Source organism: Pipistrellus kuhlii, unplaced genomic scaffold (assembly GCF_014108245.1).
Source record: "Pipistrellus kuhlii isolate mPipKuh1 unplaced genomic scaffold, mPipKuh1.p scaffold_m20_p_12, whole genome shotgun sequence".
Classification (NCBI taxonomy): Eukaryota; Metazoa; Chordata; class Mammalia; order Chiroptera; family Vespertilionidae; genus Pipistrellus; species Pipistrellus kuhlii.
Genome location: NW_023425427.1, coordinates 33,734,117 through 33,806,205, shown reverse-complemented (window position 1 = coordinate 33,806,205; position 72,089 = coordinate 33,734,117). Strand labels below are relative to the sequence as shown.

The 72,089-nt window shown below is 40.7% G+C and overlaps 1 protein-coding gene across 6 annotated transcripts; it reads left to right on the top strand.

Moving 5' to 3' along the window:
* The first annotated feature begins 26,293 nt into the window (after positions 1 to 26,293).
* PUM3 (pumilio RNA binding family member 3) lies at positions 26,294 to 60,720 on the top strand. Of its 6 annotated transcripts, XM_036433924.2 has the most exons (18): positions 26,294 to 26,357; positions 28,494 to 28,585; positions 29,495 to 29,713; positions 30,925 to 31,060; positions 31,672 to 31,747; positions 34,678 to 34,771; positions 35,027 to 35,093; positions 36,565 to 36,739; positions 37,639 to 37,742; positions 38,950 to 39,028; positions 40,985 to 41,083; positions 41,934 to 41,987; positions 44,944 to 45,024; positions 52,344 to 52,486; positions 53,108 to 53,330; positions 55,414 to 55,501; positions 57,242 to 57,332; positions 60,379 to 60,720. In XM_036433924.2, exons 2-18 carry the CDS (start codon positions 28,504 to 28,506, stop codon positions 60,509 to 60,511), a joined length of 1,944 nt encoding a protein of 647 aa, XP_036289817.1. In that variant the 5' UTR covers positions 26,294 to 26,357; positions 28,494 to 28,503; the 3' UTR covers positions 60,512 to 60,720. The 6 variants fall into 6 exon arrangements, 5 of the variants coding, with proteins under 5 accessions (XP_036289817.1, XP_036289822.1, XP_036289821.1 ...); XR_004987184.2 differs by lacking the exon at positions 55,414 to 55,501 and having other exon boundaries at positions 26,333 to 26,357; positions 60,379 to 60,539; XM_036433926.2 differs by lacking the exon at positions 44,944 to 45,024 and having other exon boundaries at positions 26,334 to 26,357.
* The last annotated feature ends 11,369 nt before the right edge of the window (positions 60,721 to 72,089 follow it).

Sequence of the window (72,089 nt, the reverse complement as noted above, 5' to 3'; positions counted from 1 at the left end):
TAGACTCTGTCACCTCACTTGTTTACCCAAGAAATGCTTCCCCTGAAAATCTCATTCGACAAATATGGCTAAATGGGTAAATGACTCAATTTCAAGTCTATTCCTTCCTTGCCCACTATAATTCCTTAGGGGCAAAGACTCTGGCTCACACCCCTCCCTCCCCAGCCTCCAGCCTATCAAGCACTTCATAGAGACTTTCTATGTAGTGAGTGCCTCGCATGCATGATCTTTTTAGACATCTCATCCACTGAATGAGCCCTGCATTCAGGTGGGGAAACAGAGGGTCAGAGAGGCAAGTAGCTTGCACAAAGCTGCACAGCAAGTGTGGGGTGGAGTGTGGCTTGCATTCCATCAAAGGTTGGGCAGGTAAATCAATGTGATTCTACCTGTGGTGTCCACTGCGCTGAATCAAGTTGTTATAATCCCTAATTGAAAATTGGTAATGTGGGGTCATGGAGTTCATAGATAAAACTAGAGGCCTGGTGCATGAAAATTCATGCACCAGAGGGGGGTCCCTCAACCCGGCCTACCCCTCTCACAGTCCAAGAGCCCTTGTGGGTGGGAGGCGACCCTGCGATCAGGGGAAGGCAATGCCCCATCACACCTTTGTTGCTGCCACTGCTGGCAGCACAAGCCTCGGCCAGTCCTAGTTACTTGAGGCTTGGGTGGTCCTGGGCAGTTGGGCAGCTGTCATTCAAGGCTTGCCTGTGCCTTGGGCCGGCCCTGGGAAGCTGGGTGGCTTTTGAGTTGAGAACATAATAAGGGACTGGGCACCACCATCTTGTAGCTGTATGTGCCACCATCTTTGAGGGTGTGGCGTGATTTAGCATATTCTCCACTTATTGGCTATGGGCACCACCATATTTGAGGGCAGGACAATCAGTTAGCCTATTCCCTCCTTATTGGCTGTGGATGATGCCATCTTTGAGGGCAGATCAGTAATTAGCATATTCCCTCCTGATTGGCTGTGGGTGCCACCATCTTTGTGATGGTGTGAAGGTCAACTAGCATATTCCATCTTTATTAGATAGGATAAGTAAGACTTTATTTTTGGACTCAAGTTTCTTCCCAGTTGACACTACTGACTTTCATATCTCAGCATCAGCTTTCATGAAGCAGCTCTCCTTCCCAGCTTTATCCCATCAGCTTAGCAGATCCAATGGTGACTGCTGCTTGATTCCACCTGAGATGCAGGCTCCCTCCAACTCTCTCCACTAAGCACTGCAGCTACAGGGTGCCTGCTGTCCTGAAGGTTTGGTTGGTGCTTCCAGCTCCTATTATTCTGGGTTTCTCCAGAAGCAACAGAATTCTGCGAGCCATATTTTGGATGTCGTTGGCTGCCCACGAGCTAGCTTTCTAACCTTAGGTAAGTTACTTAACCTCTTTGAGCCTCGAGTTTATTATCTTTAAAACTGGAATGAATACTTCCTGGTATGTTGAAAATGTAAGTTAAATGTCAAATACAGTGTCTGCCCCACACCAAAGCTACTCAAAGATAGTAGCTATTCTCAGTCTGGTGAGAAATTGAAAAGCCTGTGATTATTTTTTCTGGTGGAAGAAGATGGATGATTAGAGGAAATAGAGGCAGTAAATGGAGAGAGGAGTTATGTGGGTAAGAGTGCAAATTATCATGGGAACCTGAGAAAAAGAGAGTGTTGTCCTCAGTGCCTATTTCCGAGTGGACATTCTGGAGTCTCTGTCTCGCATTTGGCAAAGAGATAGGAGACTGTCCAGATTTGTTTCTGTAGAAAAATAGGATAGAAGCGGATGGCAGAGAAACAGAGCAAGGTGTTATGAGAATAAAGGCAATTACTGATGACTATTTGCAAAGCTTGGCTTGAAAGGGAAGTAAAGGAGTCAGGCAACAATCCAAGAGCAAGGGGTTTATGTCAAGGAGATGATTAAGGAATGATCACTGGGTCAATGACTGGGTGAGTGGGAGTGAGTGAGTGAGGGTGCTTGGGGTTTGACTAAGCGATTTTGATAACATTAACGTTGTTGAGTCTGTGGTATCTATCTAAACGCCTTTTTTATAATAGTGGTGAGAGAAAAATTGGGAGGATTATATAAATTTTTAGCAAAAAGCAAGGCACATCTTTACCAAGAGCATTAGATAAAAACCTTGTCACCTGCACCGCTTTGGCTCTCTAAACTGCCAGACATGGAGTGCCCTCCAGCTGTATGAGATTTGAACATGGTGTCAGTCAGAGAAGACCCCAGAATACCAGTGGTGGTCAGAGCTGGTCATCAAGGATCTGGAGATGTAGCAAGGTGAGTCTGAGGATTTAAATCCATTCAGGATCATTTCCTGAGTTCCTTCGGCTCACTTGGACTAAGGCAGGATGAAGCCCCATTTCTCTGTTCTCTTCAGCTCATTCTCTGGATCCAGACACCCACTCTGTGAGTGCTGTCGCTTAGTCAGAAATAGCCTAAACTTTGCAAGAGTGGCTGGTGAGTGCCAGACTGGCCATTAAGGGACACTTTCATGTGCATGAGAATCCCCTGGGGGAGCGTGCCAAGTGTAGATTCTGCCTAAACGAATGTGGGTGGGGCCTGAGAGTCTCTGTTCCTAACAAGCCCCCAGGTGGTGCTGGTGCTTGTGAGGCTGGGCACCAGTCTGAGGCACCAGACTTGGGGTAGCAAGACTATAGCGTATCTGATATTGATGTGCCCACACTCACCATTGTCACAAGTAATGGGCACTGAGACACTCATGGTGTCAGTTCCCTTCTAGGACTGATTTCCTCCCCTTCTCAACCCAACCACCACCAATCCCCGGCAGGAAAATACAATAAATACAAATTTGGTAACAATAGTTGCTTAGAATCCTGAATTCACAGCTTTTAAAGGTATTTTTTCCTTTGTTTGCTTTTGGAGGAAAGATGTGTGTGTGTGTGTGTGTGTGTGTGTGTGTGTGTGTGTTGTGTTTTTTTTTTATTTTTTTTTATTTTGGATTCCATCATTCTTGATTTTTATTTTTTTCAATTTTATTTTACCTTAATGGTTTGGCACCAACCCACGCTTGTCGATTGGGTGTTTCCTCTGTGGATAAACTTCCTGGCTTTGGAAAAAGCCTGCTTCTTTTGTGAGGCCCTTTTAACCTGCAGGATTTCCATTTAGCTTAATTGTCATATTTATGTATTGAGATGGGTGCCTAGAGGGCTCGGGCCATTGCATCTTTGTATAAATCGAAAAAAGTGAAATGAGCTGTTCTCACAGTTGTGTGCCCCTCAGTCATGGAGTGCAGTAAAAGGCTCATCGTTTACAGGCTGCAAAAGCTCAGGACGATCAATAAGCATAATGCAACCCGGAGTCATTTAGAAAAGCAAAACATGGGGTTTTCACAGCCCAATTATTTCAGGATCTTGGCCATTGCTAATCCCCCGTGAAACCCTTCCTGGGCCTTCGTTTCCTCTCTCTGTTAAGGAATGGCCTTCTCAACTCCTGATGAATCACCCTCCTAAGCTTAAGCCCGGGAGCCTTCTCCGGAAGGTCAGACAAATTGTAAACACTGAGGCGCTGTCCCTGGCCAGCCCTCCCTGATCACAAGCCCAGCTGCAGACTGTCCTTTTTAGGACACTGCTGAACCCTAGCATGCGTCGAAGCCAAGTGTGGAGATTGATTCTTATTGGTTTTATATGGCTATGGTTAATGGCTTATAGATTTTTCTATCGTCTGGTCCTGCTAGGCATGTCTGTTAAGTCTCTATTAAGGTTGACAAAGGAGCGAGAAGGTCAAAGGGCCTGGGCCAGATGTGTGGCTTTCCTCCTAGCCAGACTGTGAAGTGTCTCCTTAACAAGCATCCTTAGGATGTCCTGAAGAACTGAGAGGGGAAGAGGGACCTTGTGGTGGATGCTGGAGGAAGTTAGCCTCTGAGCTGAAGAATCCATTTTTCCCAGGAGAGGCAGGTGATAGCAGAGTAGCGCCAGTGCCCTGCAGGGATGAGCTGATGAGCATGGCACCGGTGAGCCAGGTGCCCCTGGAATTTCTAGCTCCTGTCATGGTAGCTGTAGTGAGTTGAATGGTGGTTCCGCAAAAGATACGTTTATCCAGAAACTGTGAATGTGACCGTATTTGGAAAAAAGGATCTTTGGAGATGTCATTAAGTTAAGGATCTCTAGGTGAGATCTTCCTGGATTATCCGAGTAGGCCTAAATCCAATAAATATGAAAAATATCCAAACCTACTGCTAATAAAATAAATGTAAACTGAAGAGGTGAAATGTTGTTTTAATCCCAGATTGGGAAAGATGTAAAGCAACTACAGATGATCCACTTGGGATGTCTATTTAATGAGTGTTTACCTAGAAATACCATTGGAAAAGTTATGAGCTTTGTCATTGACACAAGCTTTCGAGTAATACCTGAAACTGGGGCTTGATAAACAACTGAGAAGAACGAGCATGGGCACACTTGGTACCTAGAAGGATGAGGCCAAGTATGGCCAAGGACGGGCAGGGAGGTAGGCACACTTATGGATGGCTGGCTCAGAGTTCTCTGGAGAACAATTTTAAACCAAGAATCTAGATCCCTTTGACCTAATAGTAATTCCAAGATCTATAAGAGATATGGGCAATAATTTGTGACATTCTTTGACTTGCAGCCCCCCTGTGCTAGGAGAAATTTCTTTCACCTCCTGTCCCTCCTCTCATTCTGGGACTTACAGTGACCTCATTCAGGCTTTGCTAAACTACAAGGAGAGTGGTTGCCTTCTGAAAGCCATGTTGGATGTTGAATTACCAACCTTGAGGATACACACTCCATGACCCAGCGTGGTAAGGCATAAAGAAGGACGATGCCTGTCTTCCTGGAGGTGGTGAGTTGCCATACCAGCCTTGTACAGCCTACCTCCTCTGGATCTTTATATATATATATATATATATATATATATATATATATATATATATATATATATGTGTGTGTGTGTGTGTGTGTGTGTGTGTGTGTGTGTGTGTGTATGTATATGTATATGTATATATGTATCCCTCATTAGTTTAAGCCACTCAGATCAGGTCTCTGATACCAGCAGCCAAATCTGATTTAAAGATAGAGGCTGTGAGCTTAGTTAGCTCTATTCACTAGCACACTTGCCATAAATTTCTCCTTGGTTGCAAGCATTTGGGTGAGACTGACATCCACTTCCTGAAACACTATGCAAAAAACTTTCATTAATCATTGAGTAGTCTATTTTCTCGTTAAATTTTTCAAACCTAGTTTTTCTGTGGCAGCTTTAGAGCAGGTGGTTGATGATGCATGGAGAGCTCTTGTTCAAGGAATTCAGGAGAGTGAGCAGATGTGAAAGGGCTTTAACTGCTAACATGGAAAACACATCTGTAAAATATATTCTCCAGATACATGAGGCCAAACATTCCCAGGAGGGAGGAAGGGTTGGGAGAGAGAAGGAGGTGGTGGAACCACCAGAGGCTGGCACGGTGTGGTAAAGGTGACGGCAGGGTGGCACCCAGCATTCTGCTGCTTTATATCCTCTTGTTTAAAATTACACGAAGTTTAAAGTTAGTGTGAATGATTCATTGGGGTCATTTGTAAATGAGAGGTTGAAACATTTAGGAGTGTTCAGCTCTAGTCTCTTTCCCACTCTATTACATTGTGTAGAAGAATTATGTTTTACTGGGGGGAAAAAGAAAAGACAAGGTAATTCTTTTATAATTCAAATCTGAGCCTGAGAGAAAGTAAAAATTACATAAGCAGTAGGTTGTTATAAAATCTATTTGGATGAAAAGGTTTCCTAGGAGCAAACAGTAGAAGAGAGGAGGAAGGGAAAAAATGAAAATAAATAGATTCAGTGCAAAGCAAAGGGCAAAGATTAGCCAGGATATAAAGAAGAAGGAGGGGAGGGGATAAGGAGGAGGAAGAAGAGGAGAAGGAGGAGGAGGGGGAAAAGAAGGAGGAGGAGGAGGAGAACTTGCTCTATATATTATGGTGCTAAGACATTAAGACAGGTATTGGTATAAAGATAAGTAGATAAGGGAACAAAATAGAAAACCCAGATACAGATTCATGCATAAATGATCGCTTAATTTACAACTAAAGAACCACTGCGAAGTCAAAGGGGAAGGATGTCTTTTTAATGAATAGTGCTAACAATTGAATATCTTTAAGTGAAGAAGGAGAAAAAGAAGGGAAGGAAGAAGGGAGAGGGGAAAGGAGAAACAGAGAGAAGAAGGAGGGAGGAAGGAAAGAGGGAAGGAAGGTTCTTGATTCCTACTTCAAGCCATGCACAAAAATCAGCTCTAGAGGACTGAAGATCTAAATGTGAAAGACAAAACACTAAACCTTTTAGAAGGCAATGTAGAATAGCTTCATAATTTGAGAGTATAAAAATATTCAACAGAACAGAGAGCACTGTGTACAGAACATATTAATAAATTGCACTATATTAAAATTAAAACAATTTTAACCAAAGGATGCCATCAAAGAATGAAAATGCAAACCATAGCGTGAAAAAAGATATTTGTAACACATGTAACTAACAAAGGGAATTTATCCAGAATAGATGAAGAGTTCCTACATAAAATAAGCAAACAACAATTCAGAAGAAGACCTGAGTGAAATACATAGGCACTGAACAAATGCAGGAATCCAAGTAAAAACGTGCTCCCCTTCATTAATACAGAGGGGATTGAAAATGAAAGCCACAGTGAGCTGTCACTGCACATTCTCTAGATGAACTAAACTTAAAAAGTCTACCAATGTCAACTGTTGGTAAGAATGTGGAGCAGTGCCATCTCCCATGCACTGTTGGGGATATAAATTTGCATATTTACATCGGAGAATAGTGTGGCACTACTAGTAAAGCTTTAATACGTGTTCCTCTTGGTCAGCAAACTTATTCCTAGATATATACCCTAAGAAATGTCTATCTAGGCACAACAGGAGACATGTAACAAGTATCCAGAGGCAACATTATTCATAGCAGCAAAAGAGGAGAAAAAGTGACCATGAAGGTAAAGCCTACAAATAAACTGTGAAATGTCCATGCGATGGCATTTCATACAGCAACAAAAACCAATGAAGAACAGCGACAAAGCAATATGCATAAATCTTTTAAAAAATATTTTTATTGATTTTTTTTTTTTACAGAGAGGAAGGGAGTAGGAGAGTTAGAAACATCGATGGGAGAGAAATATTGATCAGCTGCCTCCTGCATGCTCCCTACTGGGGATCGAGCTAGCAACCAAAGTGCATGCCCGCCTAGACTGAAAATGAACCTGGGACCTTCCAGTCCTTGGCCCAATGCTCTGAGCCATCTCTCTCTCTCTCTCTCTCTCTCTCTCTCTCTCTCTCTCTCTCTCTCTCTCTCTCTCTCTCTCTTAATGTTGGGCAAAGGGAGGTAGACACAAAATGAGTTCTGTCTTTGTCTATTTGGGCTGCTTTAACTAAGTATTGTAGACTAGGTGGCTTTTCAACAACTGTCATCTATTCCTTTCCATTCTGGAGGCTGGAAGTGCCAGCAGTCAGGTCCTGTTGAGACAGAGCCCCCTTCTGGTTATGAGTGCTTCCCATGTCCTCACATGGCGGAGAGCACAGCAGAGAGGAAGGACGCTCTCTCATGCCTTTTCTAAGGCACTAATCCCATTCATGAGGGCTCCAGACTTATGGCCTCATCTAATCACCTTCCGAAGGCCCCACCTCCTTAGACCATAACATTGCAAAGTAGGGTTTCAATATACGCTTTTTTAAATTCCCTATGATTTCATTTCTAAAAAGGTCCAAAATGGCAAAAACTAGGATAAGATGTTGAAGAATGCACACTTATGTGATTGACATGAAGAAAAACAAGGAAGCGATAAAGAAGAAAGGGGTGGAAAAGGGCATGTGATCAGGGATTTTAGGGTGCTGGACATGATATATTTCTTGACACAAATGGTAGTCACCCAGATGGCAACTTTACACTAATTTGTTAAGCTGAATATCTTATGTTTCATATTTGTTGTATATGTGTAACTTTTTCCCAAAACTGAGTAGACTCCATTCAGGCAGATATTTCAATCAGGGCAGAAAATTGGCAAGTTGATAAATAGCTTCTTCATATGATGTACATGATTCTTTTGGGTGTTTGTTTCCTGGTTTGTAAGTATGTTGTAAGTCTTGTCATCATGAGTCCCTCCTGGGCAATAATGATTGAGTCAGTGATTGTGCACGGAAAGAATATTTGATTTTTCACAACAAGAGTTGTATTTCATAGAAAATATTCAAATTAAATCAAGTTTTCTTTGCATGAGGGGACATGAATAAGAATGTTCAGAACAGAACTATTCAAAATAGAAAAAAAAATGGAAGAGGTGTCCGTCAAAGTGAAATAAGTAAATTGTGCTATATTCAGGCAATATTCAGCCACAAAAGAAAAGCTACAGATAACAATCTCTCTCTCTCTCTCTCTCTCTCTCTCTCTCTCTCTCTCTCTCTCTCTCTCTCTCTCTCTCTCTCTCTCTCTCTCTTACACACACACACACATATCTCTAATGTTAACCAAACGAGGACAAATTTTGAAAGACATGTTTTCTATGAAATTGTTTTCATTAAGTCTAAAGACACATGAAATCTAAAATATAGTGTTTAGAGGTGGATCCTTACATGGTCAAAGACTGAGGAAAAGCCAGGAAATGACGAATGTACAACGGACAGGCCAGGCAGGGGAGGGGGAAAGGAGCTGACATGTGCTAACACCATTCTAGACTCACTGGGGCAATAAATCTGGTCTAACAGAAGCTCCTTGTGTAAGGATTCTGAGCAATTACTTTGTAGAATCCTATAGCATCCCAGGATTGGAAGAAACCTTAAAAATCACTAAGATAAGTAGATATTTAATGTATTTATATAAAGTCCTCAGCATCCTTATCACTCTCACAGTCATTCTCCAATTGTCTATATCTACTTTTAAAAATGTGCTATTCCAAACCGAGTGCATCTTTCCCAGCCGCCTGTGTCACCTAGTGGAGAGTAGAACCATCATCTCGTAAACATTATGCTTCTTCACTCATTACAGCCTAAAATTGCCCAGATCAATGCTGATTCTTATTAACCCGTTTGATGACAACAAGTTCATATTCCAGTGTGACTCTAGAAATTGGATGGTCATTTTCCAAAGGGTAGCATAGTTTACAATTTGATAACGTATGAAAGTGGCCAATTACTTATTTTTTAAATGCTCCAAATTCACCTAATTTGTGGTTAGTCCACATATCTCCACATGTCAAAAAATTATACCAGCAGCAAGGTCCCCAAAGGTATTTCGGAGGAGTCTTGGCATGCCAGTCCAGTGAAGAAAATGAAGTTACTGTGCACCATTTGTCCTTGGTGACTGCTCTCTGGCTCCACCTACTGGCATCAGGGTCTCTTACAGCTTCTCCAGTTCTCTGGAACTAAGACACACAGCTCCCCAATAGGCGGTTTGCAGAAATACTTTTCTCCTTTCTTAGGAAATTTAAATGATGTGAATTTCCTGTTTTATAGTTTTCTGTCACCCATGTTATCCATGAGGTTACAAAAGTCCCTCCAGTGGTAGTTTGATGTATAAATAAACTGTACCCAGATTTGTCTGGGCTAAGGTGCACAAAGATAAATTGATTAAATATCCTTACCCATCTTGTGCATAATGAGAAAGTAAAACAATTTACAAAGAAATTAAATTATTAATAATGAAAGTACCAACTTTAATTTGTACTATTAAAAGATAGTGTGTGTGTAGAATTTATCCCAGCCTCTAGTATTTGGCAACATATTGATAAATATATCCTTATTATATGTAGTATACATTATTGAATGTATTTATCCTATTTCATGTTTAATAGTCCCTCATGACCCATAACAAACATTTTGCAGAGAGACAGTATAAAATACAGTGGAGTTTCTTTTTATATAATTCAAAAAGAGAGAATAAAATATTTGTCTTCATTAAATATTCCTTAGTCTATATGAAAAGTCTGAAGTGTATTTGCATTACATAAAATTAATATATCTATGCATAGTACATTATTTATAATCACCAAACCAAACCTTATTCTCTATTTACTCTTCCATCTCTTAAGAAGTCTCCTTCTCTCCTTCACTTTCTACTTTATGGAACTCATTCATGGTGTTTTTATATTTGTAGAGTCAGTCAAATACTGCAGTTAAAAAAAAATATGGAAATGTTTGCCATTAAAGAATTATTTGCATTTCCATTCCAATCTGGTCCATTCCTTTAACAAATATCGTTTGAGTGTCTTCCACACATGCAGCCTGTTCCAGGCAGTAGGGAGTTGAGGTGAAAAGACAAGTCATCCTGCCCTCATGTGTGGTAGCATTTCAGCTGGAAACAGACAGTCCCAGAGTCGATACATAAATAAATAATCTCAGATAAGGATAGGAACTATGGAGAAAATAAAGTAGGGTAGGGGATAGAGAGTGATAGGAAGGAAAGAGGGGAAGGAGGCATTTTATGTAAAATGACGTCAAGGTTCAAAAGTTGCCCTATTTTCTGTTACTTTAATATTGGACGTTGCTGGCTTTCATCCATTACTACATCCTCCCTCCCTTCTCCACCTCTGGGGCAGAAGAAAGGGAAGGCAGAACAAAGGACAAATGACTGAGTGGTGTTAGGGACTGAGTGAGACTAATCCTATGACTTCAGGTAAAGAAAGGGGAGAGCAAAGAGGTGCCAGGAACTTGCTTTGTCTTCATCCCAAAGAAGAGAGGAGAGACTCCAGGAAGAGGAGGAGGAGCAGAAACCTTAGTGCTTCAAGAAGGACAGAAAGGAGGACTAGGGGAGGAAGAACTGTGGACCAGGGGTAGGATAATAGCAGGGAAGGTTGGGAAGGGAAAGGGAATACAAGATCTTTAATATGAGCTTGGCTAGTTTGGCGGAGGATTTTCTTCCTTCCCTTGGCAAAATGCACAATAGACTGATTAAAGAGGCATGAACCAAGGATTATTCATCTGGGGTCTTTCAATCTATAAGAGATTGTCTTTTGTTGTTGTTAATTGTCACCCAAGGATACTTTTTCCATTGATTTTTTTAGAGAGGGGTTGGGGGAGAGAGAGAGAGAAAAAGAGAGAGGAGAGCGAGAAACATTGATGTGAGAGAGACACACTGATTGGTCAACTCCTGCACATGCCCCATTCGGGGCTGGGAATTGAACTTACAACCAAAGTACATGCCCTTAACCAGGAATTGAACCCGAGACTCTTTGGTGCACAGGCTGACGCTCTAACCACCTAGCCATACCAGCCAAGGCTAAAAGATCATCTTTGAACAGAATCCAAGAGGTCAAAGAACTTAAATGTTAAAAAAAAAAAAAAAAAAAAAAAAATGAAGGAGGAGAAAGGAAAATGAATGGAAGGAAGAAAAGATATCTATGAAATATTGAGAACATAAAATACATCTTTATTTTGACCACCTTCTAAGTCAAACTAAGTAATTTCATCAAATATGATTGCAGGCCACATTATAGTTGTTGCAGATATAAGATGCCTTGAAATATCATTTTGCTCATTATTATTTCAAAATTATAAATAGATAGGAGACCTACTTCTGCTTTTCATTTACTGCATTAAAAAGAAGTACATAGCCGAAACCAGTAGATAGAGTGTCGGCCTGTGGACTGAAAGGCCCCGGGTTCAATCCTGGTAAAGGGCATGTACCTTGGTTGCAGGCACATCCCCAGTGGTGGGGTGCAAGAGGCAGCTGGTCGATGTTTCTCTCTCATCGACATTTTTAACTCTCTATCCCTCTCAATTCCTCTCTGTGTAAAAACAATAAAAATATACTTTTTAAAAAAGAAGCTCATATATTACTATGTCTCACGTTTTCTTAAATATCCTAATGACTGCGTTTCAGTATAATTGGCTCACTTTGTCATCCAATGCATTAGGTTCTATGCATCTAAATATATAATGCTGAGAAGTTCAGATGCCAATGCAGGCTGCCAGAGTGGCTAAGCACCCCTGTGTTAAATAAACTCTGCCTGGAGCGTGATGGGGAGACCAGAATCCTTCAAATCATCAGTGCGGGATGGGGGGAGAGAGGAACTGCCTCAGAACAGCAGGGCCACATTCAGTCCTTGCTTGGGGGGCTCCAGGTACTCAACTTGGGGCGATAAATGATGATAACGATTCTCCTCTCTAGCTGGTTTGGGAGTGTTTCTTACTGTGCGGTTGGGAACTGTCAGGCATTTCAGGGGAAACAGTGCCATCTGGTGGCCCATACTTCTCCTCTGCTGTGACTGCTATTTGTCTCTCTGTTAAGCACAAAACACATTGGCGTTTAGACTGGTCAGTGCCTAGCTCGGCCCCGCTTTGTTCCACGGCCTGTGTCCAGTCTTTCCAATTCTCCATCTCACAGAGCCGATGCATGATAATACTCAAGCAAGATTCTGCACAATCATGCGTTCTATCTCCTTCATAGAAATGTTCAGCAGGGCAGGCAGTGACGGGCAGAATTGGGATTTCAGTTCTTCACAAGGCTTCAATCATGGCGAAGCACCCCCTCCCTCAAAACCAAATTTCATTTGTGACAGTGCTGGGAGCGTTTCAAACGCACTGCGCACAGGAGATGGGAGGGCTGTGGGTAGAAGGGCAGCCATTCCCATCTGTCTGGAGGCTTCAGGTGGCATTGATCTCAGTGGACTCTCTGGGCGTCTGACACCGGGATCCTGGATTTGCCGCCGAGTTTTTGGTCAACTTGTCCTGGAAGCGTCAGTTGCGATGTTGGCAGCTCACAGGGTTCTGGGCCTTCTCCTCACCTCCCTGACCACTTCTCATGACTCTGCTGCTCCCTCCCCGGCTCTTCCTCTAAGACGATAGCAACAGCCTCCTAACTGGTCTCCCGTCTCCACCTCTGTCCCTGCGAGCTCACTCACCACACGCAGAAAGAGTGATCCTGTAATGACACAAGTCAAATCATAGCCATCCTCTTCTCAAAATCTTCCTCATCAGAGTAAAAATAAAAGTCTCCGCAATACCCTCTAAGGCCCTGGAATAGGGCCTGTCGGTAACTTTGTGGTCTCATCTCCTACTCTCTTTATCCTCACTGACAATTCCAGCGTCTTCGCTCCTCAAACAAACGAGACATGACTCTGTCTCAGAACATGTGTACTAGCTGTTGATCTGCCTAAAACACTGTTTCTTCAGGTACCAACATGGCTCATTCTCTCACATTCACAGAGCCAGGGGCCTGTACCCCCACCTTATCTTATTTGTTTTCCACAGTACTTATCACCCGCTAACGTTTTATTTTTTTAATATATTTTATTGATTTTTTACAGAGAGGAAGAGAGAGGGATAGAGTTAGAAACCTCGATAACAGAATCATCGATCAGCTGCCTCCTGCACACCCCCTACTGGGGATATGCCTGCGACCAAGGTACATGCCCTTGATCAGAATCGAACCTGGGACCCTTCAGTCCGCAGGCAGACACTCTATCCACTGAGCCAAACCGGTTTCGGCCACCCTCTAGCATTTTATGTATTGTATGTACTGTCTGTCTCCCTCCACTTGCTGGAATATGATCTCCATGAAAATAGTGATGGTCATCTCTTCAGTTGCAGTATCCTTAATGTCTAAAAACATGCCAGTCACAGAGCATAAGTCCAGTATATGATGTGTGAAACACTGGTATTTCCTGCCATCAGGAGACCACATGCTACCTAGTGCACGGACCTTCTTTCTCCACTTGCAGGAGATCTGGCCCCCACCCCACCGCAGACTCCCCTGGCCCCTGCGGTCACTGAGTGACCCTCTCAAGTTCTAAACTATAGCAGGTTTCTCTGCTGCTTATAGCATTAAAGCAAGACCCCAAAAAGCAGAGTGACCCCATATCTACTGTTCATGTCTAATTTGAAACTTGGGACACAAGATCACTGAGTTAAATGCTTTGACTATGATTACTTTGGGGAAGTAATTGCATCCAGATGGATGATGCTTGCATAGGATGGCTATGCTTTAGTTTCGCCTCGGGAGCTTTTAAAAAATACCAGTGCTTTAGATCTTCCCACTGAGGGCTTCTGGCTCACATAGTCTGAGCTGGAAAGTCAGGCATCCATATTTTTTTAAAGCTACCAGGTGATTCTAATGTACTTAATGACAGACAAAGCACTTTCATGCATTTTTGCATGTGCTTCTCACAGTACATCCATGTGATAGTTGGGATGGTTGATGTTTTTGTCCCCATTTTATAGGAGATATTCAAGAGGATAATTTACTTGGTAGCCAGGGTGTCTAACAGCTAAGTTTCAAATCCAGTTCTGGCTCCAAACCCGGGTTTTTTTCCCCCACCAGAGGATAGAAGAAGTCATCTCTAAATGAGACTGTATCCATGCAAAGCAGCCTCTACTTCTTAATAACGTGTTTCTGATCGCATTTTATTGTCTGTTTTCTCCATTAGACACACTTGGGAACAGAGATCAGGCTGCCTCAGTCACTCAGAGGCTAGCATATTCTAGGCCCTCCACAAATTACTTGTTCAGTGAGTAAGTGAATGAATGAACAAATGAAAGAACAAATCAATGGAGCCTTTGTACCCATGATTCATTCGCCCTGTTTTCTTGCAAATTCATTGTCCATTTGGTTGCTCTTGTCCTGCCTCAGTGGCTACACTGTCCAGAGAGTTACACTCATCTGCTGACTTGACTCCAGGGACATCGGAGCTCATGCTTCACCCAGTTCAGGGGAACGTCCAGGAACCTTCTTTTCTTCCCTTTTCCTCAGAACATTTGTGCAGCTGAAAGATTGGCTGGGCCATTGGCATGAAGAAATTAAATGTGTTTCTGCTCAGAAATCCCAAACCTGCGGGCTTGTCTTAAATAGGTCTCAGTGGACTAATTCTCTCTCCCAGCAAGTCAAAGTGAAGGGAAGGATGATCTTCCTGTAAGATGTTTCACCCAGCAACTTCTTTACAGATGAATCTGATGGCTCCCGGCTCTGGGAAAGTCCCCTCACCTCCAGTCAAGGGAGTTATAGTCACATTACCAAGTCTGGAGCCTGTGGACTGGTGTTTCCCAATCTTGGCACTATTGTCTTTGGGGGCTGGATGATTCTGTTAGGGACCTGTTCTGTGCATTGTAGATCTGTAGTAGCAGCCTCTGCCACAGATGCCAGTCACACACACACACACACACACACACACACACACACACACACCCCAACATGGTTAATTTTGTGTCCTCTTCTCTGGGTCACAGTGCCCAGCTATGCTGTCAACATTATTCTGGATGTTTCTGAAAGGGTGCTTTTGGATGCGATTGCCATTTAAATTGGTGGACTTTGAGGAGAGCAGATTGTCCCCTACAATGTGGGTGGGCCTCATCTAATCAGTTAAACTCTAAGTAGAAAAGAAGATTGACTTCCCGGAGCGAGAGGGGATTCTGCTAGCAGCCAGCCTTCGGACTTGCACCTCATCCTCGGCTCTTCGCTAGGTTTCAGCCTGATGGCCTTTCAATCCTAACTACAAATATTGGACTTGCCAGCCTCCACAATCATGTGAGTCAGTTCTTTAAAATCCTTCTCTATGTATATACAAAGATTTTATTGATTCTGTTTCCCTGGAGAACTGTGACTAATACCGGCCTCCCCCATATTAATTATCCCCCAAAATGTCCCCAACAGACCCCGGGGAAGCAAAAGAGTCTGTTGAGAACCACTGCTGTGGACAAATGAGGCTGGAATTCTCTCGGGCAATGTTCCTAGAGAAGTTGACTGGATGAGAATGATTTGGAACCTACAGGAAACTAAACTATCTCCTGGGAGGTATTTTCTATATGTGATTTGGTTGCAGATTGTGCCAAGCTGACCTGACAGCAGAGGTTTCAGGAATATCTGGAATAGCTTAAGCTAAAAACAATCAGCCCTCGCCTTCAGCCATAAAACCTTCTTCTACAAGAGCCATAGTATATATGCTTGAATTTCTCTCAAATAATAAAGCTTACTGAGCTCTTTCATTTATAGGGCTCTCTCTCAATTTTGTTGAAACAAAGTATTGCTTGGAGAAGATGAGCCATAAAGCAGTTTAATCAATGCAGATTTTGCATTCTTATATAGGATACAGGAGAGAATCAGTTACAAAAAGAAGAAGCAAAGGAAAATACGTAATAGTTATTATTCCTGAGTTGTAAACTTTACTGCTCTAAGTCCTTCCTGAAAGCAATATGGGGTGACTCCAAAGATGCCAGTACTGATGACAAAGACACTTCAATCAGAAATGAAGATAAAGGGTTTACTAAATGAAATGTGAGACTAAGAACCAGCAATATTTCTAAATTTTTGTATTATTTTCAATGTAGCTCTAAATATATACATGCCACTAAATGAATATGACAAGGAGACATTTGGCTAAATTTACCTACATCTGTAAAAATTTAAGTAACCAAGTTGGCCCAAAGATACTTTGAGGAATTCTCTCGCTGGCAGAGGGAGGGGCGCATATATTCAAGCATATACGGTATTTGTTAAGGCAAAAGGATTAGAAGTGCAATAAGCCTCTCTTCTCTGCTTTGCTACTTTTAACCTTTTTTTCTCCACTTCCCTCTCCCATTCTTCTCATCCTCTTCTGTTTCCTTCTCTCCCTTTGACTTCTTGTTCTCCTGGATTTGCTCACTCCCCTTCCTTCCTTCATATTCCTTTCAAGTATGTGGCTTTCCAGCATCTCCGCCCCTTTGGTCATAAGCACCCATTCTTATTCACATGGAAGGAAGCGAAGAGGTAGGAAAAAAAAACAATTCTTGTTATGTCACTGAACATGTAAGCATGTAGGAGCCTACACAGGATGGACAAGGTGGGAAAAGTCGGGCAGAGGATGGTTCTCACCATGAAGTTGGCAACTATTATTCATTGCCTCCCATGTGAATCTCAAAACGGGGATCCCCAGCACAAAACTTTAAAAAGCAAATGGAAAATCAAAAGTGAAGGTTATATCTTAGTTATTCCCTCTACTGCTGGTATAAATTTTCTACAAGAATCAACTTTTTTTTTTTTTTTCCCTTTTAAATCAGATTGATTTGGCTAAGCTCCCACCCACCAGAGGTAGTGAATATTTTCAGTTGGGTCTCTGGAAACCACTTTCTCACTCATGGATCATAAAAAGTTCTACAGAACTGTAGCTGCGCATAACATTGAGGGGCACAGGGACCTTTAATTCATATAGTTGCTAAGAAAATGTCCACTCCCTAAGCCCCCTGACCTTCTGGCTCACCTCATGTTCCCCACATTTCAGGAGACCCAGCCTCCCCATCCCCACATCCACTCTACTTTGTATCACCACCTCCTTTTGCCCTTCTGACACCTGTTTCCCTTGGAGATTCCAGCTCCATTCTCCCAAGAGCCCCGCTGCTGCCTTTCTCCTCCTCTTCCCCCTGGCTCCATCCCCCTCCTCCTCCTCCTCCTCCTCCTCCTCCTTCTCTTCCTCCTCATCTTGAGGAGCAGGGGTATGAGGGAAGGGAATGCCTCTCATTCTTTTAGGCACAGTTGTGAGAATGAGACTAAATTAATGTCTCAGTAAATTATTCTCCCATGCTTCTATTTTCTGATTTTCAGACTTTGGTGAGTTTTCGCAAAAGCTCCTGCTTGAAATATTATACTTGAACAAGCTGTTAGATTATTTTTACTTAAAAAAAAAATCTCGGTTATTCCTAAGTATTGTTTCAAGGTTTGCATTATTTCTTTATTATTTTTTTCTTTTGTCCCCATGAAAAAGACAGGATGGATAACAGAAGCAAGTCTGAATGTGGGTGTACGTTGCACTATTCTCCCAGGAGTGTTTAAAAGCTTTCCCTACCTTTCCCAGGTCCTTCCTAATGTGTGTAATTCATGGGTATTTTAAAAGATTAGTCTTATGAATACTTATCTTTCCTAATGTATTTAAAAAGAATGCATGTGGGGCCAGGCCAAATCTTTTTCTGAAGTTAACTCCAAAGTAATTAAATGGCCAGAGTCATTTGTAGCCTTATAAGGCAAGAGTCTGTAAGACCAATCCTTGCAATTTTTTTTCTTTATAAAACTCTTAAAATCTGTTCCTTCTTTTCACTCCCTGCTGTCAGCACATTGGCCTCATGTGACTGTCTAGGGGACTGAAATAATCCAGTTATTCCTGCCTGCAGCAGATCCTGCCAGTACCCTGTCCATATCCCCCTCCCTTCCTTCTTCATTCCACACTGCCTGGCCCTCTTACCCGCAGATGCATCTTTGCAGGTTTCTCTGATGCCACCAAATACCTTCTTTCTTCCTTTTTTAAAATATATTTTATTGATTTTTTTACAGAAAGGAAGAGAGAGGGATAGAGAGTCAGAAACATCAATGAGAGAGAATCATCAATCAGCTGCCTCTTGCACACCCCCCACTAGGGATGTGCTCGCAACCAAGGTACATGTCCTTGACTGGATCGAACCTGGGACCTTTCAGTCCACAGGCCGACACTCTATCCACTGAGCCAAACCGGTTTCGGCCCAAATGCCTTCTTGATGCCCACATGATAGCCTGGAAGTTCTGGGGAACCACAACCCCTCCATCCCCAGGAGCAGCCCTCAACCCTTGACTGGTAAGAGTTCATGTATAAACACCCCAGCTCCTGGGCCCTGAGAGTGGGATCCCTCTGAAGTGCATGATCTGCGCTGGCTCCAGGAGTCCCCCAACAAGATTCCTCTCCAGTTACCCACAAGGAAAAACAGCGTGATGGTGAACACACTGTTGGCTGCCTCTGTCCCCTGTCTCTCTCCCTCAGTCCCACTCTAGTATTTCCTGGCCTTACCCCAAAGAATCAGTTCCTTCATGCAAATCTTTGTTTTAGGGTTGACTTCTAGTGGAACCAAGATACTGCCTCTCGTGTTTATCCCCACAAAACATGGAGGCAGAGTCTTGCTAAACTTTCTTTAAAAGTTCAAGGAGATTAAAAAAAAAACAAAACAAAACAAAAAAAACTTTGCAAACATCACCACTTCCACTTAGAACTCATTGGCAACTTCCAGTGGGTAAGGAGGTACAAATGGCCGTGGTCTATGGCCTGAGGTTCTGTGCAAGCAGCCTTTTCTACATGCTCTAATCCTATTGCCTGCAATCCCAACCTAACATGGAGGTTTCAACTGCCTGAGACTATTCACCCGCTCGCAAGGGACACTTAACCCCCAACCATCTGCTGGCGCTGCTCCCCTCACATGAGTGCCCCCACATACACACACTTCAGTGTATCCAAAGCTACCAACCAGCATCTCCTCTCTGAACTTTGTCACTGAACACACCATGACTTTGGCACTTTGCCCCTACTTTTTTATTCTGATATTCACCGTATCTTGTTTATTCCTATCCTGGCCTTCCCATCTGGGCTGTAGAATGCTCCTAGAGTAGTTGAACCACTTTCTAGAACACCCAGAATGCGGCTCTACAAACAGTAGATGATGAGGCAAAATTTGAACTCTGGCTCTGGCCAGGCCAATAACTAGGATAAAGCCCAGCATAACCTAGCCGAGGGCATGCTGAGTGAGAAGAGAGACTACACCCCAAAGGAGCTGCACAAATTGGCCTGCATATATGCCGATCCAGAGCAGGAGAGTACCTAGGTACTGGATTATGAGGGTGCCTGACCAAGGGGGGAAAGGTAAAAGTAAACAGGAAAACACTGACTAGGGGGTCAATGTTCTAGAACCGTGTATGTAACACCAGGCTGGGGAGGGGAGCCCAGGAGGTGGGACGAATACAGTGGCTTTCCCAGGCCTGGAGCGCAAAGGTGAGATGCCTACGTTGTCAGAGCAGATGGTAAAATTGGATGAAAAAATAGACGGAAAATAGGATCGGAAACAGTTCATATTCCTTGGCATGAACAGTGATATTCATTTACAGTTTTGCACCAGGGCTATGTTAGCTCACCCACCTTCTTTCTTAATATAATTCACAGAGAACTGGACCATCTGGAACACGGATCAATTCCATCAATAAAATAAAGAATGGCTACTATGCTGGACATTTTGGTAAGAAACGCGTTGAATAAGGCGGGAGACAAACTCTACAGGAATTTAGGGACAGACCATTTCAGTAAAGCTTTCGGGAAGCATCAAAGGGAGGACTTAAAAAGGGGATACACATTTTTAGAGTCAGGGGCATGTCACGACATCCCCTCTGAAGCAAAGACACATCGCCTCATCTTGCGGTCTCTAACACAAAGGAGGAAGTGGCAATGCCTGGCGGGTCTCTTCCAGCTCGGGAGGCCGCATAGTCCACCTGTGGGAATTCTGCTTCGGTCAATACATCAGAGGACATGGGAGGTCCCAGCGTTAAGCGGGGCCTGCATCAGGAGGGAGCGTGCTCCCTTAGACAGGAACATTGGCAGGCCCTGGGGAGTGGGAGCTGCCAGTGGTGGGAAGAGGGTGCAGGTAAGCCCGACTAGGAGGATCACACCCTGGGCCTTGGGGTTCTGGAGCGAGGTCAGACCACCCGTACTGAAGCATTATACAGAGTGTCCTCAAAAAAAAAAATGTATGCACACGTTAACAGCTGATAGCTCAATATTGAAAATGAAATGTATTTTAATAAACACTGCCTTTATAATAATTCAAAGTGTGCACATTTTGCGAGGTCACCCTATACATCTCAAGAAACAGTTTCTGGTGTGTCATGGAGCCCTGAGAGAGAATGCTTGACTAGAAAGTACCAAGGACCATCCTCTGTCACTGCCTATGGGAGCTGAGTTATGTTCCACCTGTTACTTCACAAAGCCAGTGGGCCCAGCACCAGTGCACTGTAAGATGGAAATGGTGCATCAGGGACTGAGCCCGATTAGGACCGAAGGGCATGCGTTCACTGCATGAGAAACAGCACAGACCTCCATACCACCCACAGGACTGCACCAGTTCCCCTTTCTCAGCTTGTACTTGGCCACGAAGCAAGGTGCCATCCAAACAGCTGCAAGAGGAAGAAAGAGCTCAAGCCTAGCGTACATGTGAGTTGGCTCAGTATGTGGCTGCATGCTGAGACTAGACGGCATCATTTAGGCCTCACTCAGGCTGAAAGGGAAAAGAGAAAATCTCCCCAGCAGGCGGGCAGTGTGCATGAGCATCCACTTCATGTGGAAGGAGAAGTGGTGCCGTACGATCACGTGACCTCCTTTGCTGTGAAGCATGTCCACTGTTCAGATGCTATGTTATATAGGATCCATGCCAATGCACCAGGCACTTCGTGAACTACTAGGACTAGGTGGTGGTGCTGGCTGGGACCCTGTGGGCAAGCAGGAAAGGCAAGCCCGGACTTGGAATAGGACTCTGTCCCTGTGAGGAGAAACTGCTGACTATTCCTGAATGAGAGGAGCTCAGTGTCCTCCACTTACCAGCAGGCGGCCTGTTGGTCTCTGGGAATAATGCCAGAGCAGGGGTTCAGTGGTGGTTTCTGTTGCTGGCAGCTTCTACTTCAGAGAAAGCCATGGAAGTTCATGCTGTTGGGCCCATGTGTAGCCCCCATCTCTGCCATTCCATTCAGGTACCCGCCATGCTAGTTGTCGATGCTGAAATGGACTAATGCTGAAAAGCTGACTAATGTCAACTGACTGAGTCATTTTGCATACTTGGTTGTTGAGTGTTCACAGTGAATGCCCTTCAGTGAGTATTAACATGTGAAAATGTCTACGATTTGTGTTCACTTTCCTATGTCCATCCACCTGCCTTTACCTCGGACCTCCTTATCTCCCATATCCTTTTCCTTCCAGGCCTCTGACCAGCTGCTTGAGCCACTGGCCAGTGATCAGGGGATTGGTTCCAGGGCATCCCATGGATACCAAAATCCACGGATGCTCAAGTCCCGCATATAAAATGGTGAAGAACCATGCACACACACCTGCAATGAAGCCTAAAATAAAAATTTAAACAAAAATTCAAACCCCAAAAAAACATAATTGACATGATTGTTCCTATTCTAGCTAAAACCAGAGCTGGTACATGTCGCTTGAGGAGTTTCGTTTTTACAAAATCATAGCACAATGTAAGTGCTCTTTATATACATGACAGTTCGTGGGCTTTGAGTGATAGTAACTGATCATTATTTTTACTTTTCCATCACATGCTGATGTGATCTTTCATTAAAGGTGGCACTTTTTATTATAATCAGATCAGTTTTTATTTTGCTCATATGATTTTCCTGCTGCTCCTAAACATTTCACCAAAGAAAGTAAATTAGGACAAGGTCAATTCTGTGTTTAGCAGACAGCAACCAGAACTTTTTGAATATGTAGTTCATATTTAGACTATATTAGCACACTTTTCAGCAAATGTATGGTATTGAAAAGCATAACCCTCCCTCCACCAAAGCAGTTCTTTTTTACTAAAGGAAAGTGTGTTGGCAACTGCTCTGTTTCCATGGATTTATGATTCTAATAGGTCCTGAAAATAAAATCCAATCTTTGCCAAAATCTCACTTATGCTTTATATCACTAACATGCTCTTTATCACTGCTTATGCATTTTGGAAACAGAGAAACAACATCAATTAGTTAAACACCCATCAATTAGAACTCTAAAGAACCGATTTTGGGGGAGGGAGATGTGTGGGAGCTGACACCTAACTCATTTTATTTTTATGAAAAAGAGAAAAATTGTACAAAATCATGTGGAGTTGAAAAAAAAAAGCAAAATATTTTTTCAGAATACATTTGAAAGTGTACAGTTCAAATTTAAACCATTTTTAGTATCTAATGATATTAAGTCACTACAGGAGACCCCAAAGAATAAGACATTCTATTTACAGAAACAAGTGTATTATACATTTAATTCTGAATTCTGGTGCCTTGCAAAAGAGGGGTCAGAAGGTTAGAGGCTTTAATCCTCAGTTAACTAGAAAACCAAATCAACATGAATTGAATTCCATTACTTAAACAAGTAGCTCTTAATTTTAGCTGCACGTTAGCATGGTCTGGGGAACTTGCCCAATTCTTAATGCCCAGGACCCACTCAGACTAATTAAAGTAGAATTACTGGGTTTGGGTTTTGCTTTTTAAACTCTCCAGGTGATCTCCATGTGTGGCCAACTTTGAGATTCACTACCAAGGATACTACCATTCTTTTAAGTTTTAGCTTACTGCTATTAAATTTACGTTTTAAACCAGATTAGTTTAAATCACAAATTAAATCTCTACCACTAGGTGGAGGCATATTTGCCAAATGACCTTTCATTTTACTGGAGTACTGGAAAAAGCTGAACTCTAAATGCCTGGTTAACATGTCTGATGGACTTCCAATCCTGGGGGTGCCCATATGACCCAGTTTCAGGCACTGAAATAGAAGGGGGATCTTGCTAGGTCTTTTCCTTCTGGAATAAAAGGATAACACCCTACAGTAGGAGAAAAAAGTAAATTTCATTCTCTTTTTTCCATTCTTCTGGCCCTGAACTCTGATATAAATTCTGAAACTAAGAAGTATATTTTGCAAATAGTGAAATAAGTCAGACAAAGATGAACACTGTATAACCCTACTTATTATATGTGGAATCTAAAAATACAGAAATCATTGAGATAAATCAGGTTGATGGTTGTGAGGTGAAGTGAAGGAATATGGGGGTGTTGGGTGGAGGTAAATGAAGGTAGTAAAAAGATACAAATGGGGGAAAATAAATGAAAGTAATTGTGAAAATGAAGTTAACAAGCTAGCATGGTGGAGCATAGAATCTATGAAAGCACATAAGTCTTTGATGACATTATGGAATCTTTAGAGCAGTGATTTTCAATTGGTGTGCAATAAGAGGCACACTGCTGTGCCACAAAATAACTTAAAACTTGCAATACCTGACTATTTAGTCAAGAGCACTGACCACATTTCCCTTAGATTATTAAAAAAAAATGACAACAGTCAACATACAATACCTATTGGTGTGAATGAATCAAAATTATACCTATTTTTTATCAGATCGGCAAAAAAATAAAATTATATATTTATATATTATATACAATATATATATATATATTGGTGTGCTGTGGAATTCTAGTAGTTTAGATGTGCCATGAGATGAAAAAGGTTGAAAATCATTGAACTAGAACCAACTATCTTCAGGATTGTGTTGTGTGAAGAAAATTATTGCTTAAGTCACTATGAGCTGAACTCTCATTACTTGTAGACAAAAGCATCTCTAATGGACACAACTTGGTTCTATCATTTTCTCTCAAACTATGAACCACTCAACATTTACTACTGGCTAATAACTTTTCAGTTATCATCACTTTGAGTCACAGAGAAACCCCAAAAGATCAGTGTTGTTACTCCCATTTTACATATGCAGAAATTGAGGCCCATACAGTCACTATCTTGTCCATAGACATACAGATCTTGGATTCAAAGCTAGGTTCATTTGACCCAAATGCCAATCCCCTTCATTACATTGCTGTAAACCTCTTGGATATGTACAAGTCTAGTTGCTCTGATTAAATTGCATCCTATGTTATTTAGAACGAGCATTTTGTGCTTCTAGGAATACACATAATACTGGACATTAAGATTATTAGATATTTGAAGAATTGTTGGGCTTAACTTGGTTAACTGCAAAATTGCAGGATAAGCTTTGTTGCTATTCTGCAAAACCAAGAGATACTTTCAATTCACTACAAACAAAAACAGAAGTGAATCTATTTTTGATAGCACAAAGGACTTGATAAATAACATTACTAATATTAACCTAGGACTTTTGTATGGAGCCATTTTTTCATGTACACGTTTAAGACAGCTATATGGATGTGTCTGAAAGGATACAAGGTGCTGCTATCTGTGGCCTTTACAAATGCATCCCTTCTAGGTATTGTGTGGTAGGGTGTATTAGTGAAGTTTGTTTTTGTTTTTGCCAGCATGTGTCATGCTATTTGCCTAATAAGCACTGCTGATAGACCTGCAATTCCTGTTCTTGAGCATTTACTATAGAATTAATGGATTAAAGAAAGCAGTACAGAAGTAGTCATGCCAAGTTTAGAGTTAGGCTCACCAGATCAAAACTACTTTGTTTCCCCCTTTTCCATTAAAAAAGCAGAGGGCTAGGGGGTGAGAGACCTACCTGAAATGCTCTTATGAGACTTAAATGAGTTGAAATGTAAATATAATGGTTGAGGCAAAAAAATAGGTACTTATCAAACACCTATGTGCTGAGTAGTGGCATAGGTGCCTGGAAAGGAACCATGGCCCCACCCTCAGGAAGTCAAGTGAATTACCAGGCCCAAGCCTCAAGCCTGGAGGGGCAGTAAATTGTGATTCAGAAAACAGTGACATCTGAACTTAACACACGTGGTATCAAGTTCCAATTCTTTCTTTAACTTTCCAGGTGGCCCCAGAAAAGATAAGTCAGTGAAAGTAACCTTACACTGTAATTGAGAACCTCCAGGTGAGATCATCCAGGATTATCACAATGGACCCTTAAGCCAATGGCAAGTGCCCTTTTAACTGATAGACAAAACACGGACGAGAAGGCCAAGTGAAAACAGGCGGAAATCCGAGTCATGCAGCCACAAGCCAAGGAGCACCAAAGTAGAGGGGGCAAAAGGTTCTCCCTGGAGCCTCCGGAAGGTGCACAACCTTGTCTCCCGTGTGATCTGGGGCTTCTAGCCTACAGAACTATCAGAGGATACATGGTGTGGGTTGACTCGAGTTTGTGGCGTCCGTTTTCTCATCTGTAAAATGGGGATACTATCCGAACTATTATAGTCTCACTTTCTGACGTGGACAAATGGGATAAACGCAGTCTGGAAGAATGGGCAGACCTTAAAAATGGTAAACATTTATTGAGAGCTTATCATGACCTAAGATACTGTTACTAAGAGCTTTGATTTAGCCATCTAGCTATCTCTATTTTATTGACCAGATCATCAAGACTCAGAGAAATTGAATAATTTGCCCAAAGCCCCAGGGCTAAGCAAACGGGAAAAAAACCTACACAAGATTATACAATTCAAACCGGCTCCCGAGGTTTCCCTTTTATCTCTCGCGCTGGAGGCTGTCGGGGGAGATGCAAATTAACTCGCTCTAAAAACGTTAACTACTTAGTATGACTTCGGGCTCCAGAATGAACCACGCCTACCAAGGCGGCTTTAAAAAATCAGACCTGCCCTCGACAAGCGCCGCCTTCTTCCCGGCGCGGGAGCGACAGGGTTAATGACGTCACTTCCTGGAGCCGCTGACACGCCCTCGCCGACGGGTCGTCTCAAGGGCCAAATCCGCTTGCGTCCCTGCCATGTTTCTTCCCGGTGACGTAATAGAGGTGGACCAATAGAAATGCCGAACTTCTCCGGCTAATCCCCGCCCTTTAACCCTAGCTCCCCAGCGGAAGAAGAAATCCGTGAATCCGGGGGCGGGGCAAATCCAGGAAGCGGAAGCGGCGGCGGGAGCCGGGAGCTGTCCGGTGGCGGCCACTAACACGTGTGCGGTGAGTGCGGCGGTGGGCCGGGCGCCTGCTCCTGGGAGGGATTCGCCCCACGCCGGGCGCTGGAGTGAGGGCCCTCGGGGCCGCCGGAGAGGATAGAGGGGTTGACACCTGTCACTCGCTGGGCAGCCTTCAGAAATCGTGTCTGTTCTGGGAGCTGGGAGCCCCTCTCCACCGCGTTGTCCTGAGAATGCAGCGTTAGCCTGGATCCTTTCACCCTCTAGAACCCGGGCCCGGGGTAGCTGCGCTCAGCCTTTCTGTCGGACGTTTGACACACGTCAGCTCTGCGCCCGGTCAGTGCGAGGTGCCGAGTTTGCCAAGTTCTGAGCGCTGAACGGAAACTTGTTGGGAAAGGAGATGGGGGACGGGGCAATCTGACGAAGTCACCTTTAAGCCGACCTGAAACATGACGAGAGGCACCCTGAAATCCCGAAGCCCAGGGGGAAGGACTTCAAGTGGAAGCAGAAACTTGGGCTGAGTCCCGAAGCTGGGAGCTGTAGAAAAGGAACCAATGCGTTGAGCTAGGAGTGCAGTGATGCAGGGGGTATGGTGGTGGGACGAGGTTCTGCAGGGCGTGGAAAGCCCTGGGAGGGGCGTTTGGATTTTCTCTACGTGGGAGTGCATTTCCATTTCTGTTCCCATTTGTAGAACACAGTGAAGGCTTCTAAGCAAGGGGGAAACGGGATGGGCCCTGGTTGTCTTTAGAAAATGCCTGTCATGTGTGTTATTGTTGATTCTATAATTGGAGTTTATTGATAATGGTTTGTATTAAGGTGGCGGTAGCGGAGATCAAAGTTGGAGGGTTAGAGCTGTTTTTGAAAGGGGGTGGACAAGACTTTACTGAAAGCCTGAATGTAGCAGGCAAGTGAGAAGATATTGTAAATCTTAGGGTTTTGTGTGTCTTTTTTTTTCCCTTGAGTGGCTGATGTGCTATTGGATGAGAAGGAGAAGAAGAGAGTGGGAAAGATGAGTACTGTTGTTGGTAAATTTGTATCTCACGGGGATACAGGTTAGCAATTCTGCACCCCCTACATGTGTGCTAGGGTTAAACAATACACAAATTGTAGATAGGGAGAGGCAAGTTTCTCACTGTCAGAGAAAGAAGTTACAGATAAGCAGGAGAGGAAGAGTAGAGGACCCTGTGGTTAGAATTGGGAGACACTGCCAAAACCAGTTTGGCTCAGTGGATAGAGCGTCAGGCTGAGGACTGAAGGGTCTCAGGTTCAATTCCTGTCAAGGGCATGTACCTTGGTTGCAGGCACGTCCCCAGTAGGGGGTGTGTAGGAGGCAGCTGATCCATGTTTCTAACTCTGTCCCTCTCCTATCCTCTCTGTAAAAAAATCAATAAAGTACATTTGAAAAAAAAAAGAATTGTCAGACATTAGTATGAGCTTATTTAATAGGTAAGGAAACAGGTTTGTGTATTCATATAGGCTAGTATACATGTTACTAACCCTGTTGGGTGAAAACACCTAGAAGCAGTGACACCCCAATGACAGCAAGCACACCCAGCACTCATATAAGGTGAACTTAGAACATGTATCAGGGAGTAAAGACATGATTTTTTTTTTTTTTTTTTTTTTTTTAAGATGGGGCTTGTCAAAAGGACACAGCAAACTGAAAGATTTCCCAGTACTATTGCTAAAGCATTGCCTCCAAATAAATGACACCCTAGCCAGGGTGCACATGTGCAAGTTTGTCTGTGTGTGTTTGCTCTTATTTTTTAAAAAATATATTTTTATTGATTTTTTACAGAGAGGAAGGGAGAGGGACAGGGAGTTAGAAACATCGATGTGAAAGAAACATTGATCAGCTACCTCCTGCACACCCCCTGCTGGGGATGTGCCAGCAACCAAGGTACATGCCCTTGACCGGAATCAGAACCTGGGACCCTTCAGTCCTTAGGCAGATGCTCCATTCACTGAGCTCAACTGGCTTTCGCTGCTCTTATTTTTTATGTTGGTATTTATTTCCCATTGTAAAGTCTTAGAAGCAATGATTGTTTACTTCCTGAACGTGTGTGGGCCCTCACAGGAATTGCCTTGTATGTAAGAACTTCGACTAAATGTTGCAGTGCCTACTTAATGACTTAGATGAGAGTAATTCAGCGATCCTTTTGTTTTTTTGTTTTTTTCCCAGAGTTGCCATAATGGAAGTCAAAGCAAAACAAAAGTTCACAGGAAAAGGTACAAAGACATCACAAGAAAAAAACAGATTTTATAAGAACAATGGTAAGAAAGCCTTTCCAAACTTCTTGTGTGGTTATTTATTTGGCCTTTATAATTGGAGGGAGGGATGTCAGCTAGTGATATTATTGCCTCATGTTAGCCACACTAATTCACATTGTATTTTAATGTTTGATAAATTGTGGTTGGTTAGTATATAATACTGGTAAACTATATATACTTTTATCTTCAAGATTTCTAATTTTGATGTCTTAATATTCCATCAGGTGTCAGTATTGCAAAATAGAAAAGTCAATCTGTGTAAGTGATTAAATGTTTCTTAAGCAGTCTTTGCTTGTTTTTTCTTACAGCCATCTTAGGGCATAGCTGTTGCAGTTTTCATATCATTTGTTAGGTATTTAATTGCAAACTTTGTTGACCAAAGATTTTTGTCAAATAATTTTATTATAGCGTTTGGAATTGTTTTCAAAAACTAGGATTTTTGAAAAATTAACATCTTTAATTTGCTTATATGATATACCTCCTAAATTTCAAGTGTTTGTTCTATTTTTAGATTCCTACGATGTTATTGAACTTGTAGAAGTTATGTGTAAAGACTAATAACTTGGGAGTCATTAAATTAGAATACAAAGGCATATAAATAATACCTCACTTCTACTCTATGCGTAAAATAGAGAAATATACCAAACTGGATATCTCTAGAATATAGTTTTTAATATGCATACTTCTACTTTATAGGTTTTCTGTAATGAACCTGTATTATTATAATTTTGTAATCAGGAAGTTTTTAAATTTTGATTTGGTATTTTAAATCCTACTCTGCTCCATATTTGAGAGTAGGACAAAGTATTTTCATTTAGAGGGTATAATTTTCTGTAACAAATACAACCCAATGGATATAAGAGATCTAGGCTTAGGATCATTGAACTAATAATTACTTTGTATTGTCACTAGATTCTGGTTCTTCAAAGACATTCCCAAGAAAAGTTGTTAAGGAAGGTGGACCTAAAATCGCATCTAAGAACTTTCAGAAAAGTGCCACAAAACCAGGGAAAAAAGGTGTGAAACAGTTCAAGACCAAGCAACAAGGGGATAAAATACCAAAGAACAAATTCCAGCAGGCAAATAAATTCAACAAGAAGAGGAAATTCCAGCCGGACGGTAAAAGTGATGGTAAGCACTGGTTCCTTCTACGTGGTTTCTGTGGAAGCCTTGCCCTACCTGAGCTGTTGCCAGAACCACTGTGCACAGGACTCTAGAAGTCTGTTGGAGGCCTCCCACTCTTGTTCCTTGACAGGCAGCATTTGGGGTGGGGGTGAAAAGTATATGGGATTGCCCTGGCCAGTTTGGCTCAGTGGATAGAGCGTCGGCCTGTGGACTGAAGGATCCTGGGTTCGATTCTGGTCAAGGGCTCATGCCTGGGTTGTGGGCTCGATCCCCAGTGAGGGGCTTGCAGGAGGCAGCCGATCAATGATTCTCTCTCATTGATGTTTCTATCTCTCCTTCTCCCTCTCTGAAATCAATAAAAAGATTTAAATTATATATATCTGCTTTGGTTAAGGATGTCTTGGTGATCAAGAGACATATAGACCGTCATTTCACAGGGCTTAGGTCAACCCATCAGATGACTCAGGTCCAGCAGGCAGTTTAAGGAGGCTGTAGAGTACACCTGGCAATTTGACTTTCTTTGGTTCAGGACAAGTTGCTCACTGATGGGATGTACTGGCAGGGCTCCCATGTGTTTATTGAAACTCATGCTCATTTTGTCAGGCTGATCCAGGGGTCATTTCTAAACTGTCCAGTTTGGCTTAGTGGATAGAGCGTTGAGCTGTGGACTGAAGGGTCCCAGGTTCCATTCTGGCCAAGGGGACATGCCTGGGTTGTGGGCTTGATCCCCAGTAGGGGGCGTGCAGGAGGCAGCCGATCAATGATTCTCTCTCATTGATGTTTCTATCTCTTTCCCTCTCCCTTCCTCTATGAAATCAATAAAAAAAATATAATTTCAAAAAAGAACTAATTATACTTGATGTTTCAGTACAATTTATTTTACAATTGAAAAGGATGCTTAAAAATTCTGAGTTGTTTTTCTTACCATCCTTTTGTTTTCTTTCTTTTTTTTTTTTTTTTAAATAGATATCCTCTTAAGAATCAATAAATAGCTACTGAATGAATGGATGGCTAGTTTGAACCAAATTTAAAATGTATAAACTTTTTAGAAAATGAAATAAAGTATAAGCATATAGAGAGTGATATTTTCCCTCTTCTAGTTTCCCCATTGAGTATATGTAGATCCTGATCAGTGATTGCCCTATGTACCCGACTCATACTTGTTTGTGGCACTCAGAATGTTAAATGTAATTGGAAATAATTTCTATAATGACTAGAATCAGCAGCCAAGAAACCCAAATGGGATGATTTCAAAAAGAAGAAGAAAGAACTGAAGCAAAGCAGACAACTAAGTGATAGAACCAACTATGACATTGTTGTTCGGGCAAAGCAGATTTGGGAGATCTTGAGAAGGTAATGCTCCTGAGTGGCGCCTTTATTAGTCTCTTTGAGATAATGGAGGATTGAGAGTATGCCTTGTAGATAATGAGATGTCCTAAAACAAATGACGTAGTACTTGGGTTATTTAGGGAGCACTCATAACACTCCAGTGGAGGTATCATATTTGGATATCTTGTTTTAGAAATGTGGAAATCACTAGGATGGTGTCAGATATGTTTATGAAAATGCATTTGAGTTAAATTGGGTTTGACATCTTTCCTGAAAGATTTCTGAGTAAATGAAGGACAATTTCTTATCAGCTATGTTTCGAAATACTTGTCTTTGGTGTCTTGCACTTGTTTTATTACTTTCTTTACTTTTTGAAGTTCTGGCTGTGAAGGTTTAGATTGATGCATGAAATTATACCTTGTGAGATGAATTTCTGCCTTTGAGAAAATTATTCAATACTTCTCCCTGGCTGCTCTGGAAAAGTAATATTAATGTCAAAAGATTTGCTGCCTTGGAAGAGAAAATCACACTTACTAACTGGGTGAACGAACATACACTAAAGCAGTTTTTAGTTTCCCGTGTATAAAATGTCTTCACTTAAGCTATTTTCCGCCCTCTTTAATTCTCTTTTATAGAAAAGACTGTGACAAAGAAAAAAGAGTGAAGTTGATGAGTGATTTGCAGAAGTTGATTCAAGGAAAAATTAAAACTGTAAGTAGGGCAAAATTACATTTGCAATTTTAACTCTTGAAATTGACTTACTCTGTAAAGGGTAGCTGGCCATTTATGACAAGTGTAATTGTTTTAAATGCAGTTAGCCAAAAATTTCAAATAATGACTAAATAAAAAATTTAATAATTAGAGAAATTATTGCTGGGAAATTGTAAAAAAAAAACAAAAAAAAAATAAGTATTTGGCTGTGTCATCTTTTTTAAAATATATTTTATTGATTTTTTTTACGGAGAGGAAGGGAGAGAGATAGAGAGCTAGAAACGTCCATGAGAGAGAAACATCGACCAGCTGCCTCTTACACACCCCCTACTTGGGATGTGCCCACAACCAATGTATTATACATGCCCTTGACCGGAATCGAACCTGGGACCTTTCAGTCCACAGACCGACGCTCTACCACTGAGCCAAACCTGTTTCGGCTTGGCTGTGTCATTTTAAAATAATTTATTTAATTTAAATCAGTGTTCTTGAAAGTTACCTTGGAGAATTTGAATAGTATATGGTAAAATGTCTTGCTCTAGACTCCCTATTCTTTTGGATGTTCGCTTTTTAGGTGTGTGACGCAAACGTTATTACTTCTTTCTTCCATGCTTTTACAAACATGCAAAGATCTTTCAAATGTTGTAGATTTGGGAGTTCTAACGTGATTTTCATTGTTGATGTTTGCCCCTCTATTAAAATAAACTGTTGACTAATGTATTTGGATTCATACTTAGTGACTGTTCACCTGAGAGAGCAGACTCAATAGCTTTGGGGCTCTGGAGGAGCAACATGTTTCAAACCATGTACAGAGGTCTAACAGGCTACATTGCAGTTAGAGGGAAGTTCCCCGCTGCTGCTTTCTTATACATCAGGCAAGATCATTTTAGAAAGAACTGTTTCTCTGCTCTAGCATTCTGTTATCCTCTATTTGTAAACATTTTATACTCAGGATCCTCTCCCAATTACTCTTAGGTTATCAATACATGCCCATGGACGTGGGTGTTTAAACCTGATGTTCAGTTCACTATGTCGCTTACCATATTTGTACCTTTGGACAATTACAACATATTTATTATGTACTGTGTGCTAGGAGTTGTGCTAACTAATGCACATGTTGTCTCCTTTTCCTTAACGTTATTAGGCGTTTCGTACATCCGGGACTCAGACAAGTTAACTTTAATCTTCAGGGTCACAGGAATTGCAGGTTCCTTAATGTCTCATAATTTTTTTTTCTCATCTGTAAAAGTGGGAATAGCAACAGCCCACTCTTAAGGTTGCTTGGAGGTCTAAATACCCCTTAAGGAATTTTTCTGAAATCTGTGGCTTTGATGGGGCCTCCACCTTCTGAATTGTTGGAGTTAAAACATTTTAGAGACAGACTGAGCAACTAATAATAGTCACTATTAAAGTAGACAGGTACTATATCATAGTAAAAAATAATTTTGCATACCTGATAGTAGTTGTTGCTATAGAAAATTGATCAGCAAGTCCTCCCTTCCTTGAGGGCCTAATCCATCCAGTAGTTGTGATGGGGGAGTGGATTAGGGTAATCAGATTTGAAAATCAACAAGTTTCTAGGAATATAGTTTGATATATGTTCAGGGAATCACAATAAAAATGTAAGAAATGGAGGGAGTAACTTGTGTAGTAAGACTGTTTTAGGTTTATATCTAGTTGCCAAAGCCGAACTTTCTTAGATTTAAAAAATCATAGAATAGAATTTTTGAATAAGAAAATCCCTTTTTCAGAGAAAGTAACTTTCAGAGAAATGAGAACTATGGTAAGTATAATCATTAGACAAGTTTGGTTTTATTTTTGGTTTTAAATAATAATGATTGGAATCTTGCACCTGTCTCAGTGCTGTGTTGTAGGCAGCAAAACCAAAGAATGCCATTTTGCACCATTATTTTTACTCCCCAGTATTCTAGATTTAATTTTATCCATGAAGACCCTACATTTTACCTAGCAAGGAATTCTGAAAACGATAGCAATAAAACATAATAGATACTAGAGGCCTGATGAATGAAATCTGTGCACTCGTGGAGGGGAGAGGGGTACCCTCAGCCCGGCCTGCACCCTTTCACACCCTCAGGGAGCCCTCAGAGAGTGTCCAAAGCCAACAGTCAGACATCTTTAGCACTGCTCTGGAGGCGCAAGAGGCTCCCACCACTGCTGCCCTCCACAGCTGTGAGCCCAGCTTCTGACTCAGTGGCGCTCCCCCTGTGAGAGCGCACTGACCACCAGGGGGCAGCTCCTGTGTTGAGCATCTGCCTCCTGGTGGTCAATGCATATCATAGCGACCAGCCATTCAATCGATTTGCATTTTAGCCTTTTATTATATAGGACTAGAGGCCCAGTGCATGAAAATTCATGCACTGGAGGAGGGGTCCTTCAGCCCAGCCTGCCCCCTCTCACAGTCTGGGAGTCCTCAGGGGCTGGAGGCGACCTGGTGATCAGGAGAAGGTGACGCCCCAATAAATGTCTGCTGCTGCCACTGCTGGCAGCACAAGCCTCAACTAGCCCTGGTTACCTGAGCTTCGGGTGCCCTGGGCAGCTGAGCAGCCACCTTCTGAGGCTTGCCTGCACTTCGAGCTGTCCCTGGGGGCCTGGTGGGCTGAGGGGACTGGGGGACTCCAGTGGCAGGTTGCCCTGGTGGGGCTGAGGGGACTGGGTGCTGCCATCTTTGAGGGCGGGGCAGTTAATTAGTATAGTCCCTCCTTATTGGCTGTGGGTACCACCATCTTTGAGGGTAGGGCAGTCAATTAGCATATTCCCTCCTTACTGGCTGTGGGCACCTCCATCTTTGCAACAGCGTGAGGGTCAATTAGTATATTCACTCTTTATTGGATAGGATAGGATAGGATAGGATGATAGAAACATAAATCTCAGAGAGAATTAGTCTAAGGCCCAAACTGTCTTTTCTACAGATTGCATTTGCACATGATTCAACTCGTGTGATCCAGTGTTACATTCAGTTTGGCAATGAAGAACAGAGAAAACAGGCTTTTGAAGAACTACGAGGTATTTCTTATATTTTGAAGATTAATTTTAATCATTTATAATGAGTCACTTGTTTTCTCTTGAAATACCCAACACTGTCTTGCATAAGAATTCTGTGTGGGAAAGCAGTGTGTCCTCTGTAGGACTTTTTAAAATTTTATTTGTTTTTTGCCTGGGATAGACAGAGGGCTAGTTGTTTATATTCCCAAGATGATGCATTTATTTAGTTCTTTTCTTTGTTTCTAAGGAGTCGTTGTAATACATTTTGTTTTCCAGATGATTTGGTTGAATTAAGTAAAGCTAAATATTCCAGAAATATTGTTAAGAAATTTCTCATGTATGGGTGAGTTGTTTTATTTATAAAATATATTTATATTAGTTTTTTAAAGATGTGGGTGTCATTGTGTGCAAATGTTTCTTGAAAGTCTGTGACCATAAGAATGGCCTTCAACAGTTGTTTGTAATGTTTTCCAGGGAGTGTGATTTTAAAAATAAATACTGAAATTAATGTAAATTGATAGCACTGCCTTTACCATTCTTAGTGTATATCTTGAAGCCCTAGGAGAAGTAGGATAATTAACTTGTAATTTGTTAGCAGTAGTTAGAAGGGAGAGGGTTGGGAGGCGCAGGTGAGTACACATAGAGGCAGAGACAGAGCCAATGGTCAAGAAATGTCAAGATGGGCCCTAGCCAGTTCAGCTCAGTGGCTAGAGTAGGGGTGTCGAACTCAATCAGAGAAGGGGCCAAAATCTAAAATCCAGCCTAAATCGCGGGCCGAATGGTTTACTGAACAGTCATAAACTGTCATTGTGATGGAAACGCAGCGGAGTGCAGTGATGACAGCGCGGTGCGGGCCACATTGCAAGGCCTGGCGGGACAGATTTGGCCCGCGGGCCTCGTGTTTGACACATGTGGGCTAGAGCATCAGCCTGTGGACCGAAAGGCCTTGGATTTGATTCCGGGAAAGGGCAGGTACCTCGGTTGCAGGTTCCTCCCCAGCCCTGGCCTTGGCCGTGGCACATGCAGGAGGTAACCAATGGATGTGTTTCTCTCACATCGGCATTTGTCTCTGTCTTTCCCTCTCCCCCATTCTCTCTAAAAATCAATGGAAAAATATCCTCGAGTAAAGTAATAATAATAAGAAATCTCAAGATGGGAGGATTTCTTGAATTAGGTGGAATTTATATTTGTCTTGATTTCTCTTTCTGAATGTAATAATGTGCCAGAATATGTTAATCAACAAAAAAATTACTGCTGACAAAATGTTCAACAGCTATTCCTGACTATGATTATCAGCTGCTTGATTTTAGGATGTAATGTAACTACTTGTGAATAAGTCCTGTTTTAAAAGAACATCCTTAGAATATGTTCCTATTTCTATGCATTTTCTACATTGACCTTCTCCTTTTTTCTTTCCCTACTTTTCTCATGCTGAATAATTTAATGGGAACTGACATTGATTGAGCACTTATTTCTAGCCGGTCACATCTTAGCTCATTTAATGCTCACATTAACATTATTCTTTCAATTTTATGAATGAAGACGCTGTGGCAGAGAGGTTAAATAACTTGTCCAGGGTCTTGCAGCTGGTAAGCAGAGCCAGGTTTCGGCTATCTCGTAACTTAGAAGCTTGAGGTAGAAATATCGATACAAGGCAGTTTGATTTTCTTTCCCATAAGCCTCTCTCTGAGGTAGACACCCCTCCCCCCCACAATGAGTTGGTCTTAGGAGTTATGATGGTGTCAAGTTATGTTTCGTTGTCACCCAGCCTCCTCTGTATCACTTACCCTTTGTCATTATCTCATGGGGTTTAGGGGTAAACCGCAGATTGCGGAGATAATCAGAAGTTTTAAAGGCCACGTGAGGAAGATGCTCCGACACGCGGAAGCCTCGGCCATCGTGGAGTACGCGTACAACGACAAAGCCATTTTAGAGCAGAGAAACATGTTGACGGAGGAGCTCTATGGGAACACGTTTCAGCTTTACAAGGTAGCCCTTCGAAGCATTTTTCTAGCGTTTCTGCTTTTCCCATGAGCTGTTACTTACCTTCTGATTCCCTGTTTTAAAACTGTATTTTTACTTTGGCTGGTCCTTCAAGAGACCATCTTAAAGGACCCCCCCTTTTTTTTCCTCATGGATTATTTTGTCTTTCATATAGTGAGCAAGTGATTATACTTTCTCTTTCACCCGGACACTATTTTTAAATCCCCTTTAAATTGAATTATTGTTGTTACTCCCTCTCAAATGCTGCGTGTAATGCTTCAGTACTTCCGTCTCTGCAGTCAGATAGGCTGAGGTGGAAGCCTCTTCACAGAAGTGAAGCTGTGTCACCACCCCGACCAGCTCTGGCAGAAGTGCATAGGGCTCCCTGTTTCTGCCTTTTCCTGTGTTTCTTCGTGTGTGTGGATCTCTCTTCTCCAGCTTGTATCTAGAGAGGAATGGGAGTAGAGAGGCCCAACCTTGGATACAGTCACAGGGATTGAACCTGGAAAAGGCCAGGAATGGGTATAGAACATTTAAAGGATCTATTTCAGATTTGGGAGGTAAATGCCCACACTTACCTCCAGGGATATGGATTAATTCCTGGGTTGCCTCTACCAGTCAGGTTCAAGTCCTGGGTTGAATTTAATGCTTTATTTCTAATGTAACTGTCACTATAGGTGAGTAAAAAACACAAGTTGGCAAGGATTTTCAGCTGACTACTTGATTTTGTGATTAGGCATGTGTGCTAGGTGCTTGACCTGTTGGCTTATTGAGTTGGTTGGTTAGCCTGGCTCTTTTAAGTACGTTGGTGGGCGTACACACTGAGAATGAGATAATAGAGAATTACTCCACAAGTGTATCTGCGTCATTAAATTTAGAGGGGTTTAATTTTTCTTCTGTTGCAGTCAGCAGATCACCCAACTCTGGACAAAGTATTAGAGGTACAGCCGGAAAAACTAGAGCTTATCATGGATGAAATGAAACAGATTCTAACTCCAATGGCCCAAAAGTAAGAAAGCTGTTGCTGTTTTGTTTTTGTTTTTTTCTTAACAAGTAGCATTTGAAGGAGGAAAGTTTTGTATAACCCTTGCATAGAATGATGGATAGTTTTCCCAATGTAATGTTATTTCAGTTGGATTGTAAGACTTGGAAATTGGACATGTGACCTTCTTGGCATTTGGACCTTGGTGAAGGGATTAAGATGTAGCCTCAGACCAGACGGCCTGGCTGTGAATCCTAGTGCCTCCTCAGTCACTAACTATGTGACCTTGGGCAGCTTAACCTTTCTGTGCCTCAATTTCCATATCTATGAAATTGGGATAATAATAGTACATATTTTATAGAGTTTCATGAATATGGGTTTATATTTCCAGAATACTCAGAACAGTGGTTTGCCCCTAAAACCAGTATGTTTTTGCCATCTACTTAAACACTCAATGTGAACTTGAAGTTGTTGGTGCCTGATCATCAGCCTCCACTGTAATACCTGAATTCACCAAGTGTCACACTAGGAAGTTTGGGTCAATTAGGTGTTGCAGGTGCTGGTAATGTTTTGATCTACTTGGGTTTTAACTTTACTAAAATTATTTTATGAAAGTGATGCAATGTGAAGGGTGCTTGACAGAAAGAAAATAGATTTATAATCATGTGTCCATTGTTAGGTAAAAATTATATTTAAGAGAGTTTATTTTGAATGATTTCATTTGCTGGTTAAATACTAGCAATCTATCCTGGTTTTGATCATAATGGCAAGCACTAAAATATTTATATAATCTAAATTATATAATCTATAATATATTTTTTAAAATTATATAGTCTACATTTAAAAATATATATTATTGTTGATTTCAGAGAGTAAGGGAGAAGGAGAGAGAGACAGAAACATCAATGATGAGAGAGAATCATTGATGGGTTGCTTTCTGCACATCCCATACTGGGGATTAAGCCTGCAAACTAGGCATATGCCCTGACCTGGAATTGAACCGGGACCCTCCAGTTCACAGGCCGATGTTTTATCCACTGAGCCAAACTGGCTAGGGCTAAAAGTTATTTTTTTAATCTTAATATTGCTGAAAGATATAATTTGTCTTTTGATGAATTAAATTTGCTAAAACCAATTTACTTGCTTTGATTATTTTAAGACAACTGAGGTTACTATGTCTATTAGTGTAGCAGCAGATTTGATGTATTCTCTTTTCCCTTTTTCCTATTTCCAGGGAAGCTGTGATTAAGCACTCGTTGGTGCATAAAGTGTTCTTGGACTTTTTTACCCATGCGCCCTCAAAGCTAAGATCAGTAAGTTCTTGGTTTTAGTTTTTAGACCAAAACATAGAAGAGCCATGTTAATATGTAAAATACTGCTTGGATATACATTGTCTTTTGGGAATTTTGAAGAGCTACTTAGAGAAAATAATGCAGTAAACTTCCTTTAAGCAAGTCTGCTAATTGCCTTTAGATTTCTACCAGAAGGCAATAGAATTGACCATGGTTTTATCAACTCCATTTAATTTTTATGTTTTAATTATATTCCAGCATATTCTCTAGCTATCCTAATTTAAAAATTAACTAATAAATAGAGGTATAGTCAGCATTCAAGTAGTTTGAAATTCACCTGTAATGATACAGAAAGAGAATGTTGGTGTTAACAGATTAGAGGAGGAAAAGGTTAGAAGAGAACAATTATGTAAAACTAAATGAACCATGAAAAACTGGACCTCATGTGACAGAGAGCAAAGAAACAGAGACCAAAGGTAAATTGCACTGGCCTTCAAGTCAGTGATGGGAGTACAAACGAGAATTCATCGTTTAGTCCCTTGAACTTTGCTTGCCTCACCGTACAGTGAGCTCATTGTCTTCATCCTAATAATAAGGGATCACTCAAATAATAACACTGACTTCCTAACACATCTGCCAGACTAAACATTCATAGGAATGTTGACTTGCCGGAAATTAACAAACAAAATAATCTCCCAAGAATGACCTGAGTTTATAGCTCATGACCATAGATAGCTGCTGCTGCTTTTTGGGGGAATTCTCTCCCGTCCCTGCACAGTACAGTGTCTCACAGTTCTAGATGTATTGAGGTAGGACTATTTTCAGAACTGAAAAATTATCATTTCAATACATTCAGTGGTGGAAAAATCTTTCCTTTTAGTGTTAAATGTGTTTTAGTAATAGCAAAAACAATCATTGGGAACCCCATGTCAGTATAAAGTAGTGAGGCAACTCTTCTGGCCCTGCGGGCATTTTCAAAAGAGAGACAAAAAACCCTTTGGGGATAGTGGAAGCATAATTGGAATATATGTATAGCTCTCCAGCTGGAGAGCTTTGAAGAGATTCATAAGTTTTGGCCCATAAGTTGAAATCTGTGCTGTTGAGATTCATCCTGGGTAAGGATTGTAAGGTAATTAAGGATGGAATCGCTTGTTCCTTATTGAAGAAAATAGGCACCCACCTTCCTTTCTCCTGGAAGGAGACTTTGTACTTATTTATTTAACACAAATTTTTTCATTAGGAATGGACTAAAATGGGTCCCTGCAGTTGTCAACTGCCAGAACTCATTTACATCTATATGTTTAGCTTCCAAAATATAATTTAAGCCAGACTACCTTGTAAGAAATTAACAATTGGGATTTTTGTTTTGTTTTTTTTAACTGAAGTCATTGATAGTGTTGGCCTAGTCTAATATAGAGATTAATTTTATTAGGGAAATAATGTTTATTGCTTTGATGGTGAATTATTAATGTGATTTCTTGGAAGTGATCTAGTGAAAAACTAAAAAAGAGAGATTTTTTAGCCCAAACTAGTGTTTTGGTTCTCTTCCCTTTTATGAAACAGCTTTTCATTTATTTTATCTGGCTTTTCTATTACCTTTTTGCCATAGCCACTTCCTAGCCTTCTTTTTCTTAAAAAATCATTTAGAATATATTGCATATATGCATTTTTCTTTAAGTAGACATTTTAATACAGATATAGTTGACAAAATAGAAGTATATCTTAATACAGATATATTTGATAAAATAGAAGTACATTTTAATAGAAATTACTTGTCAGCAGTATTTGCCACTCCTGATGGAAAAGAATATTCCTAGAAAGATTATATGTATGCATGTGCTTGTCTACAAAATGAACAATTGTTTGCTACCTATAATCTTTTTCATCCTCTGTGCCTAACTGCTCCCTAGTGGACAGATTAGTTTTGAAGGCAGAAAGAAAGAATAAACTGAAGTCTTCATGGCATTTGTTCCCCAGGAAATGATTGAAGCCATCCGTGAAGCCGTGGTGTACCTGGCGCACACACACGATGGTGCCAGGGTGGCCATGCACTGCCTGTGGCATGGCACGCCCAAGGTAGGTGTAAGGGCTTGACCTGCCTTTCCTTAGACTCTGTCTCCTTTGGTCCAGACCTTGTTGTGTAGAAACTGCTTGTCTTTGCAAAGTTGTGCCTCAGGGCCTCTCAAGAACTGGCCTTCTTTGGGCCTAGTCCTGAAAGGTAATAGTAATAAAAGACATTTTTAAGTAGTAAAGTCAGATTATTTTAACTTTATAATTTATTTATAACAGCGATTGTTTTCATGGCTGGATAAAAATCTTGAGTTGTCATTATTTGGGAAGGGATCTGTCAATCAAATCAATACAATATTTATTTATCTTAATGGGAAAAATGCAGGGAGAGGGAGATAGTGAATAGTTACGCATTTGTTCATACAGATGTTAAGTATTTGAGGGGGAAGACCATATTAACTACAGAAGTTTAACAGAACTGATTTTCATTTCTTTGATCAATATAATTCTGCCTTCAAAAGACAGTTGTACTTTGTCCACTTTTTACATTAATACAAATTTAATTTCTACAAATATGTATGAAATGCCATAGACTATATATTTGAATACTGTTCAAACATTGGAAGTCGGATCTCTCATTTCTTACTGTAAAAGAAGGTCATTTCACTAAGTTAGCCTTACAACTGATAATTTTATGGCTCATATTTATGTCTGAATGGGTATCACATACAAATGTAAGGTGCTAATATATTGCAAATTTTTTTGTTCTGGCTGTATGACTATTTTCACTAATGAAAATAGAGACTAGAGGATAGTATAAAGCCTCTCTAACGACAACTTAATATTAAATCAGAATTTTACCTATGAAATACCTTTAATCTATAATTAAAAATTGAGACAATTTTTCTTTTTTAAGGACAGGAAAGTGATCGTGAAAACAATGAAGACTTACGTTGAAAAGGTGGCTAATGTAAGTATCATAATATTTCTTTTAATTGCTAATAAAATGAGATGTTTATTATAGAAAATTGGAAAAATTAAGAAAACTACCAAGAAATTTATTCTTTATTTTATTACAATCTTATTCTATGCATTTGCAGGTGTTTTTATATAATAAACTTACACAAAATGAGATTTCTCCTTTAACATTGCATAGTGACAAATTTCCCACTTTTATTAGATATTTTTCGAAGACTTGATATTTGCTATGTTATTTAGTGAATTTGTTCAGTCATGTTAATTATGTATGGAATTGCTGCCTAGAATAAATTCTAGGTAAGTTTTTCAGTTCTTTGGGATCCTTTGGAGTTGTAACAGCGTTCCTGGTGAATTAGAGGATATACAAAGTTTTTGTAAGACATTAATGACCTCATTAATGTTTTGCATACCTACAACTATAAACTTACTTTTCCCGCCCTGTATTTGTAGTAGCAAATCCTATAACATTTTTTGAGTTATTTTATATAATATGTTTTATAGCCTCTTATTTGTTGGAGAACTAAAAGTAGTGATATCAACAACTTTTTCCTATGAAAAATCTAATGAGAACTACTAGCATCTTAATATAGTAAATATTAATTCAAGCACATTTGCTACTGTGTGAGTGCATACATACCTATTGTCTTCTGTAGGGTTGGAGACCAGGAGGAGAGTATTAAACCACTTAAAAGGCAGCTAACTTTTCTGTAACAAAATGAAATCAGATTCTCTAGTGGGTTGTTTCAGAGTATGAGAATAATTTATGATTTATTATTCATCATCAAGTAAGTCTTTTTGTATAACATTTAAGTTTGAATATTTTAAATTAAAAATGAATATAAACAAGATGTTAGTAGAAAGTTCTAAAAGTTATTAGTAGTAAAAGATATATTTAAGTAATAAAATTAGATTATTTTAACTTCATAGTTTATTTATAACAACAGATTTTTTGAAAAAACTAATCCCCGCATGGTATTGTGATGGTAATAAGAAATTAACAACGCAGTGTATTTTTTATCTCAAGGGGAGAATTAAATTAATACAACCCATGGATCTGACTTATGGATTATTTAAAAGTGTGTCATTTCCAAATATTGGAGGTATCTTGACATATTCTATTATTTCAATTCTTTTCTAAATACTTATTTTATGGCCTAACCTGGTCTATTTTGGTATCTTGAAAGGAATATGTCTTGTGGAATTATAGGGTATAGTACTATATAATGTCAGTTAGATCAAAGTGGTTGATAGTGTTGTTCAGATAATCAAAGTCTTTACTAATTTGTTGATCATTGTTCTATGAGTTGCTGAAAGAATCTTTAAATCTCAACTGTAATTGTGCATTGTCTATTTCTCACTTAAATTCTGTGTACCAGCTATTTTTGTATTCAGATGTTTTGTGCTTGGGCATGTTCCTGTGTGTCAGACTTAAAAAAATCAGAAACCAAAGCTGTATACTATATGCACATTGTTCTCTACTTTGCTTCCTTCACTTAATTTGTCTGAGGGGTCATTTTATTTCAACATATATATGTACATCTATCTAAACTCACTTTTTTGATGACTTCATAATATTTCATTATGTTAGTTTCATAATTTATATAACCAGTCCATACTTTTGGATACTTAAGTAGTTTCTAGTTTTTTGTTATTTCAAATAGTACTCCAGTACATGTCCTCCTTGCATATGTGAAAGCATAGCTATAAGATAAATCTAGAACTAGAATTGATGGGTCAGAAAGTACATGCATTTTAAGTTTTCAGATATTATCAGTTGCCTTTTGAAATAGTTGAACTACTTTGCATTCTCACCAACAACATAAAAAAAGAGTGCTTACTTTTCTCCAGAACTTTGCCAAATTAGTATTAGGGTTTTCACTTCTGCCTATAGAATAGGTGGAAAATTATATTTTATTGTTTTAATTATTGCCCTTCATTAATGAGCATTATTTCATATGCTTAAAGCCATTTGTATTTCTCTTTTTCAATGAACTGACTCTTCATTGTCTTTGCCCAATTTAGTAGATTTTTGGTCTTTATATAGTAAGATGTTAGACTTTTGTTATTTGTCTAACTGAAATGTTATTTTTTTGCCATACTCATCAGACCGGGCTCTGAAGAGAGCTATCAAATGCCCTCTCAAAATAAAAATAAAAAGTTTCTTATTATCTAGGATACAAGAAGAATAGGCGTCAAACTCTGAATTCACTTTCTTCTTCTTTTTCATAAAGTAGTTCTTTAACTCTTTGGAACTATATCAGCATCCTGGAATAATTCTATCGGTCCATTGCGAAATTCACAGTTATACTTTTTAAAAACAATTATTTTTATCTTATTCTCATTCAGTATATAAGTATGTTCTTGTTTATTTTTAGAATTTCTAGTCTAATTATGTAGAATTATTTTAAAGAAATTGGACAATATATAAAGGAAAATTAAAAGTTTTTGTCCTTCAACCCAGAGGTGACTATTACATTATAATGTTCTAGGATTTTCTGTGTATTCGATACATGTATTTTTGTATACTTTGTATATGTATAATTATATTTGAGTTTATATAATAGTGTTATATGTTTTATATTCTTGGATTTGTTTGTTTTTAAACCTATGGCAATTCTTTTTTAGTTTAATTTTTTTTAATAGCTATTCATTAACAGAGTACCTGTTTTTTTGAAAGATGTTATGTCCTGGTTAGTTAAAAATGAGTCCAGGCTATTTGATATTGAAGAATGTGCTTTTCTGTTTGTTTTTCTTTTTTTTTTTTTAATCAACCTAGAATATTATTAACTAGGTCCTGATAAGAATTCCTTTGAATGGCTTTTATCCCTCTTATTTGTATTGGGTTGTTAGGTTACCATGTTGGTAACCTTTATAAAGTGACTCCATGGGTGGAATAAAAGGGAGAAGCTGTGCATTTTTTAACCTTTCCTGGCTTTCGATTCTTACAGGGACAATACTCCCATTTGGTTTTACTGGCAGCGTTTGATTGTATTGATGATACTAAGCTTGTGAAGCAGATAATCATATCTGTAAGTAATTCTCATGGTCTTGAATTTAAGTTACATTGATATATCATTTGTGGATTTGTGTTATTTCACATGTATATGTGTAAAGACTTTGAAGTATTTGCTCCCTGGTGGTATTTCATTATTTATTAGTTGACGTTAAATCTCTTTGGGTGATTTGCTTTATTCCTGTATAAGCCATAATCTAGTAATTTAATATTAATAATATTGTTTTAAATATGTAAAAGAATGGTTAAATTAGAATAACATGACTTTTTAGATCATATAATATATTAAATGACAATGCAGAACTTAGATTTGATTAGCAATTCGTGGACATAGTAATTCTTCAATTATTCAAGAGCTCATATATAGGCAGAGGACACCTGTGACCTTTCTCCCTCTCTCTGTGGAGAAACTACCACTGCACAATTACCCAGCCTGTCCATACATCTGTCCTGATTGAGCTGGAGAAGCAAATCTAATAAAGCTCAATTGTGATCCATCTGTCCTGATTGAGCTGGAGAAGCAAATCTAATAAAGCTCAATTGTGATCCTTTCTAGAGCTTTCATGAAAAGAGTTTTTGTGGAATCAGAATAAAAATGATTATGAAAATGAAAATACTATTGTAGTTGCCTTTTACATTTCAGCAATTCCTTCTAGCCTAGTATAATGACCACAAGTGGTAATAATTGAATGCAATTTATTTAACCCTAAATTTGCCTTCAGAAAACTGAGCTGTCCTCTTGAAAGAATTACTCCACAGTAAAAACTGCATTCTGAAATCATTTCCTTCATTCTGCAATGATTGACTTCTGAATCTGTGCTCTACTCATCGCTTCCTTTATTTCTAGTGTGCAGGTAGTGTTGGAGATGCAATAGAGGTTGCAGGGGTGGGGTTCAGAAATTGCAGCATTGGTTGCAAGGACAAAACTTGGGTACATTGTAAAAACTACATAATCTGTACAGAAATATTCATCTGAAAATTACACAAGCGTTTCTCTCTGATACCATGGATGGGGCCCTTGGAGAAATCTCAGTGACAAAAACTATTTTCATGCCATCTGCAGAGAGAAGCAGATGGAGTTCAGAAAGAGACATTACCTGTTGGCGTGTGGCAGTGCTGTGGCCTCTCTGCAGCCTGTCTGGACCAGTAGAGCTGAGTGTATGGGAAAATGTAAGAGCTAGCAGAGGGGAAGGAGATTTTTCTTAGATGCCAACTGTCGGTCCAGTGTGTGTGAGTTTCTCATGCCCTTGCTGTCATTTTCCAACTTTCCCTTTGACTGTTTTAAGATTGTGATGACTTCCCTTGGGATAAGATTGTGGGAAGAAACAATTTGGCGAGACTTTCATGTCACAAACTGAGTTTTTTGACATGTTCCTTGTAACTTTATTACCCTTTTGACTCCAATCAATAATGATTGTTTTTCATTCCAGTGACAGTGATGTGAGGCCATAGATTTTTTTTTTCTTTAATGAATAAAGTTGTTTCATGAAAATGGAAACAGGCTGGGCTATTCAAAGTTTGCTTTTGTTTAATATTTTCAGGGCAAGTAAAATTTGCATAATTGTTCCAGATAGATTTCAAGAAAAAGCAGACTTCCTTCAGGATTTGCCACAATTTGTCTGCTGGATTTTTCCCAAAGATTTAGCCCACTGAAAGTTGCTTTTGAAACAGTTTCAATTCTTTGTGCTTATCAGATTGATTCCCACCACTATTTAACCCACATTCCTAATGACTTGCTCATACTCAGGGCAGCTTTCCGAGAATGGCCTGATTTACTGATCTCTTGCCTCTAACTGACAAATACTCAATTGCTTCTGTGTATCATTACATTATGTAGCTAGTGATGAAATTCTGGAATGCTAATTGCTCTTGCATTTTCCCCACCCATCTACCAGAAAACCTGTTGCACTATGCAGTTGCTTTTCAAAATACACAAGAAAATGTTGCTAAGGATTCTCTTAGGGTAGTCAAACTTCCTGAAATACCAGGCTGAAATAACAGCCAGGTCAGCTGAGCCCTCACCTTTCTGAATGGATACACACACCGCCCTGGCCGGTGTGGCCCCGTTGGTTGAGTGTCGTCCAGTGCATCCAAAGGTTGCCGGTTCATTTCCCCATCGCGGCACACGCCCAGGGTTAGGTTCCGTGGACCCGATCACTGTTTCTCTCTCTTAATGACGCTTCTCTCCCCCTCCTTTCTTCTCTCTAAAAATATCAATAAAAAACAATTTAAAAAAATCAATCTAAAAAAAAAAAAAATAGATACACACTTTTCCCCACCTATTTTACTTTCCAAAATAAATGTACTTAATCCAATTTTATACATTTATCCTAGAATTGTTGTTATGATGCACCTGCTTTGATGGCAGTGTTTCTCTGAAAAGGAAATATTTTATCTTTAAAACATACAGAAAGGTATAAAGAATTATACAGTGGACATTGAGCTGACTACTGTCTGATAAAAAAGTGAAACTTGACAAATACAGTAAAAGTTTAAGCCCTTTGTGTACCTGTTCCTGATTGCATATCCACCCACACCCACACCCATGGTGATGAATTTTGTGTTTATTATTCACATGCATTTCCTTTTCCTTTTGCTTATAAGTAGATGTACTATTTTGCATGTTTACAGATTCCATGTCAGTAATATGTATATTTTCTCATGTAACTTGCTTTTTCTTTTGATACTGTGTTTGTTGAATTCATCATCAGAAGTTGGCAAGCCTTTTTTAAAAGGGCCAGATAGAATTTAGGCTTTGTGGGATATATATGATTTCTGCTGCCTGTTTATTTTGTTTTTATTCTTTAACCCTTTAAAATGTGAAGACCATTCTTAACTTGTAGGATGTACAAAAAGAGGCTGCAGGTTGCCCATGGGCCTTCGTTTGCCCACTCCTGTTCTAAATCATTTGTTTCAATGCTAAATAGTGTTTTACTATGAATATACTGTAGTTTATTCTTCCATTTTCTGTAGCTGGGCATTTAGATTGTTTAGAATTTTAAAAAGTCACTACTTTTTGCTATTCCAAATTATTCCATGAGCATTCTTGTATGTCTTCTTGTTTCTCTAAGTATCTAGTTAGCACAAAATTACTGGGTTGCCAGATATGCTGCATATGTTTGTATACAGAGTCACGTGTCTGTTCCACTGAACCACTGCAAAACCTGTTGCATCGTGTAACGTGTAATATATATGTGTGTGTGTGTGTGTGTGTGTGTGTGTGTGTGTGTGTACGTATATGTATATGACTTTATAGCCGTTTTCAGTTTGCAGCGTGAATTTTCAGTTTGCTCCTGGTAATGGCCCACAAGTCAGGCAGGTTCATCATTTCCTTTTACTGGTAAGGGAATTAATGTGTGAGGAGGTTAGAAGATTTGCCAAAGGCTACTCTGCTTGAGCTTAAAGACTGAGTTCAGCAAAAAAAGTCAACCATATCAATAGTTGCAATAGTTAACTGGTTCTTACCTATTTCTCCATGTACTCTACTCATTAATGTTCTCCTCGCTAGAAATTTCTCTCCTCTTTGTAACTAGGTTAAAGAGAAATGAATTAATACTCTAATATGAAAGCACTCACACTGTTTCCTTTTAGATACGTTTTTGTGGTAGGGAAGCTGAAATGAGGGTGAAATCAAGAATTAAGTGATTTTACACTCAAACATAACTTTAGATTCTTAATTCCTTAATTACAAACTGAAAGGCAGTAAAGTTCAATGAGTTTGGGCACTAGTCCTTGAGTAGAGTTTGTACATGGAAATAAGCTTCTCTTGTTAAGGTGAAAGCTTTTCTGCCCGTGTCTATGTATATTATTACCCTAGTCCTTTAAGTGTGGAACCCACAGAGAAAGTAAATATATTGAGGATTAATAGCAGCCATTTATATTTCTTCACTGAATACTTCACCCATTTTGAGTTTTTGTTCTGTGTGTGTGTTTTTTATTGTTTTTTAAGCAACCGTTTTAAAGGTATTATAGTCAATAGTAGTATTTTAGGACAGCAAGGTTGTGGGGTTTTTAAATGATTATAGAAATTGGCCTAAGCTATGTATTCTCCTCACTCTTTTCTTTCAGCAAGTTAAACATCTGTCCTCTCATGAGTTGGTTGGTTAAACATTAAATAGGAAAATCCATACTAACGGTAACCCATATTTGTGGCACTAAATACTTCATTATCAAAAATGCATATGTTGAGCCCTGACCTGTGTGGTTCTGTTGGTCGGAGTGACTTCCTGGGTACTGAATGGTTGAAGGTTTCATTCCTGGTCAGAGCACAAACCCAGGTTGTGAGTTTGAAACCCAGTCAGGGTATATGGAAGACAACCAATTGATGTTTCTCTCTTCCTTCCCTTCTAAAATCAATAAAAGCATGTCCTCGGGTGAGGATTTTTTTTTTTTTAATGCATATGTTGAATCCACTTTGGGTCATGTTTACCTTGAAATTACAAAAGAGCTCCCTCTTCTGTGAAGTGTACAATTTTGTACACACAATCTTGCCCTTTTTATTGAAATTTTAAGTTCATTTTCCTTGAAATTTTATTCTTTTTGAGGTGGTTAGGTCTATTGCACCTGTTCTCTGAAAACCTTTATGTTGCAGAGGGAAATCTTTATACATGACTTTCAACTTCTTCAAAAGTAGAAGAGCAGAGTGGGGTTTAGAATCATGAAAAGAGGCGATCATGTCCTGGGTGTGTGACCTCTACTTATCTACTTTAAGTCACCTTACTTGTTAAACCTTGGGCTTCTTACATGTAAAATAAAAGTAAGCTATAGTACCTTTGTCATCATTCTGTGAGGCGTGTTTAAGATGATGGACATAGCACTCTCAGATAGGGTCTGTTTCTTAGTGAGCACTTAAGTGTTTTGTGCCAGAAATGAGGGATGTTTGAGACTTTAAAAAGAGAAAATGTGTCTGGAATCTGGGTTTGTGTCATCAAACTCAGGTCATGACTTTGCTGTATCATGGCCTCATACTTGAAGACTAACTTAATTTTTTTCTTTTTAAGATTATTTTATTTTTAATTAAATTCATCGGTGTGACATGGACTAATAAAGTTATATAGGTTTCAGCTGTACAGTTCTGTAATACATCTTCTATATATCGCATTGTATGTTCACCCCCTAAGTCAAATTTCCTTTTGACACCATATGTTTGACCCCTTTTACTCTTTTCCATCCCCTCACCCCCTTTCCCTCTGGTAACTACCATACTAATGTCTGTGTCTATGAATTTTTACTCATTTGTTCATTTATCACTGTCAGTTTTATGTCCACATGAGTGAAATCATATGACTTTTTTTTTTTTTTACTTTTTCCTTCTGACCTCTTTCACTAGCATGATATTCTCACAATCCATCCATGGTATTACAAATGGCAGTATATCATTTTTTCTTATGGCTGAGTAGTATTTCATTATATGTTGTACCACACCTTTATCTATCAAAGGACACCTTGATTGTTTCCATATCTTGACCACCATGAATAATGCTACAATGAACATAGGGCATATATCTTTATGAATAAACATTTTCAAATTTTTTGGGTAGATACCCAGAATAGGGATTGCTGAGTCATGTGGTAACTCTAGTCTATTTTTAAAAAAAATATATTTTATTGATTTTTGTACAGAGAGGAAGGGAGAGAGATAGAGAGTTAGAAACATCAATGAGAGAGAGTCATTGATCAGCTGCCTCTTGCACACCCCCTACTGGGGATATGCTCGCAACCAAGGTACATGCCCTTGACCAGAATCGAACCTGGGACCCTTCAGTCCCCAAGCCGACGCTCTATCCATTGAGCCAAATCGGTCCCAGCATCTAGTCTATTTTTTAATGAACCGCCATATTGTTTTCCATAATGGCTGTTCCATGTTACATTTTCAGTGAATGAGGCTTCCTCTCCACATCCTCTCCAACACATGTTACTTATTTGTTGAAAGTAGCCATTCTACAGGTATGAGGTGGTATCTCATTGTTTTGATTGCATTTTCCTAATAACTAGTGAAGTTGAGCATCTTTGCAAATATCTATTGGCCATTTTTATATCTTCTTGGGAGAAGTGATGACTGACTTAATTTTTAGTTTGTTTTCTTGCATTAAAATTATTGATCTCATTGTAATAAATAGGCACTTGCGAGTATAGCAGATCTGGCCAAAACCAGTTTGGCTCAGTGAATAGAGCATTGGCCTGTGGATTGAGAGGTTCTGGGTTTGATTCTGGTCAAGAGCATGTACTTTAGTTGCAGGCACATCCCCAGTGGGGGGTGTGCAGGAGGCAGCTGATCAATATTTCTCTCTATTCCTCTCTCTAAAAAATCAATAAAATATTTAAAAATAAAAAGAGTGTAGTGTAGCGAGTATATCACCTCATAGAGAATTCATTTCCTTTAGAGCTTCTGTTTTCTTTGAAAGAGACTAGAGTTAGAATCAGGGACCAGAACTTGTCAGAGTCCTGCCACTGATACTCTACATCCTGTGGCAAAGTTACCTCTCCTCTTTCTGGTTCCTCATCTATACACCTGCGTGATTGTACCTAATTCTTTCTATGGCCCAGCCAGTTCTGGAGAATATCTGGTGCTAAAACCCACATGGCTGTGGCATGAAATAGGAATGTTAGAGGGGGAAATAGCTGATGATTTTTCTGTTGTGCATTCTTTATTAAGTGTAAAGGGATTTTTAAACAGTGAATTTTCTGTCTTGGAAGACAGCAAATTTACACAGGAGCTTATTTGAGGTAGGGATGCCATTGCCATTGTTCCTTAAATTCATACAACTGGAAGAGGTTACTGTTCATAGAGTGTAGTTACTTGTAACTGCTCTGTGTTGTTTTTCTGCATGTTTCCCTACCCCCTCTTTCTTTCCTGAGTGATACTTAAGTAGCCTTCGTTTGCCATGAATGAGCAACCAAACTATAAAAGCCTTTATCCACTTGTTCTGTTTAACAGAGTTTCTTTATCTCCTTCCACATACATCTCAATGGGAAATTCTAATAAGAATGGTCTTCATCAATGCTGATGCTACACTTACGTGCAACTGCAAATTAGCTGATCTGCTCTGGTAATGGTGGCCTAAGACATATCAGTTATATAGTGACTGAAGATAACTGCTCTAAGTGTTTTTAAATCTCCTTGGATTTTCAGCAATGCTAGTCACAGCAGAGAATCTGTTCTGTGTTCTGAGTGTGTATCTCTGGTGCTTTAATGAGACGATTTCACAGCTTGCTGCACATTTTCCATTAAGTATGTTGGGGGAAACAGTTCAGTATGTATCCTTCTTTGCCATTCGGATTCCAAGCATCCTTTGAGCATACAGATTCACTTTTTTTGTTTCTGTAATTTTACAGGAAATTATTAGTTCCTTGTCTAACATATTAAATGACAAATATGGGAGGAAGGTCCTGTTGTACCTACTAAGCCCCCGAGATCCTGCACACACAGTACGAGAAATCATTGAAGTTCTGCGGAAAGGAGATGGAAACGCACACAGGTAAGCACGGTAGACAACTTGTATCCTTTGTCCTCTGGATTATTAATTTCGGTAGTGCCTGCTTCCAGAAATCTGCATGCAGGCCCCTTCTCATGCCCCTTCTCTCTCCAAAACTCCAAAAGAGAATTCCATTTTTAAACCTGTACTCGTTTTTATTTGAAAATAAAATAAAAGTGCCGGAAGAATGCCTGTGAGCCTCTTGTACATAGTAGGTACTTAGGTGTGTGATTTGTTTTGGTTTTGCTTTATTTTTAAAGCTACTGATACCACATAATTGAGTATTTTAGAGAATAGAGTTCATAGAATAGTGTAAACATGGGTTGTCTTAGAAGATTCTTGATCGTCGTTTGGGTTTTGGATTGGTTTGGGTTTGTTTTTTTATTACGTAAGGCAAGCTTCACTTGTTGAGTGCTGGTTCTATGTCAGATGTTAGCCACATCCTGAGGACACAAGCATGAAAGACACATCCCACCTTCAAATCACTTATGTGCATGCGTAACAGAAAGATAAAATTACAGTAGTGTGTGCTACAGATGGTTTAGCGGTTTTTGTGAAAATACAATCACCATATTTCCTTGGTCATTTATTTCACCTTACTACTCATTCAACCTGTTCCAACAGTAAAAAAGATACAGAGATCCGGCGCCAAGAGCTCTTAGAGTCCATCTCCCCCGCTCTGTTAAGCTACCTGCAAGATCACGCCCAAGAAATGGTGCTAGATAAGTCTGCCTGTGTGTTGGTGCCTTGCATTCTGGGAGCGGCCATTGGAGACGTTCAACCTGCCATGAATGCCGTTGCCAGCTTGGCAGTAGCAGAACTGCATCCTGGCGGCAAGGATGGAGAGGTATGTGCTCTTAGCCAGACAGGAGCGCTGCAGGGGGGATTTCAGTGATAACTGTCTCACTCACTGCATATCGGCAGTGCGTTTGAAAACGGAATTCGAAACAGTGCTTTTGCAACCCTGCCTTGCAGTGACTCCATGAGTAAAAATAAGTCTCTCTGTTGTCCATGATTGGCCCCAAGCTGTCTTTCTAGTGTATTCTATGCTCTTCATTCTGTTTTGAATTTGTTCTGAACTTTTGAACTTCTTTGCATTTGTCCATGCTTCTTCCCTCAGTCTCGAGTGTTGCCCATATTCCTGTGGTCCTATGCTTTCCATGCAGAAAGCTTTCTCACCCTTCAGGGTCCCTAGAATCCTCTGTGACATCTCCCCTAATTCCCTCTTAGTGAAAAGTCTTCGCTGTTTCTGATAGGCTCTGCCTATATTTATTTGAGTCAACGCTGCCCCTCTTCCCCAGAAGCTTACAATTTTAGTGAACATGTACATAATATTTAAATAAAAAATAATCATTTCAAAAAAATCATTTCACATTGAAATAAGCGCTGTGAAAGAAAACTACAGGTTCTATGGTATTCTAAGTGGGAGTCATCCTATCCCAAGAAGGCTTCCCTGGGGCAGTGAAAGCTAAACTGAGACCCAAAGGATTAATAGCTCAGTGAAGAATGGTAGGAAGGCCGAAACCGGTTTGGCTCAGTGGATAGAGAGTTGGCCTGCAGACTGAAAGGTCCCAGGTTCGATTCCGGGCAAGGGCATGTGCCTTGGTTGAAGGCACATCCCCAGTAGGGGTATGCAGGAGGCAGCTGGTCAATGTCTCTCTCATTGATGTTTCTAGCTCTATTTCTCTCCCTTTCTTTGTAAAAAATCAATAAAATATATGAAGAAGAAAAAAAAAAAAGAATGGTTGGAAGAAGATTCTAGGCAGAGGGAAGAGCATATCCAGCAGCCTGAAGGAAGGAAGGAGCTCAACTTGTATAAGAACAGAAGACTTGAGGGTTTGGAAATCGCTTAGCAGAGAGGAGAGGAAGGCAGAAGCCAGATCATGCAGGACTAGGTCCTTGTCCTGCACTAGGTGCTAAGTCCCTGACAAACAGATAGATGCATATGGGAGCCTGTGGATCTTAGAGAAGCCCTGGCCCCTACTGTCATAAAGCTGATCATATAGCAAATAGGGAGCATGCATTGTGAAAGTTTATTTTTAAAGAAATTGGGCCCCTTGTTTCCCGTGCTGCAGAAGGAGAGATCCTGAGTACTGTGGGAACAATGATATGGCCTTGAAAAAGGAGTAAGATTGAGCTAAAAAGCTGCTTTCTTGGCTGGAATCAGATAATGCCTGTATGTCAACATTCAGCATTAGGTTTCAATGTTTCTGCTAAAGGGTTCTGTCCCATAGGCGTATTTGTACCTCAGAACTACATATTGCAGTATGAAAAGTGGTGAGTTTATTTTCAAGATGAACTTTTTGGGGGTGCTTTTAAAACCAGGATTCATGAAGCCCAGCCTAAACTAGTTCTCAGTGGCTGTGTTGTCTTGAACAACTGTCTTCATTTTATCTTATTTATTTTTTAAATATATTTTGAATTTTTTTACAGAGAAGGGAGAGGGTTAGAGAGCTAAAAACATCCATGAGAGAGAAACATTGATCAGCTGCCTCCTGCACACTCCCTACTGGGGATGTGCCCGCAACCATGGTACATGCCCTTGACTGGAATTAATTCCAGGACTCCTCAGTCCACAGGTTGACACTCTATCCACTGAGCCAAACCTAGTCGCCCCAAACTGCCTTCCCTTGCTGGCCCGGTAACCCCCAACTGCCCTCCCCTGCTGGCCTGGTCACCCATAACTGTCCTCTCCTACTGGCCTGGTCCCCCCCCCCCCAGCTGCCTTCCCTCAACTGCAGGCTCCGTTGCCTCCAATTACCCTCCTCTGCTGGCCATCTTTGACCACATGGGGGCAACCTTCTTGTGTGAGGGTGTGAGGGTTAATTTGCATATTACCTCTTTATTGTATAGGATGGTGATGTAGAATGGATTGTAGGCCAAGACATGGATGAAAACAGCTTGTAAATTAATGAATTCATCTCTCCTAGCTTCACATTGCAGAACATCCTGCAGGACACCTTGTTCTGAAGTGGTTAATAGAGCAAGATAAAAAGATGAAAGAAAACGGAAGACAAGGTAGGCTGTTAAACTTGACCTCTGGGTTGTAGCCTAAGTGAGATTTCAGTAATTCTTGGCATCCCTGAACTTAATGTCAGCCATGCAAGTTCAAATGAGTTTCTTGAGTGTTCAGAAATAGTGTCCTTGAGTAAGAAATGATTTGATGGTTGCGCTTTAGTAAATGCTAGAAATTTGTGTCCTAAAATCGTTTAATTTTTTTTCTCTTTCCTTCCCTCCCCCCTCTTACTCCTCTTTTCTCTGCTACTTCAGAATTCTGACTGGGCTTGGCTAGCTTTCTAAAACACCATTCTATTTCTTGAGGATGGTGAGAGCAGTGCATTGGGGGTGGGGGTGAGGGGAGATTTGTGAGTATCATTACTCCAATTGAAAGGCCTGGTATTTATCTCTAGTTTTGAGGAAGGGATATGCAGAAGAAAATTCTCCTTATTGGAGAATTTTGAACGGGTGCCTACTTGGCATTGAAATACATATGACCAAAGAGCAAGCCAGAGCTTCGTGTTTATTGGTTCTTCATAAACCTCATGGCTGTTCTGTAAGCTCGGCCTTGGAGGAAGACAGCATCTCTTATCTAATTGAAAAGTTGCATACCGTTCCCCTCTCAGTCCTGTCTTTGACCAGACCTTCTCCTAGTAAATTCACCTCCATCTGGTATTGGAGCCACTAAAGAGACTTTCCCCATTTGAGTAGTTTGGGCTTTCTATTACTGTGTTTGAAAAAAACTGACAGATTGTGAACATATGTCTTTGGGCAAGTTGCAGTTCTAATGGTTAGTAAGGCAGTCAATATAGCAGAGCTGTCACTTCTCACTCTTCCTTTGAGAATAGAGACTTACAGCTATTTTTCACTAAATTTTTTGTAGAAGAGAAAAGCTCCTTATATTTTGAAGAAAAAAGTGTACTGAATCATCTTTTCAAAGGCCAGGAATTTTCTAGTATTGATAGTTTCATTTCTCTTAATTAAAGGCACTGACAGCCCTGTCATATGCCTGAAGTGTTTGTCATTTTCACAGCACCACGTGAGAGTGGCTGGCTGCCTTGGTTATCTGTTGCTGTATAATATAATAAGTTACCTCAGAACAGCGGTTTTCAAAAAATAATCATTTGATCAGGTTTTGGTGGAGCTTGTATTTTCTCTGTGCAGAGTGCTGCTCAGCTAGGGATTGCAGTCTACTGTCACAGTGATTGGCGATGGTTGAAGCCAACAACCTCAGTTCCTCTCCTTAGGCTACTGCTTGGGCTTCCTTACAGATTTGTAGAGTTTGGTTTTAAAAGAACAAAGTAGGTGAGTGATTCTATCATGATTTAGCCTCAGAATTGTTTAGCATCACTTTTATCATACTTTCTTGGTTAAGTGAGACATAAAGGCCCACCAAGATTCAAAAACTGAAATACATTGATTCCATGTGTTGTATAGGTGCTACCATCAAACATTTACTTCCTGAGTACCTCTCAGGTCAGGGTTAAGTCATTGAGTACGCCAAAGAAGCACAAACATGACCACGTGAGTGTCTCCCTTGAGTTATTACTGCTAACATAGCTTAGGATTTGAATCAGATTAGGAAGAAATGGCTTTACAAAAATGCATTACAAACCTGAACATGAATTTTTAGTCTTAAGGGAGTTTGGGAGAGAACTCTTTTTATTAAAACATACTTACAGATTTTAGGGCAGTAGAGAGGAAGATTGGGGGTTTAAATCTTGACTTACGATGTTCACTAAGTTTCAGTATATTTTACAGGTTGTTTTGCAAAAACGCTGGTAGAGCATGTCGGTATGAAGAACTTGAAGTCGTGGGCTGGTGTAAATCGAGGTGCCATCATTCTTTCTAGGTATGTGTCATGTGTGCGTTTCTCTGTGCAGGGTCCCCATCCAGAATGCTTGTTCATGCAAAAGACTTCTCACGTTTATTTCTTCATTCCACCATTTGCTCCCCATTGTCCGGTATTACTTTCAGTCACTCATGATTTATACAAATATAGCTATTAGTAGAAAGCAGATATAACTCTCTCCATCAGTCCTTCTAGTTTTTTTTTTTTTTCATCTGCCCTCTTTTCGATGTCAGGGATCATAGAATTATAACATTCAAAGTAATCATTTAATTGTCACATCACTTATGGTTTTGACCAAAATGTATTTGTATGTTTTAAAAAGAAACATGTTTTTATTGATATTTTTAGAGAGAGGGAAAAGGAAATTGAGAGTGAAACAGTGATGAGAGAAGGAAACTTATGTTGGCTGCCTTCTGTATGACCCCTCCTGGGGATTGAGCCCAAACCCAGGCATGTGCCCTAACTTGGAATTGCATGGGTTGATACTCAACCAACTGAGCCGTACCAGCCAGGACTGTATATACTTTTTAATGAATTAGTCTTGTCCTTATGAAAACATTGACAGTTATTTTTCAAATTGTGACTGGATTTACATGTAATCTTCTTTCATTGTTTTCAACTATTTAAAAAGCATTTGCTTCTGAAGTCTGCACGTGTATTGTTTATTTCTAATTAAAATGGATAGAAAGCCGATGATTTGTGAATTGAGGCATATGCTTAACTTACATATTGTTCTCTAGACACCATATGTTAAGTTTATAATTTACAGGTCACTGAAAATTTATATATTCTATTCCCAGATGAAACCGTCTATTAAGAACATTCATTTAAAGTAGGTTTGTAGATTGTTTTAAAGCAATCATTGTTGATTTTCCTTGCTGCATTACTGAAGTTTGGAAAACATACCAATCTTAGTTTGAATTTCCCTCAGTATTTTACATGCAAGTGCTATGCAATTTCATCTGTAATGCTGGTAAATGTTATGTATTTGTTCAATATATGATTTAATTATATAATATACCCAAACATACACATTTCATATGAACATTTCTTTTTTTTTCAGGTATATCAGTATCTACACACATGGGTGACATATATCATTTTGTTCATTTCCCATTAAAATTAATTTTTCAATTGATGTTTAACACCCAGAATCTATAAGCTGAAACATTCTCTTTTTTTATATATAAATTTCTTTATCAGGCATTTGAAATGTGACCATCTACTCACACGTTCTTTCATTATACTTAATTAACTGGAAATTTCAGCAGTGCCATAACATTAACTTATAGAGCTCTCTCATCAATCTGAGCTGCCCTTGGGTGGATTGCAAACATATGGGGGGTGTTATAGGTTCTTATGGAACACTGCTTAGAATTGGAGCAGGAGCACATGAAGTATTTGGGGTTCCGAAGGAAAGTGGAACCATAGATATCCTAATAATTTATTAATACAGTCATCATTTTTGTTTGGTTCTTTGAATATTGTCAGTGCTTGACTTGTTTGGTAAAATGATCTGTTTACTTCAAACCTTTGCAATTTTCTTTTTTTTCTAAATATTTTTCACATTAAGTGAAAAAGCATTCTGGGTGAAGAAGAGAATCGGCCTTGTGTGCAGTCTGAAAGCTCACCCAAAGAAGCAGAGCTGTCTAGCACTTAAAGGCATGAGCTCCAGACAAACTGCCTGGGTTCCAGTCCCAGGTCACTGTGTGGCCTTCAGCACTTTATTCAGCTTCTGAATCTTAATTCCCTTGGTTGTAAAATGAAATAAATAATAGTTCTGTGTTGTTATGAAAACATTAAATGAGATGATACATATAAAATACTTAGCATTATGTCCAATACACATGCTCAATAAATATCAACTTTTATCACTGTACATTAGGTGACTATATGCTTAGCCAAGGTGTTTAAAATAAAATTGCTTAGAGAGTCACAGATCTATTGAAAGGGCACTTTACTTTTCAGTTTCATAGGTGTCAAGCAGTACTTGTTGCTCATATTCCATGAGTGAGAAAATGCTGCTTGGGGCTGCTAGCTTATCCTCCTCTTTCTCCACATGATGAAAGTTACAGGGACCAGGCACTTTAAACAATGCTAACCAAGCATATGTTTAAGAAGTTCACATGTACATGTCCTGCTGAAGTGGCGGGGGGGGGAAGGGGGGGCAGGAAATTTAGCCCTGGGGTGCTGCCTGAGTCACAAATGAAGGACCTGCCTATAGCCTGCCTCAGGGTGATGGGTCACTCCAGCAAGGTCTCCAGAAGCAGAGCTGATGTTATTTTTGCTTAATGGCTCACACTGATTGAATGCTTACCGAGTGCCAAGCTCTGGCTAGGTGCTTTACATACAAGATCATTTGAGCCCCCAAAACAACCCTGTTAGGAGGCAGGTGATTCTGTTGTTGATCCCACTTTACAGGTCAAGAGTGTTATAGAGAATTTAAATAGCATTGCTTATGGCTATACTGTTATTGAGTGACAGGCAGGTTTCAGATGAAGACGGTTAAGTGCTAAGTTAAAGCTCTTCACCCCTTCACTAAATGATTTAGCTGCAGAGTTCAGTAAGGAGGCCATTAACTGCTTCCCTTTCACGGCCCCACCTTTCTCTGTGCACCTGTTCATTCATGTGAATTCAGAGGCTCAGTGAGCACTCGTGGCCATCTGTTCTGTACTCGTGGTGCCATGGAGAAAAACACCAGGTTTCTGCTTTTGAGTTCAGGTGGAGAAGGGGAGATAGAATACATGTAGTGAAATAATTTTAATGCAGAGTGTTAGAACTAAGAGTGTCAGAGTGAAAGCAGGACCAATTCTATATGGAACAGAGTTGCTCTTGGTTTTCCTTGAGTGACTATGAAATAGTTTTTATTTATGTGGTTTTAGAACGTAGGCTCTACTAGCCCTGTCATTTATATGATGGAAAAATGTGTTTATAGTTACAAGGTTTGTCTCACAAGTCAGTAAATTTTGTTTAATGTGGCTGCAGGTAGCACTGGCAGACGATTTAGGGATTTTTATGAAATTTAGTTTTCGTCTTCTCTCTTCAGCCTTCTCCAGAGTTCCAATCAAGAAGTTGCAAGCAAAGTCAAAGCTGGACTGAAAAGCCTGATCCCCACATTGCAGAAAAACAAAAGCACCAGCAAAGGAGTGGAAATGCTGCTTGAAAAACTGTCTGTGTAGATGGAAACAATTAACAAGATGGAATCAATGTTTCTCGTCTGATCTGTTTTCCCAGAGTGGAGAGAGGGGCTAGGGTCCACCGCACTGGTAATATGTGTACTTGGTATATGTGCTTCTTCTTTGTATCAGAATTTATTTATAAAATGTTTTCTAAAAATGCCCTTAAAAAAAAAAAAGAATTCAAGCCATCTTCTTTATCATCTTGAGTAGTAAGTTAATCACAGTGTGAGGTAGTGATGCAAAAGGTTTAATGGTCAGATGCAGTGGGACCAACCAAATCCATAGAAAGTGGTTGCATGAGTTGCTTCAGGGGAAGACATCCTTTGTGAGCAGCAGTCTGAAGGCTCCAGGAGGGGCTGGGACTTGAGGGGGCCTCAGAGGAAAGCAGGATGTAGAAAGAAGAGCTAAAGCGAGTTTGGAGGGCAGTGAGGTGGGACTTACTGGTTGTGAGCTGAACTTCAGGAACTATTCACCTTAGGGCTTTGATGGATATAGGGATTGGAGGGTACCCTACATCCAGGGCAACCACATTGCTAGCTGCTTTATGAGTTGCGTTCCACGTTAGATTTTGTTTGAAATCTACTCGAGGAAATTAGGGCTAATAGGGAGAATGTGCTAGGTGAGTTAGGGCAGTGGTCGGCAAACTCATTAGTCAACAGAGCGGCAAACGGCGGCTTGTGAGCCGCATGTGGCTCACGAGTCACAGTTTGCTGACCACTGAGTTAGGGGATCACAATGGGTAGCTTTGTTAAGGTCAAGGTCACTAGGGAAATCTGCCTATCTTTGGATCCGGGCTTTCCCTATAAATAGTTTCTTTTGATGAAATTTTCTTCTTTGGGACTGTCCTTCAAGTAGTTGAACCTATAGGGTTTGAGTTAGGAGGTAGATGCTAATTTGTTAACAGTGCAGATGTTTTAATTACATTCAGTTAGGATGTTTAAATTATATAACTGCACTTGGCATTTAGCAACAAAGCTTGGAAGGTTTGGTAGAGCATTCATGCTCACATAACCCTCCCTGACTACCTTCAATATCAAGCTTGGTGCTTTCTCCAAGTAGCCTCTGTAACATGATGCCCACGGGGTCTGTCACTGTAACTACACTTGCTGGAGAATTGCTGGGCCTTTCCTGACAAGACAACAGGGTCCCAGGACTTGACCTGCCACCTTCTCCTGCCTGGAACATTGAACTCCACCCAAAGCAAAAGAGCTGACCCATTTGTACTTCTCTTTGGCATGCATCCCCTTAACCCCCACTTCCCAGACCCCTGCCACCAGCCCAGTATAAGGGTGGAGGTGAGACAACTGGGGGAATGGGATGCGTCTAGAAGTGAATGGGGGGAAAGGCAACATCAGAGCTTGCTGTTGTTTGACTAATACATTGTGAGTTGTGTTTAACATATAAAGAGTCCATTCAAAAAGTGTGGGGAACCCTACTATTTTCTATCTATGAGACTAAAAAAATAAAATGAAATACAGAATTTTAAAAGTTAGAGTACTATTTATACTAATAATAGAGGATTATGCAAATTGTCTGGGATGCCATCACAGGATGACTGAGCTGCATGGGGCGACCAGGCAGGAGGTGGGGAGAAGTTGGGGGCGACCAGGTGAGCAGTGGGAGGGGTTACCAGGCTGGCAGGGGGGCAGATAGGGGCAATCAGGCAGACAGGCAGAGGCTGTTAGGGGCGATCAGGCAGGCAGGCAGGTGAATGGTTAGGGGCCAGCAGTCTCGGATTGTGAGAGGGATGTCCGACTGCCAGTTTAGGCCGGATCCCTAAACTGGCAGTCGAACATCCCCCGAGGGGTCCCAGATTGGAGAGGGTGCATGCTAATCTGAGGGGACCACTTCCCTCTCTCCCCACCCCCCTACACACACACACACACCCTGCACAAATTTTTGCTCCGGGCTTCTAGTAAAGTATATAACAAAAGCTGCAATCCTTCTGCCATCCTACTCCTCACCCCTGCCTGGCCCTCCCCAGAAGCAACTACTTCCAACTTGTTTAGCTTTGCTAAAATTTTAAATATATAGTTTTTGGTGGTTTGTTTGGTTTTGTTTTTTGTTTTTAAGGGGGAGGGATTTGCATAGCAGTTCAGGCACTTTCTTTTGACTTCCTGTTATGGGACAATATAGATTAACACTTCACCACCACTCATCCCCCACTTCTTTTCTCTTCATGTTCCCAGTATAATTATATCATTTTTGATAAATAGGTTAAACTGACATGAATTATTAAATATTGAAATAACTAGTATACTGTCATTACATTTCCTAAACCATTTTATTTATCCTGGAATTAATAACTGCCTCATTTATTTTCATTTGCTTACTTTACTACATTCCTCTTATTTACCAAACTTTTAATGAGAATCACTTAAATTCTGCTCTAGCAGGTACCATTTTCCTCGTTTTTTTGTTTTTTTTTTTTCGTTTTTTTTTTTTTTTTTAATTTATTCAGCCCACTAGCCTCCCATTTTATTCTGATGTTCACAATCTTTACCTTGTGGCTCTGATATCCTGACTGGGTCTAATTCACCATTTTACACCCAGTGTGATGAGTGGGTGCCAGACGGGCTGAGATTTTTCACAGCTTTCTTTATTATTCTACTGGGCTTAGATATTTCCCTTGTGGGTCTAGTGCAATAGACCACCACTGTGAACTAACCCTGGGCCCATCCCTTCAGTCAGTGGTTGGTTGGAAGGAGCCTTGCCAGGGAGCCTTAATAGAGAAGTGTTGTTTCTGGGGAAGGTTTCCTGATAGAGCCTCAGGGAAGAGAGCCCCTGTCCTGTGGCCAGCTTTGGTGTGTGCAGATCAGAGGCTTAGAGTTGTGGCATGCAGCATCTTGCAGCTATGAGTTGGTCAAAAGCATGCAGAGAATGGATGGGCAGCAACAGGTAGGAAGAATCTTGAACAATGGTGATGCTGAACTGCCGAACAAATCAGCTCCTGAAGTTGCCTCTTCCCATACCTCTGGTTATCAAGATGCCCATTTATCATTTAGGCCATCCTGAATCGGATCTTTAGAAAATTGCAGCCAAACATGTCCTAAACTGACTGTCTTTGAATTCTAATATCCACACTATTCAACTCAACTCAACTAGCGTTTTTACTCTCTTCATGCGCCCTTCCTGGAGCCACCTGGCTTTCTGGATGTCCTGAAGAATAGTTGCACAACCAGCACCATCATCGGGCCTTCCCTTCATTTCTGCTTTGCAAAGCCCATTCCCGGATCCCATGCATTTCCTTTTCTTGCTGAACACGTTTGCTTTTTGCTGCTGTTTAATAGATCAGTTGATTGACTGATTAGGTTAAAACTTGTTGAATTTTTAGTAGCTTCCTGAGAAAGAATGCATATGTGGCAAAATGTTAAAGACCGCATGTCAGAATGTCTTTATTCTGCCCTTTCATATTTGGGTACTTAATTTCACTGGCTACAGAATTCTAGTTTGAAATTAATTTTGCCTCAGAACTATGATGGCACTGGACAATATTTTCTTTCTTTGACTTGCAAAATTGCTATGAAAGCCAGTGCCACCCTAATCCTCAGTCTTTTGTATGTGGCCTTTGGAATGGGGTTGGGGGAAGGTTCTGAAAAATCACAGGACTTTCTTAAATCCCCATCTGCCTTATATGTCATGTGAACTGATATGTGTTTTTTGTGTCTTTATCATTCTTAATGCTGACACTTATTGAACTATTTTAGTTAGAAAAACAAAACCTTTTTTTTCTTTCTTCATTCTGGGAGCTGTATTTGTATTGTTTCGCTGATCCTCCACCCTTGTTTCTCTCTTCTTTCTCTTTGGCACTCCTCTTGTTGAGATTTTGAATGCTGGTTTGATCCTCTGGTTTTCCTTTTCAGTTCTTTGGCTTTTTGTTTTGCTTTTCTGGGTGAGATATTTCCTCCACACACTCTGCCAGTCCTTTCTTTGTATTATAATATTCTTTTGTTGTTGTTTCTTGGATAAAATGTCTATGTCTCTGGGGGTGTTATTTTGTGTTAATTTGTGTTGTTTTACTTTGCTTTGTCTCTTCTGCAATCTGCTTTTTTTGTTTATTTTGGTCTCTTATGTTGGAGGCTTTCTTGAAGGCCTTTGTCTTTGTTTTTATACTAAAAACTGATCAGAAAGGAGGCAGGCTCAACCTTCCTGTTGACTGTTCATTGCCCAGGTAACTGGGTGTGGATTCCGCTGTTTCACTAGAGTCCTTCAGATGTCAGATCTGTAAGCCTTTTGTCCTGGACCACTTATCGCCTCTAGAGAGAAACCTGCCTGGCAGCCAGTATTCTGTTTGCTCAATACATGGTGCAGATTTTCATTAAGCCACCTGCTCTCACTTCAGTGCCTCTCTTTCATGTTCTCTTGTATCTAAAGTCCCTGGTCTGTAGAAACTAAGCCAACATGAGTCCATAAAATAAACTGTCAGCCTTTTGCCAAGGTGTGGGGTGCTGGTCACCAATTTTAGCCACTACTCCTGTTTTCCATTCCAGGCTTTGTCAGAGTTTTCCCCAGTATCTGGCATCTCTCTTTGCCGGGACTTGCTGTATGTTCCTGTGAGAACTAACCATCTCTTCTTCACGCACTTGGTACTCAGCTTTCTCAGCCCTGCTACTTTCTGCACAGCTTCCTTTGTGGCTATTGCTCCCCATCTGATGGTCTCTCCAGTTTCCTTTGTTCCTGTGAGTTTATGCCATTCTAAGCAGAAATCTACAAATAGTTTCAACCACACTGAAAATAACGCACCTGGAGGGTTCATTTTCCATGTAAGAGCTTGCTGGGTTTGAAATGTCTTTAATTTTTAAATCGAACTTTTTGTAGTTTCCATATTTCCCCAGGAATCAGACACTGCCTGGAAGGAAGGATCCTGTTCTCCCTTTAAGCGGGGGGGGGGGGGGGGGGGTGGGTGTGGGGGGGTGGGGGTGGTGTCTGTTTGCCTGTTTGCGGAACAGAAATAGGGGCCTCTTGAAGGAATTGGCTTCCTGCATTCCAAACCCAAAACTCTTTAACATATGAGATGGCACTTCGGATTTGTTTTCAATGAAAATTTGAAAAGGTTACATCTTAATTATAGCAGATTAGTAAGAGCCCTGTATATTTAGAATGATGGTTAAGAGAGCACAAAATCTCAAAAAGCATAGCAGTTAATACTGAGTCACTAATCATAAACTATTTCTATACCAAAACTGAAGAACTAAACACACACAGAAGTCTGCCTCTTGCACTCTTTTTCTCACCTCTGGATTGCTTAACCCAAGGGAACTAAGTTTGTAATCACCTCCGTCTGTTTGTGTCCCCTCAAATTTGTGTGTAGAAATCCTAACCCTCTGGAACATTAGAATGTGACTATGTTTGGAAATAGGGCCTTTACAGAGGTGGCTAAGGTGCAGTGAAGTCATGGGTTGGCTCTCATCCACCATGACTGGTGCCCTTGGAAGAAGAGCGTCAGACACACATAAAGAAAAGGCCGTGTGAAGGCAGAAGATGACCATTGACAAGCCAAGGGATGAGGCCTGTGCGTGCCATCCACCCTGCTAACTCCTTCATCTGAGACTTCAGCCTCCAGAACCTTAACCATTTCTATTGGTTAAGCCCACCAGTCTGTGGTGTTTGGTACAGAAAACTACACCATATCATATCTCCTTTTCTAAATCTAAAGGCACCACCAAAGTGCCCCAAATTCCCTAACCTTTTCTCAGATGAACAATCTTTTTTATATACATACTAGAGGCCCAGTGCACAAAATTTGTGCACTGGGGGAGGATGGGGAGGGTCCCTCAGCCCAGCCTACCCCCTCTCACAGTCCAGGAGTCCTCAGAGGATGTCCTACTGACTGAGCGGGCCTAAGGCACAGTCTGGCCTCCCTTTGTGGGAGGTGACTGGCTGATCAGGGGAAGGTGCCACCCCCATCACCCCACTGCTGCTGCCACTGCTGGCCATCTCAGCTGCCAATAATAGATGATTGATAGAAATAGATGATAGATGATAGATAGATAGATATCTCATGATGAATACTTTTTGCTTTTTTAAAATATATTTTATTGATTTTTCACAGAGAAGAAGGGAGAGAGATAGAGAGCTAGAAACGTCAATGAGAGAGAAACATCGACCAGCTGCCTCTTGCATACCAGGGTTGTGCCCGCAACCAACGTACATGCCCTTGACCGGAATTGAACCTGGGACCTTTCAGTCCACAGACCAATGCTATACTGCTGAGCCAAACCAGTTTTGGCTCATGATGAATAGTTTTAACCATGGGATACAGTTTGCTGTTTGCATTACATTTCTAATGACTAGTTACTAAATATCTGCTCTGCCCCGCATTCCCAAGTGTCCCAGCAGACAGTGACTGCTGTGTACATGTTTGTACCCAAAGGGTTGCCTTGGAAGATAGGGCCCATATTCCCACTCCCATCCCCTATAAAGTGATGGTGTTTGGAATCCTTCATCAAAATGTTTTATTCACTTTTAAATATGGAGTCATGCCGATTGTTGAATGTAAATGGACAAAGCAAGCTGCGATAACATGGTAATGGGAAATATTGGTCCATGCTGTCTTGTTCTTAGGGGAATGGATTATGTCCTGGGGAGGAAACTATTACCTCTTGGCTGTACTTGATAATGTGACAACTACTTGAGCAGAAGGCTGGAAATCTGGTAGGGTTATAAGAATCATTTTGCCTTGTGCTCTTGGTGACTGTAATTAAAAATAATGAGTAATTTAGATGTTTTAAATGACTTCCAGGTGCTTAAAAACAGACTTTCCTTTTAGGTAGAAATTCTCTTGCATTAAAAACTCATTGGTACAGAATAAACTGGTGAATATAATAGATCAGGGACATAGAATGGGAGGGGATTGATAACTCTGAGGGGGAAAGGGGTGTCTGTGTGAGAGGTATGGGAAGAGACTGGACAAAAATCATACAGCTATGGATGTGGACAGTGGGTGGGGGGTAGGTAAGGGCAGAGGGTGGGTTGGGAACCCGGTGGAGGGGAACTATGGGGGAGGGAAGAAACAATTGTAAGTGGACAGTGATAGAAAGAACACACATGATTTTTAAAGACCTGTGTAACAGCATGAAAGTGCTTCTGAGGAAATGGACAAGTCTTGAGTTTTATTTTTCTTGCCAAGTCAACTAGTCTACTCTATCTGTGTTGCTCAATATTTAAGTCTAGTTCTAAATATAGGTCGATTGGAATTAGCTGTGCCTGCTTGTAATAGCTTGGTGGTTGCTTGTTTTGGTCTGTCTCCCACATCTCGCAGTCATCCTGTTTGGGTGGGTGAAGTCATCGTGACCTGCTTCTGCTGGCTGCACATGACCCCAGTCTCCCAAGTCAACACAGTTCCCTTGGCCACAAGGATTAGTTCATGGAGTGAAGTGGACTCATTAATAAGCAGCATCAAGTCGGAATTTGGCAGAGGCCCCAAACTCCAGGCTTTTGGAGTTCTGGGGCTTATGTGAGATAAATCATGAAAGATGCTCTCCCTTTCCCTCGGATCTCAGCTCCTTAGCCTGTTGCCTGGTGCTGTCTGCCTTGGATGTATGTCATCCGTTGTACAAATGAACTGTTTTTGTCTTATTTTAACCTCTGAAAGGATGCATCTTACAATTGATGGCATCTTGGCATGATTATTTTTAATAGACAACTTTTTTCTCTCTTATTTTTTAAGTATGTTTTTTATTGACTTCAGAGAGAGGAAAGGAGAGAGAAAGAGAAACATCAATGATGAGAGCATCATTTTTCAGCTGCTCCTGCACGATCCTTGGGAATCAAGCTCGAAACACTAGCACATGCCCTGACTGGGATCGAACTGTGACCTCCTGGTTCTTGGGTTGGTACTCGACCACTGAGCTATACCGACAGGGCTAAGCAACTTTTTTCCTTAGTGACTCAAAGTAATGGTGGGCTTTTACAGTCAGGCATGTCACAATTGGTAACATACAGTATTCCATCTTTTCCTCAACCTGGCCTGCTTGCTTTTCGGTACATTTTTACCCCTCTCAAACCTTTTCTTCATTGCTAGATTCTTATGTGTCTCCTGCTTCGCTGCTTTGGAAATTGAAAATCAAATAAAATTAGAGACATGCAGGAGCTCTGGCTCAACCACTTTGTGATTTTTGAGCAAGATACAGAGCCTCTCTGCTTCTGTTTCCTCATTTATGAAAAGATAGTGCACATTTCACTGGGTCACTGTATGAAGTGAGCTTATGTACATACAGGACCGAGAACAGGGCCTGACACACACAAGGGGCTCACTTTTGGGGCCAGGCTTACATTTGGACAGATAGAATCATGGGAGGTTTGGGGGTTGCTGAAAAGGCCTCTGTGACAACTATGAAACCATGACATGGAAGTCAAAGTTCCCATCTTTGAGATTTTTAATGTCAAACATTTCAGCAACCCTTGCCCCAAAATGCAAAATTATATTTGTACTCTTGAGTATATATTGGCTAAGAAATTACATAGAAACCCCTGAATTCACCATGTTTAGATGCTTATTTTTACCATCTGAAACAGCTGTCTGCATTTGAATCATAGTTAAACGTGTGAGCCACTGTCATTCCATTTGTAGCTGGTACCTGGGTTAAGGTGGGGTTTGCAGGCTCTTTGCATTATTTCTGCGCACACATTAGCAAGCAGAGAGGGTGGAAGCACTTGAGACCAAACTGACTATTTTTAAAAATGCAAACCATCCTTGTAGGAATAACACCTTGAGCTGTTACCTGTAACTAACATCTTCCTTCAAAGTCTACCAACTTGTTCCAGTGAAATGCTGAGGGCTAAACAGGTTGGAAAGGGAGTTTGTGTCCTTGGAGAAACTTTGTGGTGCTTTGGGATCACTTTCCTGGGCCAGTAGGCCTACGTACAGAAGAGAAGTGGGAGGGTTTCACCTTAGATAGTGGTCTTGGCATCCAGAGATGGTGTGTGGGTCACACTAGGAGATGGGGTGTTCTAACTCCAGGAATGGTTCTATAGAATAAGGTGACCAGACAGTCCCGATTTCTAACAATTTGTCCCATGTCCCGCGGCGTTTTAAAAAAAAAAAAGTCCTGATTTTTGGAAAGAATCGGGACTGTCCCGCCAAAAGTGGGATGTCTGGTCCACCTTATTCTACAGAGGAAACAGCCTTTGACTTGCTGGGGAATCTTGGACCTTGTGTGGGTTCTGCCACTTGCTAGGCAGGTGATGTTGGTTCTCGTTTCTTTCATCGACAAACCAAGGCACCTGCCTCATGTTCCCTCAGTTTACTGAGTCTTTTTAAACAGTAAGATCCTCTACCGCTGTGGAGAGCCATACCTCGCAAAAAGAGCTTGGAGGTCATTTTAGAGGATCGGCTTTGAGGTTTGGCCCTGGCTCTGACCAAGAAGGTGGGTAAGTCACAATCTTTAGGAACTTCTGTGTTTTTTTAATCTGTAAAAATAGAGATAATACCTGTAAATCTCAGAGGGTTGGGGTCAGAATCAATGAGATTGTGCTTGAGAAGGTGCCTTGTAAAATTTGCCGGAGTTTATACGATTCCCCAGGTAGAACAGATAATCCGTGCTTCATCCGATTCCCAAGTCACAGGATTGCAGTGTACAGATAAAGTTTTTTTTAAATCAAATCTTAAGTAAAATCATCCAAAGCTTAGAACTAAGGCGAAAAGATTTGCTCCATTCTAAGACCTCCTACTGCACTGTTCACAAAACTACTGTCTATTTGATTTTTCATAGGGGCGGAGGGGGGGGGGCCTTGACATATTAGTCTATTATTTAGGGCCCAGACTCTGAAAAAGGTGAGTTATATAGAATATCAATAAGTTGCAAATAATTTCTGTCTAAAGTAGGGATGAATGCAAAGATAAATTTGATTGCCTTGCAGAAAGAACATGAACCAGTGTTGATATAACTGCAATCTTATTTTAGTAAGCTTGTGTTGAATATATAAATATATATATTTCAGAGGAAGAAAAAAAATAACTTTCCCTCTACTCCTCTAAGATGGAGAAGAAAATATCTGTGGTGCCTCCATGTGACCTGTCTTTAAATCTCCGTGTCTTCTTTTTCATACTATTGAGATAACTTCTATCTATGCTCAGTTTATAAATATGTTCCCATAAACCCAGATGGGTTTCTCTCTTTCCCTCTGGCTGGTACAAACACTGCCTATCTGCTCCGTTCTCTTCCTCTCATCTTTCCCAGGGACTTGGCCAGAGTTGGGAATAACTCCCAGTTAATTACATGGAAGGGGTACCCAGTCCTTCACCAGGGCTGCGGTGGGCCATGTTCTCGCCATGGAAGCCGGTAATAGCTGTGCTTTGATTCTGCAGTATAACACACACTGCTTTGGGGATTAGTGAGAGACCGCTTGGCAATAGGCAGTAAGGGCTGGCCTGGGGATTGAAGGATGACTATGGTAGAGTGAAAAGATCTCTGTGCCCCCAGCAACCAGTGTGTGCGGTAGGCTGAACTATTCAGCCTTTCTGGGTCTTCTGTCCTCTGTAAGAGTGCCTGGATGCCTTGGGAGTTGTGCGTTGGGGAGAGGCAGGAGCAGAGTAGATGGGGCTCCTGACCAACGACCTGGACTCCTATGGGAGCAGCCCCGCTTACCTCTGTTTAACATGATCTGACTTTGAGGAAGGTTTCCTTTTGTAGCAGGGTTCTGCTGCTAAAAAAACAAACAAAAAGCTAGAAAACTACTCATCAGCATCATCTCCCCCATCTGGACGAAACAGTCCGAGTGCCTGATTGCAGGCACCTGCACGCGAGCTCAAGGCCAGGCACTCTGCCCCGTGCAGCAGCAGTGCGGGGAAGGGAAGTGCGGGTAGCGGATTTCTTCAGAAGCCAAAGGTGCTTAAGTATCAGGGCCCCTCTCCAAAGCCTGCTACCTAATATTTTATTCTCAATTTAATTTTCTCAAAGGGAGATCCTAAATGGTACACGATTCAGGCCCCTCAAACCCTGAACCTCCCTTGCATTAGGCCCGAGTTTCTCTTGCGCAGACACTGCTGCAAGATCTGTCCTGTGAGCTGGAAATGCAGTCTTAAGCCAGTCACCAGGAGTGGGTGGGGCCGCTTTGCACTCAGCCTTATTAAGTGATGGCAAAACCAATGCTCCATTTTTCCTGTTAATGAGGGACGGGTGTAAAACATCGTTATTACTCTCATTTCTTCCACCAACACTTTCATCTGAGAAACATGGCTAAGCTGCCTCGGTGGAAATTCTGCTCGACCACTTTATAGTTATGTGACATCTGGCACATGAATCAACTTCTGCAAGCACGAGGTTTTTGTTGTTGTTTTTCTTCATCTACAAAAAATGACAATTCCCCATAGAATTGTGAAGCTTAAATAAGATACTGTTGTGATGTGTTTAACCCAGTTCCTGGACACCCAGAAAGCACTTATAAGTTTTAGTTTTTCTCATTGCCGGCATTAAGTCCCTAGTTCAGGCAGAAACAACTAGTTGCCTATTTTAGTACCTCAGAAACAACCCCAGTTTTTAGCTGGGGGCCTGCGCCCGACTCAGACATTTTTGTCAGTGAAGTGTAAGAGGAAGTATATCGGATAGGAAATCATGTTAAAGGAGACAGAGCCATT

Bases quoted from the DNA above. Each gene is read 5' to 3' on its own strand.
- PUM3 (XM_036433924.2), top strand. From the start codon at position 28,504: ATGGAAGTCAAAGCAAAACAAAAGTTCACAGGAAAAGGTACAAAGACA. The intron at 35,094-36,564 runs GTGAGTTGTTTT...CATGGGGTTTAG, and splicing joins AAGAAATTTCTCATGTATGG to GGGTAAACCGCAGATTGCGG. The intron at 45,025-52,343 runs GTAAGTAATTCT...GTAATTTTACAG, and splicing joins TGAAGCAGATAATCATATCT to GAAATTATTAGTTCCTTGTC.